This window comes from Varanus komodoensis, unplaced genomic scaffold, assembly GCF_004798865.1.
Source record: "Varanus komodoensis strain SLA01 unplaced genomic scaffold, ASM479886v1 scaffold2, whole genome shotgun sequence".
Lineage (NCBI taxonomy): Eukaryota > Metazoa > Chordata > Lepidosauria > Squamata > Varanidae > Varanus > Varanus komodoensis.
Genome location: NW_025335568.1, coordinates 43,126,349 through 43,198,437, shown reverse-complemented (window position 1 = coordinate 43,198,437; position 72,089 = coordinate 43,126,349). Strand labels below are relative to the sequence as shown.

The window sequence follows — 72,089 nt, the reverse complement described above, 5'->3', positions numbered from 1 at the left end:
GTTCAGGACAGCCACTGCCTCATCTGGACAAGATATAAATGAGAGGTAGAGCTGGGTGTCACCAACGACTGTGTGGCAGATCAGTGACTGTGTGGCAGAATCTGAACCCGTACGTCACAGGGTGGTGGGGAAGGACGGGGACAAGTACCAAGGCTGCTGCTACTCCTTTTGCAAATGCAGTTATGCAGAGGGTGTACCTCTGAACACCCCTTTTCCCAAGTGCAAGTGCTCAACCTGCTATACATGAAACTGAGCAAGAGAACTAGCTTTTGTATGCATGTTCCAGAACAGCAACAGCAACAGCAGCAACAACAGAATGGTTCATCTATTCCTTAAAATAGAAAATAGAACAATGGATGCTTTGGACATCAGCTCCCAGCATTTCTAATCATGCTGGCAGGAGTTTCTGAGAACTGAAGTCCCAAACTTCTGCAGATCTACCTTCTGCCCACCTATGTGAACTTACTTTATTTCTTGCCCTCTCTCCCCCTTTTCTATGTAGGAGCACCCCTCACTCTCAAAGACACCCCTTCATTCTTCCCTCTAAGACAGCTCTCCCCAATTTTCAGATGTTTTTGACTATAGCACCTATCATCCTCCATCATCCACCATACTTGCTGGGGACAGTGGGAATTGTAATCTAACACAGCTGAAGGATACTAGTTTGAGAAGACTGCTCTAACTATCCAACCTTGTCCATGAGGGGCCTTCAAGCACACATCCCTTCCACCAATGCAGCAAGCCAGCTGCATTGCTCCATGGGAGGTAATACCTAATGGCATGGGGCCCAACAGTATAATTCACCCAGATTGTGGGCAGAACATGCCTTCCTCTGCTCTGCCTCAGGCAACAAGATGAAACAGACCATTCTTATGGCTTTTAACACCTTCATCTCTGTGCGCTAACTGGATCTTTGACTGAATCCCATCTGTGTTAGGTAGCCCAACCAACTGCTCCCTCTTGCACAAAGCCCAATAAGGTGGCCAGCCAAGCTACACTTACTGACATTTCTCTTCTGCATAAGGATTAGAGAGGTTTGAGAGCCCCAGGACAGTCCAGGACATTTTGCTGCTTGAGGCCAAGAGCATGTGGGTGCTCATCTCCTTCCTCAGTCCCTGCACAGCAAGCCAGCTGTGTTTATCTGTTTATATTGTCTTACATTTGTGTCTTGAAATGGTATTTGTTATAGTATGAACTGTATTTGTACTTTTAAATTTACATGTTTGGTGTGAACCATGCTAAGAGCTTTGGTTATTGGGCAGCGTAAAAATTGAACTACCACAATAGCAATTTCAGCTTAAGATAAGGTCAACAATGGGATACAGAGCAAGCTGCATGGGGCATCCCTGCACTCTTGCTTTGCTGCTGCCTCCCAACATCTCCTGCCTGAGGTGTTTGCTTCACTCGGCCTAATGGGAGGGCCATCCCTGAGGAGCCCTATTTTCCTTTGTACCTGGCCATGCTAAAACCAATGTAGGAATCAGCATCTGAGGTGCGACAAGTGGGTGGCTCTTGCTGACCCACCTGGGGGTCACGGGGTTTGTTGATACGCCATTTGCTGCTGTCTCTACTTACAAAGGGGAAAACTGTGAAGCAATAGAGCAACACAGGAATCCCCTGGAGCCAGACTGAGCTATCAGGCTGCCATTTATTCTGTACAGGTATTCCTGATCTGTAATCATTCCTGGATTTGTGTCCAGGATTTATATAGGAAGTGTAGGATTTATCTCTCTAGGGGGTGGGAAGAACAAAGCTGCCAAATTTCAGTCCAGGATGGACTTTTATGGCTAAGTTATAAATCCCAGGAAAAAGTCTAGGAGACTATCATGGTAAGGCTGACTACAGCATCATAAATAAAAGTGTGTGTCAGAAGAATTTCCAAGACTCCCAGTTCATAAAAGGTTTAATATTTCAATTGACATTTCTAGAAAGTTCAACAAGCACCACACTATGAGTGTTATATAATTACTTTCTTCTTTGTGTGTGGAAGTTTGCTCTTGACACATAGCACTAGTAATTATTCAGTATGCCAAAGGACGAAAGCTTCCCATTGAGAAATGGGATGATACCCCATGGCCCAATACTGCATTTCCTTCTAGAAGAATTTTACTGTGTTTGGACCTCCTCAACTACATTTGTTTCATGGCAGGCATATTCTTGACTGGAAAATAAACAATGCACTATTCAGGACTGTGACAATGTAGACAGATCATTTAACCATGTTGATATTATTTTTGCCAATTATCGTGCCTCATATTTACAGCCCTGATTGCTTTGAGAAGGATTCCTCAAGATAGCCATTATCCTGCTTCCTGAGGAAATGGATGGTTTTCCTCTTGGCATGAGATGCATTCAAGAATCTTCGACCATCTTCAAACTGAAATAACTCCATTTACTTCCTTCTGCTTAGTTATCCTCCAAAGTCATCAACCCCTCTTTTCTGGATCATCATCAACAGCCTCCCCAAACTTGGTGCTGTCCATTGTTTTTGGACTGTACTTCCATTTACCCCGCACCACAAGCTATGCTCCCTGTGACTGACAGAAGAGGAGGCCTCTATCTGGGGGTGGCTGCTACAGAAAAATAGAGGTTTAATGATGATGGAATTGCTAGTCTCAGCCCAGGGGTGGAAAGAATTTTTCAGCCCAAGCACCTAAGTGCAAAATAGAGACAGCCTTTAGGCCACACTCCAACCATGCATGGGACAGTTGTGCTTATTACTATTTTAAGCCTACTCAGAAGTACACAGGACAGGAGTCCATGTGGTATAGTGATTAGAGTGTGATTAGACCAGGTGATCTGGATCCTAGGCCACTCAGCTGGGTGCCTTTCGGCCAGCCACTAACTCTTAGCTTGGCCTACCTCACAGGGTTGGTATGAAGATAAAATGGAGAGGAAGAAGAGAACTATGTATACTGCCTTGGGTTCCTTCCAGGAAAATGGGTGAGATATAAATATAACAAATTAATAGGAAACAGGACAGAATCACACAGCAGCCCTTTCAAAAAGCATACCAGTATCCAGCCTCTGCAGGTCTACTCTCAAATAAGCTGGTGTTTGTCCGATAAAATACACACTATGGTGCTATGTAACAGCTGTCATATACAGCTCAAAAACTTTGCAGCAGTGCAATTCTTTGCAGAGTATTTAAACATAATCATTGATCCCAGGCAACAGCTAAAGGAACTTGCAGGGCCAGAGGTGTTCCATCTGTGATAGATGTAGCCCATTTTTTCCTTAGTTTCTTTTATTTTTTTCTTATATTATGGATAAATGGGAACAAAGCTAGTTTCCATGGGAAGTGAATACAAGAGAGGCTACGGCTACTGAGAAGACTGTTCTCTTTGTCCCTGCCTGTGTTGCTTCAGACAAAGAATGGAGCAAAGCTTCTTTGAAGAATTTAAGTGACCTGGTAAAGCAACAGGTTTTCTCTTAGAAGGCATGTGAGGTTAAACCCGCACTTGATATTGTGCTGGACTGAGCTTCAGTTTATTCATCCTCAAGTCCACCAGCTTCCCTGGACATCTAGTCAGAATGGCCACCTCCTTCACTGATAAGCAGTAGATCTAAGGTGGTAATACCTTCATCCAACAGTTTTACATAGGCACAGAAAAGTGCCCAGGATTGTACTGAACAACTGATAGCAACCAAAACAGGTACCACAGCCAGCTCTGCCAAGGTTCACTCAAGAATGTTCTTCCGTATAATTGCTTCATTGCTGTGATTTCATACTGAATCGTTACAATTTGTTTGTGTAATGGCAGTTTTGCTAGCCGCATGGAACATGTTGACAGAAAGGCTGTAACTTGAATAAATAAGTCCAAACAGGCACAGCAGCAACATTGGCTTCTAGAACATATGCGACAGGTAGTAGAATCATAGAAGAATAGAGTTGGAAGAGGCCAGAGGGCCATCGGGTCCAACCTCTTGCCCAGTGTGGGACTCCAGGTGAATACATATTGAAGGAAAGAGTGACAGAGAGAGAGAGAGAGAGAGAGAGAGAGAGAGAAATTCAGACAGACAGATGAAAAAGGCATTTACTCCATAATGTAAACACAGAAAAGCGAAAGTTCTTATCGAGAATGATTATGGATTTGGAGGGTTTTCCCCCTTTCCTGATCTTTTTTTCTTCTATGCTGAGATAATGTTTAGTCTTATAGAACAGAACTTTTTACCAAAACTCTATTTTATTTCACTTTATTTTGACAGGACACACGTTCAAATATCAAAAAAGAAAAAGGCAGGATGTTTTTTCAGCTATGGACTCCATTTTGCCAAACATCCCCACATTAGTCTCCAAAGACATTTAAAGCAAGGAAAGAATGAAGAATGGAAAGCATAAAGCATTAGTTGCTCCTATCATCTAATTACTGATGAATAGAGCTGTTGTTTTGTCTGACTGCACACTAAGCCCATTATCCACTGCTAGCCTCATTGACAAAAGGGAATCTGCACATATTATAAGGAAATTCAAGCACCAAAGGAATGTTTTGGTTCAGGGGTTTGAGTAACGATTGGCTTGGCTTCCTGGCCACATTTGCCTCTGATGTATGAACTCTGCTGGACTAGGTCAACCTGATGCATTCCAAAAAAAGCCTGAGAAGAGGACAGACTTCCATGACATCTGTGTCCCATAAATAAACTAACATGATGTTCTTTAGTGCAAATTTGTTTTTTGGCAAGCTAGTCTGCAATCAAAGAATGAAAAGCCTTTCATTTGTGGACTCAGGCAAGGGGAAGAAAGCTTTTGTATGTGGATTCACCAGAGAAATGAAATATTAGGAAGTGGAAGAGGAAAGTCATGCCTGGAATTTTCTTTTAAATATGCAGATCAAAATCACCAAGAGGATGTATGTGAGAGAGTCCTCAAGGTACTTCTGTGGCCTGTGGAATCTTAGGCTTATAATCTGGGATTTTCTTTTTTTTTTTTTAAGAAAAGAAAAAGAAAATAAATGTTTCCGGTCCTCATGGCACCAAAGTAAACTCTGTAAAAAGATATATGCTAAAGTAATTTGCCTGTTGTCCTTCTGTTGGCAAAGTTGCTATGATTGGTAGGCCAAGTTTCATATTATTTTGGGGGTAGGACAGAACACAAATTGAATGAATGAATTAAATGAGCTCTTAAATCAAAAGTTAGGGAGCTCAAGCTTAGTCAAACCAAAATCAGGTTTCTGGCATTGTCTAATTCATTTTAGGTTTCAGAATAGGTTTCAAAAGATGAACTGAAAAGTAAATGATAGGATCGTGTTGTAGTTAGAGACATGTTTTATTGATGGCCAATTAGTTTTGGCATATACACTGTAAGTCAGGTCCAAATAAGTAGTGTTTTTGCCTCTAGCCAACAGAGCTATGAAAAAGTGAAGCTAGAGATGAGCCATAATGGGTCCACAAGCCCTTCAGCTCCACTAAAACCTGCTGCTACAGCTATCGTCTTGCTCACTTGCATGCTCAAGGACCGCCTTGCTTCAAGGTCCCAGACAGCAAGACCAAAAGACAGCCCTTAGGACTTGGACCAAGAACTGCCTGGTCCTGCATTCCTTTTCTAGTAGTGTCCAGTCAGATGTTTCTCGAAAGCAAACAAGCTGTATAAGAGCAGACATAAATACAGATATATACAGCAGAGGGTGCTTGGCATGAAGCGTGTGTATTTTCCAGGATCAGGCACCCAGTGTCTGAACACTCAGAGGAAGGTGAGGAATATCTGCAGGAGAGGGTGCTGTCATGTCCAACTGGTAAGCAGCTGCTTGGCAATTGTCAGAAACAGGATGCTAGACCGGACAGGATTTCAGTCTGAACCAGCAGAGCAGGAAGGCATCAGCCCTCCTCCACATCCAAGGATCCTTTGGCCTCCAGCATTATTTTTCAATACAGTAAGAGTCCTACTGAATCGGATCAAAAGCCCATTGGATGAGGCAGGCACCCAATGACAAGAAGCCCTTGAATTTGCCATCTTCTTCACCATCGCAACTTGCTTGCTATCCAAAGGAAGGTAATCCTGTGGAGGAACTGTAGGTGTCCCTGCCTGCTCTCTCATTGGCTTTCTGCCTATCAAGTGGGTGGGTTGCAGAAGTGATGGGGAAATGGAGGAGGAGCAATACGAGCTGGTGACAACCGCAAACTCACTGAGGGAGTAGACTCACTAAGAGTCTATTGGCCAAGGGCCTTCGCAAGCCCAGAACTCTCTCAGTTGGGCCACCTCTGTTTGCATACTCTAAAAAAGACACCTTTGGGGTAAAAGAAAAAGGTGAAGGCTTGGCATAATTTTAACATGATGGGGAGGGGAGTATACCTAAGCTCTTAGATGCATTAGTAATACTTTGGTGAGAGAGTGGATAAGGAACAAAATTAGTTTTCTGCCTGCAGGCACATCTACACTGCATATGCAAAAGAAAGCTGAAAAGGGAAGTCTCCCTTTTGATAACAGCTTGATAGAAACCTGCCTGAAAACCACAGACCCAAATATTCAAAACTTAAAAGGCAAATAGGAAAAACCCCACCTTTATGTTGCTTTCAAATTTAATGGTTATGAAGCAGACCTCATGTTTTTGAGATGTTGACTTGCCTTGAGCTGAGTTTCAGAAGACATACAAGCTGCATGTATGTGCAGATACTAGTATCTATATGATGGTAAATGCACATCGCAAAATGTGCCACACATTTCCCCACATCCTGGAGTGTGGATGGGCCCACCTGCTGCCGCCATTTGTGCATGAAGAGTGCAGACCCAAGGACAGGCTCCTCTTTGGAATCAAGGTGCTCAGTCACATGACATGCAAGCGTTTCTAGAACGAGGGTGGCAGCTCACAGCATTGGCTATGCTGGCTAGGACCAACTGAGGTTGTAGCTCGAAACCTCTGGATGGCCACATGTTGCCCACCTCTGTGCTACAGCTAAATTTGAGCACTTGCCCATTCTAAAACAGCAATCTTGAGTTTCCTTTTCCAGGCAAGCGCAGGAACAGTTGCAGGTGGAATTTAACAGGTGCATGCCCTTTCTACTGCCTACCAGTTCTTTGTACAAAGACACACACTTACTGTTAATCAGAAGTAAACATGGATAAGGGAAGACAGGGAAGCAGCATCAGTCAAAAGAATCTGGGGACGGGAGGCATTAAAGACTGTTCTATGGCACCTACTGTCAGTCCTCCCTTGTGAGCCCATCCCATGTTCCCATTAGTTTGAGAAATACATGTTTGGAGCCAGAATTTGAAGATGTACCATCTTTCAGTTCCACCCTGTACTACTCTCAGTTGAACTCAGATACCCTCCATGCTCATTGTCTCCAGCCAGTCTGGTTGCTGACAAAATACCTATGCCTTGCCTGGCCAAAGGGTTTAGCATACAGTTTAGTTACAGTTCTTTTAATCCCAGCCTTTTAGCTGCTAGTCTGTCTTTTTTGTCTCCTTTTTTGTCTCCTCCTCCTTCTCCAGCCTGGCTAGAACCTTCCCCTGAATGGTTCAGCACCCAGGTCTGGCCCAAGACAAAGGCAAAAAGTTGCCTATGCCACCCTACTGCTTAACTTCAGATCAGGACCTGCATGTAAAAGGAGGAGTAGATTAACTCTTCTTCCACTGCCACCCATTACCACTTGAAATTCTACTGCCTCCACACACATACATGCACATACACAAGAGTTAACAAGAGAACTTCCATTGACTACAGTGGAGACCTTTTAATTTAATTTTGGGGGGAAATGAATAGATCCTTTCAGTATGCACTGCTTCTGATCCAAATTGGGCCTGTGTGCAGTTACACTAACGTTAAGGCAATGCTTAGGCTCACCTGAACAATAAACAAAACATGTTGTTTGCCCCTAAGTTCATGTTTTGCACCAGGCCTTTATTGGTGCAGCTCAGCATTCTGGGTCATGGGGAGGGCAGGGAAGAAACCAAGTAGATCCTGCAATCACGAAGTCTGTCCACCTTTATAAGGCAAGCAATGTTCCAATTTCCATGCTTGCAAATGGAACTCTATCCTCTATCCACTTCTTCTGAAGTGACAGGTCTGCTGCTGGAGCATTAGAGAACTTCACAGATTTATTCTGCACCAACCAGAGTCTAAAAGTGAACTTATAAACTTAGTACACATAAGTTTATAATTCCAATTAATGTTTTTGGAGAAGGAAGAATTCTGCAGAAGTGCACTTGTATTGTCTCTGCAAAGACAAGACTGAACATGCTCCATGAGAATTATTACAGAAAGGATACTTTTTGTCATTATTGTAGTTTTAAAATCAATCAGACTCCAAGAAAGGTAGTGAGATGAGTATCAATTTTGTCAGGGGCAGGCTAAGAACAAAAGGACAAGTAAAACTAGAACAAAACTCCAAAATAACACATTCTGTTGAGCAAATGCAATCCTACTGTTTAAATCAATTCTTGAATCAATGATTTTTAGGAAGGCAGTATACAGTGTTTGTTTGTTTGTTTCCCTTTCTATGCCACCATAACCCAAAAGTTGTCCAAGGACTGCAGCCTGAAAGGCAGCAAAGAAACCATTTTGGATAGATGCATGGAGAGATGCTGAGGGGTCTAGCAGAGTAAGAAGAACAGAGCTACTCGAATGTTTGCTGCACAATATGTACTTAGCCCACCAGGCTAGCCCGATGCCCTTTGGGGTGGTGGACTGTAGCATTCTCCTTTGCTATGGTTCAAATATCTAGAATGTTGGGGTGGGGGGATCGTGCCTTCAAAAGATTTTGGTCCAGCCCTACCACTTCAAGACTGAAGTCTGCTTGAAATCTTAATAGTAGGTGAGCACTGTGATTCTGGTTCATCTCTCAGAATGTTGGGGAAACACATCCATAAAATATATAAGAAAAAGGACAGGCTGTAACAACTAACAGTCTAGTAATAAATCAACATCGTTATTCTGTCACCTCTTTTTAAGGTGCTGTGATATGTTGGTGCATTTAACTAAGGTGAAGAAAATTTAAGAGCTGCACGTTTAGTCAAGTAATCAGAGCCAACCATCCAAAAATAACAAAATTAAATCATTTCAGAAAAGCCAGTGTAGGGAAATTACTTAGGTCAGAAAAAAAGAAATAATGAAATCTTCCAGATTACCAGTTTAGGCTCACATCAACAGGGCCTAAAGATTCTCATTTCTTTTTGAGAGCAGGAACTATTTGAACCTGGCTTAGACATTAAGCGCTCACATCACAAAACTACTGTCACTATTGAAACTCTTGATGGACTCTTCTCTTGCAGGACCTGGGTAGTAGGACTGCACTAGCCTACATTTAGCTCAGGCTAGATCACCTACTAATTGGCAACAATCAGCCACAACACAAAGGAATAGACACAGGGACCAGACCCTGTGGAAGACACAGGTGACAACTGTGCATGTGTGTGCACACACGTGTGTGTGTGGTGGGGATTTATGAATGGCCCCAAACCCAAAAGATACTTCACTGAAAAGAGAGGATATAGATCTCCATACAATTTCCACATGGTCATTTATATGTAAAGATGCAATTTTAGAGGCATTAAACATAATTTAAATAGAAAAACAGCACATAGTTTGAAAGACTGTGATGAGGGGACCATTGATGTTGTTGATGAGCAACATCAAGGCTCAGCAGTTCCTTCAGATGGTGATTCCACAATGTCAAGGGTTCACATTCCTGTTTTGTAAGCCATCCTGAGGCTACTGCAAACAAAGACATATGAATGTATTATTAATAATACATTATTATTATTAATATAATATTTATTACAAAAATAATAATTTATTTTTTCTTTTTTTCAAATCTTTTTGTTTCCAGAAAATACACTAGAAAAAAAAGTTATGGCGGGGAGGGGGGAGAAGTTAAGGGTTGTGCCAAAGATTTAGCAAGCAATTCCTCATTTAAACACATTTACAATAAACAAAGTTTTCTATCAACCACTTTCACATCTAGCCCATTCAATTCTCAGTCATATATTTATCCAGCCTATGTAGTTACAGTGGTACCAGTTCACAAACGCCTCAGTTCACGACCAAATTGGGTCGCGAACAAAAATTTCATAAAAACGTTGGCACAGGTCACGAACTCCGCATTGGGTGGCAACCACGATCGCGGCCATCTCCCCCGCCCCGCTCGAGTGGGGAGATGGCCATGACCATGCTGGGGGCAGGGGAAAGATGGCTGAGATCGGACCTGTCTTTCCTGCACAAGCGAGCCCCTGATAGCGCCCGTCTTTCCTGCAGGAGCGCAACTGCGATCTCGGCGATCTCGGCCCACCCCCCCAGCACACCTTGATGACAGGCATGTGCAGGGATGACGGGCGTGATCGCGGTAGTGCTGGGGGTGGGGTGGGGTGGGGAGATGACCATGCTTGTGCTCGGGGCGGGGGAGGGGGGGAGAGATGGCCACAATCTTTGTTGCTCTTTGTCAATTTACTTCACATTTTTCTGATTAAAAAAAAGTAGTTACAGAATGGATTAACCTCATTTACATTGAACCTTATGGGGTAATTTAACTTGGCTCATGACCAATTTGGGTCACGACCAGAGTCCAGGAACAGATTAAGTTCATGAGCCAAGGTACCACTTTAGTTATAGATCATAACATTGCTTTGGTAATGAATACTTATCCCAAACATTTATAGAAATTTTATTTTCTTTCACCATTATTTAAATTCTTCATAGTAAGCCTTCCATCTTTGAATAAATTCTCTAACTGGTCTTCTGTTGACATAACTAGCTAGCTTCACCATTTCTGCATACTCGGCTAGCTTGTTTTTCCACTCTTCGACAGCTAGGCAGTCTTCAGCTTTCCAATTTGAGGCATTATCCTCTTTCCACTGTTATTATATATTTGTATAAGTCTGACATAATCTTTGGGATAGTCTCTGAGTTAATACTCAGTAACATGTTCTTGGCATTCATTGGAAAGTCAATACTGAGTATAGAAACATAGAAACAAAGCGAATCAGAAGGGGTCTTCCAGGTCCTCTAGTCTGACCCCCAGCTCCAGCTGGCTCTGCTCACATAACCCCCAGCCTGTGGTTGTCCAATCTTCCTGCACCTCAGCATGTATTTGCTTCTATTTTCTTTTATTCTTCCACATGTTCACCTTGATGCTGCCCATTTATCTTTCAATAGGAGGCCTCAAATGAAACAACAAGTCATTCTGCACAGAAAGCTACACAGTGGCCAGGTTTACACATCAGAAGAAGCAATTTCATGTGGTTCCTTGTGTGGGTGTGCCTAAAAGATGATCAGGCTCAGACTGACAATTATCCTCCTCTTCACCATTTTTTTTCCTACTCAGCTGGGTGGTATCCCAGAAGCCACCACGGAGAAAAATCATGACTATCACTTTGACAGCCATGATGCTGAGCCAAGTTCAGCTCAGGCAGCTGTCAAGCAGTCTTTGCAGCACAAACAAGGAGTTGGTCAGGACCCTCTCCTGCTCCAGAGGAGACCGCCAAAGCAAAAGGTGCTGCCTGAGGCATGCTCAGTCAAAAGGGGATGGGGAATTTGCTGGCAGTGCTGCAGAAAGGAGCAATGCTGCTCCATTGATTCCCCCTCTTCCCCTTTCCACATGCACCTCACACACAGGAAAAGCTTGGTGGCAGGGTGAGAAGCAGTCCCCGAACCCACTCCTGCCCCAAAAAAGAACCTTAGGCAGGGGGCAGGAGGAATGGGTATGCCTCCGGCAGTTGTACCAAATTGCAGCTCTCAGTGGTGGTCTCACCTTAGCTGCTAGGCAAAAGCGGAAATGGAGCACTCTTGCCAATTTCATGGTATTTCATGGTGGGGTTCAGACAGACAAAAAAAGTTTTAAAACTTGCTCATCGTGTTATATGAATCTACCCAGTGTATGGATTTTCTTACATGAAAATCTGTGTGCATTTTTCTGGGCATTCTTTCAAATGTGTCCATCTGCGCAATGTCCACATATTCTCCCATTGCTGAAAGCGTATTTGTGCACAATTGCCAAAAGTACACATTTTTCCAGGCATATTTGCCCCAGGACTCATGACGTGTTCAGCAGCTGGTTGGCAAACAAGGGTTCCAAGGCTCATCCTCCTTCCCTCTTTCCCCTCAGTCTTCATACCAGCATCCCAGGAGACACTACAGACACTTGCAGGATGACAGCTGCTCTAAGTGCCCAGTCAGCACTTGTGGGCAGCTACTAGAGGCTCCTTGCTGATGAAACTGGGAGAGAGGGGGTCTGTTTTCACAGGCCTTTCCCATCTAGAAAGTGCCTTAACTCCCTTCCCACTACCTTCCACTACTTAACTCCCTTCTCAGGTGGTAGGGGGCATATTCTTCTGGATCTCTCCCATGGAAGACTAGGAAAACACACCTCATCCCATGCCCTCACTTGACTTGGTGCTCGCTCAGTAGGAACCATGCCAAACAAAGGCATGCTATAAAGGATGAACAAGTCAGGCCCCATGCAAAATAATATATGGGCACAAATATAACATGAGGAATGGCAATACTCAAAAATTACTCCTGCTGAAAGTGAAAGAGGTAATTGCAAAAAACTTGATTGCAACTGACATTAAGAAAACAAAAATCCTAACTACAGAAGAATTCCATAACTTCACCGTGAAAAATGAAGAAATTGACATTATGGAAGATTTTGCATACCTCAGATAAATTGTCCATTCAAACAGAGACTGCAGCCAGGAAATTTGAAGTCTGAGACTTGGCAAGGAAGCAATTGAAGAATTAGAAAAGATAATCAAGTGCAAGGGCATTTTAAAGGAGGCCAAGGCCAGGATCATCCACACTATTATATTCCCAAACACTAGGTCTGGTTGTGAAAGCTGGATAGTGAAGAAAGCTGAGAAGATGAAAATTCATGCATTTGAATTGCAGTGCTATAGGGGAACTGGCAAATACCCTGGACTAACAGAAAGACAAACAAGTGTAACTAGATCAGCTCAAGCCAGAACTTTCCACAGAAACCAAAACGATGAAACTGAAGTTGGCAAACTTATCTAATGGCACATTTTCCACATGGTGGTAACACACAAGAGCTTCAGTCTTGTCTTTGTTCCACACTGTGCATATAAGCTAAGCACCAATTTAGAAGGGGAACCCACCCTGATCCTCTCTTGTGTGTCACCAACACATGGAAAAAAATCCAATTTGGCTTTTGCTACTTATGATACTGTGCTTTTATCATTCTTTAGACCCCACACTTCTCCCTTGTCAAAATATTTCATATTCCCCTATAAATTCTGCATCTTCCATGCAGACCTGCCAATTTTGCATCTACTGTTTTGGTTTTCCCCAGCCTGGCACCCTTCAGAATTTTTTGGAGAACAGCTCCCAGCGTCCCTGACCATTGGTCACACTAGCACAGGTCAATGGGAGATGAAGCTCAAGATATCTGGGTGCCACCAGGTCAGGGAAGGCTGTTCTACGCTATGATAGAAGTCAGAGCAGCATTTTTAGAGCCCTAGTTCTTGCATGGGAACCTAGCCCAGCAGTGAAGGAAGGTTATATAATCAAGAAGTACTTCAGCAAATAAGAAACAACTCAACTGGAAACTCAGTTTATGATCTCCTCGGATATTTTGCCACTGCCAAACAAGGGTGAAGAAAGGAGAGATGAAATACTGGAAGCGATCCAATAGATGATCTGATACAGGAGACAGGAGGGTTTCACATTCACAGGCAGTAGAACCCCTGCAAGAAGAGCCAACTATTTGGATTAGGCTGTCTCCACTTAAGCAGAGAGGTTGCCAAACTTCGAGGCTAAGAACTGGAGAAGCCTGTTAGGCAAGCTTTTAAAGTTTGGAGGAAGGGGAGTGGAGACTTTCACTTACTGCAATCATCTGTTATGTTCTTCCAATACTTAAATTAAGACAGAAGCTAAGGTAGTTCTGAAGCTGATGGATTAAAACACACACACACACACACACACACACACAGGTCTATGGGAGTCATAAGCAAGAAGTGGAAAAGGTATTAAATTATAGTATGTTTGCAATGATAATGACTACCATGCAACTCAGTAGAATGATACTAAATGGCAACAAAAATAAAAGAAAATGAATGGCTCCATTCTATATCAAAGGGAAACTTAGGAAGAAAAGGCAGATGAAGGCATTATCCAAAATCTAGAAAGGAAAGAGGTGGGGGGTTTTTTAATCCTTGATGCTGGAGGACAATCTTTTATACAAGGCTTTTAAAAATTATAGTTTTGCCAGGAATTAACCTAGTGGCCACAAACACTTTTTCCTTACTGTAAGACATGTTTGGCTTGCTGGCATTATATACAGTGGGACCAGCCACGTCTCCTGCAATACCGTAACATTGCCCTCAATGTTGTAAAGTGCACCCTAGGCAAAAGCAACACCAAGTTAAGTCCAGTGACCTCCAGCCCCTACTTTAAGGATGAGTTTCATCCCCTCAGCAACTCCACCACCCAAAAGGGATGGTTCAGCAAAGGGGCAGAGGTAAAGCTAGGGCACTACTTTGTCTGTGGCTGCACAGCCTATAACAGGGGTCCTCAAACTTTTTAAAAAGGGGGTCAGTTCACTGTCCCTCAGACTGTTGGGGGGGCAGAATATAGTTTGAAAAAAATATGAACGAATTCCTATGCACACTGCACATTAAAATAATTAAAATTAAAATAAATTTAAAAATTAATTAAAATTTAAAATATTAATTTAAAAAATTAAAAATGTTTGCTCCACTCCCTCGGGCTGCAACTGTAGCCCAAGATGGGGTGGGGAAGAGCATGTCCATATTCAAGGGACATTGCTATAACACAACCAAGGCACTAAATATAGTATTTTGCATAATGCAGCTGATGACTGCAACTGGCATTTACAAATGAAGCGAAAATACTAAGGATAAATGCCACTCTTAGTATTTGAAGCAGGTCAGCCCAGAACAATTCCCACAATACACAGTGGCTGTATTTGTATGCAGAGCTAATGACTATTATATTTTAAGTGCGACCTTGTCAAAACAGGTACTGTCCAGATGAGCTGGACTACAACTTCCATTGGCCATGCTGGTTGGGCATGATGGAAATTATAGTTTTTGCTGCTGCAACAGTTCTGAGGGAGCAGGAGCGGGAGTGGGAGGCCAGAGAGGCGAGGCAGCTTGGTGAGGCGGCCACGGCTTGCTGGGAGCAGGCTGCAGCAGAAGCGAGGGAGCTGCAGAACTGCTCTGCCTCAGCCTGTCTGCTCCTGGGCTTGACGAGGCGGCCGTGACTTGGCCCGCAGCCTGGGCACATGATTCACATAATTAAAAATAAATTTAAAAAGTTATGTTTTTCTTACCTTCAATCCTTTTTTAGTTTTTTTTTGTCTTCATCTTCATCTTTGTCTTCATCTCTCTCTCTCTCTTCCGCCCTCCTCTCTTGTGTTTCCCACTCCATATTCCCACTATGTATATGTGTGAAATGGTGGGGTGTGGGGAGAGAGAGCCAGTGCAGGTGCAGTTGAGCTGTTACAATTTGGCACGTGCATTGGCTCTCTGCTCAGTTTCAAAGAATGCCTGTGCCAGCTCAGAGCTTTTGGACTCCTTCGGAGATTGTATTCTCTGAGTGAGTCCAAAAGCTCTGAGGTGGGCTAGATAAATGAGCATGGCAGGCTGAATCTGGCCCCCTGGGCCATAGTTTGAGGGCCCATGAACTATAACAATCTCCCCTCATAGTGGCATGGCTCCTGCTACTTGGCCATCTTATACCTGCACTTCTCCATACATAATAGCTCTGAAAACACCCTGATGCCATTCCTCTGTAGGAAGGGCCAAGGATCTCATCAAAAAGATTGAGGAGATTGGACCCCATACTATGGCCAAACACATAACATCAGCTATCTCTGGTATGGCAGCTTACAGAACTCCTGGTCCATCCTCCACATGCAATACAAGATAGAGCAAATCTTCAATGGAACCAGCAAAGGACTCTGTGAAGGGTCGGCATGGCTTGCCATCTCCTACTCAGGAGCAATCCAAGGGAGATGCACCAGAGGGAGTGAAGAGATGGTGAAGCCAACACCGGGGGTGGCAGGAATGCTGGCAAGGGGGTATTGGGCAGGGGAGCTGTGCATCCAGCACAGCGCTGAGTCTCCTGCTGTGCAGGGGTTTCCCCCAAGAAAAGAGCAATGAGGTAGGGAGACAGAAGGGGCGTGGCTCTGGCTGTATAAAGAGGAACAGGAGAAAGGGAGGAGAAGGTGGATGTAACATGGAGAAAGGAGGGGTGGCGGTGATGAGAGGAACAAGAAGGTAGGAGAACGAGGCTTGAGAGGCAAGAAGGCAGCTTAAACCCCACTGACTGGGGCAGAGGGAGGAGCCCGAGGGTGGACACAATACACTCTTCTCCTCTGGGAAGAGGGGTCCATGTGAGGCTGAAGTGCATCCCACGGAGAGTTGGAGAAGAGCAGAGAAAGTGCCCTGTGGAGCGTGCATACCGAGAGGAGCCATCCAGGAAGGAAAGCATGCACGTGAAAGCTGAGACTTTGCAAAAGCAGGTGGCAACTCCTGGAGGTGCGGCCAGGCAGCATTGGAGGTGACACTCCCTGCTCTAGCAGAGTGTGCCTACCAAGAGAGACACAGCCCCCTCCTCAACCGGGACTCTGTGAAAAGCAGCCAGGCGGCTCTGCAGTATCTGTAGCCATTAACCCATTAAATGTATTGTATTGCTGACTAGGACTGTGTCCAGAAGTAACTAGACTAGATGTGCAAAGTGGTACTCCTAAAAAGGCTGACCTTACACTACCTGCTCCAAGGGGATGTGTGCAGGTTCCTCCATCATACACAAGCTGTTTGCTGTTTTTATCAAATAGATGACAAACAGATGACAATGGCAAACATATAGAAAAGATTGGGCACCAGAGCCTTATGTCCCCCACTTGGCTTCCATGGACGCAAAAGGAGGAGGAGGCTGGTGGGTCCAGAGTACCTGACCTCAGCCATTTGGCACCTGTCATCAAGGGAAGGAACCCTCCTAGCCAGCACCTGCTGTGGAGTTCAGTGCCTGCTTCCTGTGTTCCATTCCTGTAAAGCACACGTGGAGGCCACCAGTGCCAGTGACTATTCCTAGAGATGAAGAGGCTTACAGTGGGCCAAGGGCACCCCTTCAGCTGAATCTGGAAGAAGCTGAATTAGATTTGTAGGCTCAAGAGGGGGCATTGTAGGACACACCTGGCTGACTGGCATCAAATGATGTAGGCTAGTCATGTCTCCTGCAATCAGAGCCAAGTGACAGAGGCGGGAATTGCACAATATGTCACTGCTCTGACCCCTACCTCCCAGGAAAGAAACAGTGTTTGCTCCTGTCATTCTTGTCATGTTTAATTGGGTAGAGTGTGCCAAGTCCAGACCCCTTGTGTCCTTTGTCACCAATTGCTATGTTTTGGTGTGAAAGCTGAACAGTGAAGAAAGCTGACAGGAAGGGAAACGTTGTGTGAAACATGGTGCTAGAGAATAATTTAGGGAAAGATGAACAAGTGGATCCTAAAGCAAATCGAGCTGGAACTTTCCCTGGAAGAAAAATTGGCAAACCTGCAGCTGTTGTAGTTTGGACACTTCATGAGAAGGCACTGGAGAAGACAGTCATGTTAGAGAAAGTTGGAGGCAAAAGAGGAAGCTCAGCTATGAGCAGGTCAAGTTCATTAATGAAGCCACAGTCCCGAGCTTACAAGAGCTGAGAAGCAGTGTCAAGGAGAGGGCATTTTGAAAGGAACCCAATCATCATAAATCAGAGACAACTTGACAGCATGTAACAAAAATTGCTAAGCTGACAGCTAGTCACAGATCTCTTGGGCTCTTCCAGGGAGTGCAGTTTCACATCTGAGAATGTGTACTGCCTCTTCTCCCAGTTGGAACCCCTCCCACTGATGTCACATGGTCTACAGATTGTTTGGTGGGGCGTAATTCTGCCTCCTACCACACAGATCTTATTCCCCCTCCACTGTACCCTTTATACTACCCAGTAGCTCTCTTTCCTCATATAGTTCCATCATGAAAACTTCATGTGGATGCTACTTTGAGCTACTGCAAAGTGTCCCAATCACTAATAATTTATATGTGGAAGCTAGTAGTCACTTTTAGAAGGGAAGGTCCTTTTTTGCATTTTAAGAACATATGAAGAGCCCAGTTGGATTAGACCGAGGCTCCATCTAGTACAGCATTCTCTTCACACAATGGCTAACCAACTGTCATGAGAAACCCACAAGTCAGATGTCAGTGCAAAAGCATCTCTGCATCGCACAAATGTTTGCAACTAGTTGTTATAGGCAGCAGGAGTCAACAGGATCGTGATGCCATGCACACTTAACTTGAATGGTGTAGACTGGAGTTCTGAGATGTTTACCATGTGTCTTTTTCCTAACAATTTTGCCTTGGTGAGGGGATGAGTGAAAGGTACCCACAAGGCATTTCCACTGATATCTCGCATCAAAGAAATGCAATAGGGGACTATTCCTCTAATTGCTTTCAGAAGTTTCAGGCTGAGTATGTTATGAAGATGTTAGCTGCCCATCAGAAGACAATATTGGAAAGAGGATTTTTATGGTGACAGGGAGGGAGGGATTTATCCATAAAGCCTTAGCAACTGTTGTCAAGCCATGCAGAGAACATAGTCACTGCAGATTGTGATATATTCTCCTCCTCTTTTGGCTTGGGGATGCTATGAAGACCAGAAGTGGGACCAAAATGTCCTCCAGGTCAACTTGACTAAAAATTAAGTGTTGTATCAGAAAAAGCACTCCAAACTTTGCATATCCATCTTGGGATGATTTGAGGCCAGAATTTGTGTTACTGGGTTATTATATACTTTGAGGAGCAGACTTCATCATCCCAGAATTCTGGGCGCAATCTGCTTCCTCTAGTCTAGACCTAGCAGCCCAATCTCCATCTAGAGACAGATTCTTAAAGTCAGAACTCATTTGATGCTACAACATCTTCCCTAATTTTTTATACACATTTTTGCATTTTGCTGCCATGGAGGAAGGTTCTGTCCCAATCTGTCTGCTGAAGAGCTCTGAAGAACCACAAGTTCTGCACATAATTGTATGATGTTCTGGCTGCTCCTAATAAAGGTCATGTCCAATGGTGATTGATTGATTGATTGATTGATTGATTGATTGATTAAATTTAACAGCTGCCCCTTAGCATCATTCTGAATCTGGGTTGTCGCAACTTGAACTGATTATTCTGTGTCCTACAGTCTGGCATCAGCAAGAAGAGATTGTGACCTTCCTCTTTGTGACAGCCCTTGAGGTACTTAGAGAGGAATATCATGTCCCCCCTCAGCCTTCTCTTCTCAGGGCTGAACATGCCCAGTTCTCTCAGTCTTTCCTCACAGGGCCAGTGTTTCCAAACCCTGTATCATTTTTGTTGCTCTCCTTTGGACCCTTTCTAACGTTCCTGCATCTTTCTTCAGTCCTGGTATCCAGAACTGGACACAGTATTCCAGGTGAGGTCCAACTAGTGAGGAGTATGGAAGAACTACTACTTCGCATGATTTGGAAGTAATACTTCTGTTAATGCATCCCCAAATATCATTTGCCCCTTTGGTAGCTGCATCACATTGTTGGATCATGTTTAGCCTATTGTACACAATTATGTATGTATGTATGTATGTATGTATGTATGTATGTATGTATGTATGTGTTAAAAGCTTTTCTATCCCGTCCCCTACAGAATATCTTGGGATGGCTTACAATAAATAATTACTCCGAGATCCTTTTCTTGTTCACTTCTGTTGAGCCATGCATTCCCCATCTTGTATCGATGTATTTGATTTCTTTTTCTGAAGTAGAGAACTTGACACTTGTCCTTACTGAATCTCATTCTGTTGCTTTGAGTTCAGTGTTCAAATTTATCAAGATCACCCTGGATTCTGTCTTCTAGGGTGTTTGCTATTTCCCCCAATTTTGTATCATCTGCGAACTTGATTGTCTTTCCTTGTACTTCCTCATCTAAATGATTAATAAAAACGTTGAAGAGCACTGGGCCCAGGACTGAACCCTGTGGCACCTCACTAGTTTCCTCCATCTTTTTTGAGAAGATGCCATTGATAAGCACTTCTTGGGTCCAATTTAGCAGCCAATTGTGCATCCACCTAATAGTTTTTCTATCTAGCCCAGTTTTTGCTAAATTGCTTATCAGAATGTCTGCGGCACTATGTGGAAAGCTTTGCTCAAGTCTAGGTAGATTATGTCCACATTGTTTCCTTTGTCCATTTGTAACCCAGTCAAAAATGAGATTAAATTCGTCTGACAGGATTTATTTTCTATGTTTCTATTTTTCTATATCAGTTTCTATGTTTCTATATAGGCTAGACATCCACATGGCAGGCATGTCATGAGTGTAGCCAGCTGGAGCTTGGGGTCAGACTAGATGGCCCAGGAGGATCCTTATGACTCACTCACTTTCTATGTTTCTGTGTTTCTATTTTTGATAAATCTGTGCTGGCTTCTATTCATCACGGTATTTTCTTCAAGATGCTTGAAGATGGATTTTTTAAATAATTTGCTCCAGAATTTTTCCAGGGGTAGATGTCAAACTAACTGGTCTATAGTTCCAAGGTTCATATTTTCCCCCTTTTTTGAAGATAGGGATAACATTATCCCATCTCCAGTCGTCTGGCACTTCTCCTGTTTTCCAAGTTTTATCGAAGATAATAGCCAGTAGGTATTTTATGACTCTGAGATGGAGTTCATTGTGCCCTGAAGATTGGAAACTGTTTATTCTATTTAACTATTCTATGATCATTTGTCTGTCAATCTTGGGTGGCCATCTCTCACTTCCAGCTTGTACTTCCTCTTGATTGCAGATTTCCTTGTGGGAGAAGACTGAGGCAAAGTAGGAATTGAGCACATCCACCTTTTCTTAGTCATCTGTTATCACTCTGCCATCCACTTCAAGTAGCTGGACACCCTTCTCTTTCTCATGTCTTTTGTTCTGAATGTATCTGAAGAAGGTTTTCTTGCTGTTCTTAGCATCCCGTACTATTCTCAGTTCATTCTCTACTTTAGCCTTCCTGATGCCATCCCTGCAATTCCTTGCTATTTGTTTATATTTTTCCTTCAAGGCCTGGTCCTGCTTCCACTTCCTGTACATGTTTTTTTTTTTTTTTTTTCAGGCTGTCACTTAACTTTTTATGGAGTCATGTGGCTTCCTCTGTTCTCTTCTACACTTTTTTCTTGATAGAATTGTTCCTAGTTGTGCTTGGAGAATCTTCTTTTTCAAGATTCCCCACCCCTCATGGATACCTTCCTCCTTCAGGGTGTGCCATGGCACTTCTCTTATCATTTTTCGGAGTTCATTAAAGTTGGCATTTGTGAAGTCCAGGATGCTTGTTTGGTTCCAGTTACCCTTTGTCTCCTTTAAAATTGCAAATTCAAGTATTGCATGGTCATTTTCCCCCAGCATTCCCATGGTTGTTATTTCGTCCACCCAGCCATCCCTGTTAATTAATATTAAATCGAGGATAGCTCTCGTACCTTCCTCTACTTTTTGGTGAAGAATGTTGTCAGCAACACATATCAGGAATCTCTTGGAGGGGTCATGCTTGGTAAAAATTTGTCTCCCAGCATATATCAGGAGAACCAGGGCAACCAGTTTGGGACACAAGGGTCAGTCCAATAGCAGAGTTAAACAGTCCAAAGGTCAGAGCCAGAGACTGAAGCACAAGGCAGGGCCTGTTCAAGAGACAAGCATGGTCAGATAAGCCAGAAGACAGGAAACTGAGAAAACAAGCTGAGTGAAGCCGGTGCCTTAGGGCTGGAGCAGGAGAAGAGGCAAGCAAGGGCCAAGAAACCAGACAGGATTGAAGAGCAGGCACAGACACAGGCTGTGCCCAAGCCGAGCCGAGCTGCGCCGCAGACAGAATTCCAGGAGCAAAGTCCAAGAAGTCAGAAAACCAGGAGCACTTCAGAAACTCAGAGAACCTTCATTGCCAAGACAGCTTCTGGGGAGAAGATCCAGTTCTTATATAGCTGTTTCCCCAGGACTCTTAGGAAGAACTCATGAGAGCCCTGGAAGCTGAAATTGATTGGGAAAGTAATCCTGCAACTCCCAGGGCCATTGTGCTGGTCTTTGGCCAGCAGAGGGAGACCTGAAGCTGCCTCAGGTCTTAACCCCCTCCACAATAGGTAAGGGGGCCAGGGCTTATCAGGATGAGCTCTATGGAATGCTTGGAGCTTGGTGGAAGCATGGACATTCTTTGCAGGTTCCCACGATGTTCATCAGGACCATAGCCTCCCCAAACTATTAGGTAGTGGATCTTGGAGTCAAGGATCTTTGCTACATGGTATTTGTCCTGCCCTTGGATCTTGACTGGTGGAGGCAGTGGATTCTTTAAGTAGTGCCTCTGGCTATAGTGTAGCATACAAATGTGGTGTGTGTGTGTGTGTGTGTGTGTGTGTGTGTGTGTGTGTGTGTGTGTAGAGAGAGAGAGAGAGATAATAACAGGGAAATGTGGATGACCAGATGTATACACTAAGTAGATGGGAGATAAAATCCATAGGTGACTAGATTAACCTGTCTTCAGATCCAGAAATGGGCCTTGGAACCTGCAGTCTAGCTTGGTCAAGGAGCATGGTGAAGGGTAGCTTTTCATGGAGAGCCAGACCTTATCCCCAACACACAGATTTTTGCCATCTTCGGTCCACGTTGTTTGTAGGTCACCTTGGCTTTCTCCAGATGTTGTGAGAGTACTGCCTGAGTATGCTGGATGACACTTAATCTTTCATTGGCAGATGGAATGAAGAACATGGAAGGGGTGTGTGGATGGTCTCAGGGGTGGAAGCTGCATGTTGCAAAGAAAGGGCTATATCCTGTTGAAGTGTGTTCATCCCCACAAGATGATGATGTCCCTCAGTAATCTTAGAAGCAGAGTGAGTCAGAAGGGAGCTCCCAGGCCATCCAGTCTGACCCCTGGGTCCAGCCAGCTCTGCTCATGACATGCCTACCATGTGCATACCTAGCCTATCCTTGAACACTCTCACAGATGGGGCTTCAAGCCATCTCCTATGACCCCAGTGGGTGCGGAAGCCCATTCCATATCCTTGGGGTCCTAACTATCAGGAAGTACTTCCTGGCATCCAAACTGAACCTTTGTTCCTTCAGCTTGGCTCCATTGGAGTGTGCCCTGCCTTCCTTGGCAGGGGAGAACAAGTCTCTACCCACCTCTATGTGACATCCCCTCATGTACCCTATCTTGATGGTACCCCAGGAAGCATCAGAGGTACTGCTTCACTACCTGGTTTACTCTTTCCATCTGACTGTCTGTCTGAGGGTGGTAGGCAGATGACAATTGCCATTGGATACCCAGGAGCTCCAGGAATGCTATCCAGAACCTGGAGGTGAACTGGGTGCCTCAATCAGTGATTATGATGTCCGACAAGCAATGTAGTTGGAACATGTGATTCAGGAACAGGTGTGCAATCTGTTGGGCTGTGGGTAGCTTGTGCAGTGGGATGAAGTGGCCCATCTTCCTCAGGATTGTTGTGTGCCCTTTTGATGGGGGTAGTTCCAACTATGAAGTCATCAGAGACTATTGACCATGGTCAGGTCAGTACAGATAGTGGCTGAAGGAGTCCTGAGTGGGGTGTCTTGATGCATGCACATGCTTCACATGACTGGAGCTATCTCCAAACATCTCATGGGAGACTGAGCCACCAGTATGCTCAGGATAGCAGATGCAAAGTCTTTGCGAAGCCCCAGTGGCTTGCGGTCTGAGCGTAGTAGAATTGCTGCAACACCTGGAGTCATAGGGCCCCTTTGACAATACACAGGTGTCCTTTATAGTAAAGACAGCCTGCCCATTCTTCTAGATTTGGGGGATTGGAGTGGTCCAGAGCAGTGCCTTGCCCCATCTTAGTCTTGATGTAGGAGTCCCCAGGGAGTGTCTGGCAGACTTGAGCTAGGAATTTTTGTTCTATAGTGGCGTGAAGGAAGTTGCACGGCATGAACAGGGGCATGGGTGCTGGGTCTTCCTCAGGTTGGTCCTTGCAGGACAAGGCATCTGCTTTGCTGTTCTTTGAACCAGGATGGTAAACAATGTGGAAGCTGAAACATGACAACAAGGCCCAGCATGGCTGTTAAGGTGGTAAGCATGTCATAGACTGGAAGTGCTCCAGGTTCTGATGATCAGTGAAGATGTGTACTGGATGTTTTGCACCTTCCAGGAGATAGCGCCACTCCACAAAGGTAGCCTTGATGGTGAGGAGTTCCTTATCCCACACATTGTAATAATCTTCAGCAGGAGTCAGCGGTTGTGAATAGTAGGCTGGCAACTTGAGGCTACCAGTTGTGGCCCGGGCCCAATTCAAGGTGCTTGTATTTACATATAAAGCCCTTAACAGCTTGGGGCTGGCTATCTAAGGGAACGTTTGCACCCAAATATACCTACCTGCCCACTTAGATCAGCTCAGGAGAACCACCCCTCAGGGAGATGAGAGGAGTGGCAACTAGGCAAAGGCCTTTTCCACTGCTGTTCTCCATCTTTGGAACTCCCTCCCTAGGGAAATTCGCCTGGCGCCATCTCTATTTTCCTTTCAGTGCCAGGTGAAGGCATACCCTTTTAGGAAATTTTTTAACACTTAGCCTGAATGCTGTGGCCATTTTATATTGTTTTTATAGATGTTTAATTCATTGTATTTTAATTGGTTTTAATGTGTTTTACTTTGTTAATATGTTTTATGCATTGTAAGCTGCCTAGAAAGGCCTTGGCAGTTATAGGTGGCCTATAGATGCATATATAAATAATAAATATATTGCTGTGGTCATGGGCTCCTTGAGGCACAGTTCCAGGCATGGTGGTGACTGAAAGTGGACAGACCTTTGCATCCAGGAAATGGTGGGATCATGCAGGGTCAGCCAGGGGATTCCAAGGATCACCTAGTAGTGGGGGGTCTGGATCAGTCCAAGAAAACCCATTCCTGGTGACCTGGGGTGACAAGCATACCTATTGGTTCCATCTCAAGTATAACAGGGCCCAAAGCCAGAAGAGAGCCATCTAAACCCTTGACCAGGACAGGTCTTTCCTTCTACTGCACTGGGGTGTGGAATTTCCTAGCAAATTCCAGGTCTGTGAAATTTGAGGAGGCTCGAGTCAAGCATAACATCTCCCCCAGGAGCCCTCCTTGGGGTGGGACCAGCTATACAGGAACACAAAGTGGGGGTGCACAGACATCAGCCCTGGTGGGTTCCCCCCAAGACTGCTGTGGAGGTTTGTTTTCTGCCGCTGGACCTTTGGCAGGGTAAGTGCTGGCATAGTGGCCCCACCTTTCAGAGCCCTGAAGGGCAGAGACCCTGATCTCGGCATTGTTGCTTCTCTGCTGTTGTGAGGTGCTGCTGTGAGCTGTCTATCTGTATAGGCTGCAGAAGAGGCACGGCATGGCAAGGAGTCATCTCAGGCTGGTGGCATTCATTCTCGAACCAGGAACTTCAGCGTTTGTGCTCCCACTTGGTTAACTGGTTGTCAGTGTTAATACAGAGCACGATGAACTCATTCAACGATGAGCTCAGGTCAGAACTGGTCAGACTACTCTAGTCAATTTGTCTTTTACTCAGACCTGAGCATGGAATGGAAGTGGAAGCGCTGTGCTGCTTTGTTTCACTCAGTGTTGGCTGCAAAGCAGCAAAATTCTGTAGCATAGTCCACTACTGACCTCTGCCCCTGCTTCAGAGATTGAAGAGCCTGCTCTGCAGTATGCTCACAGTTGGCATTTGTGTTCCCAAGTGAAGGGTAGTCTGTTTCTAGTAAGGTGAGGCCTAGACCAAGGCAGGGCCCAAGAGCAAGCTTACTAATAAGGCCACCCAGCTGCACTCTGTTGGGTACAGCTCAGGGCACATTGGAACAGGAGCTGGCACTGATTGATGAAACCTCTCAGCTCCTTACATTCCCCTGAGAAGACAGCATTCCACCCAGCCTTCTAGCTTGTCTAGGTCATTCTGGTTCTTCCTTTTGTCTTCCAGGGTGTTAGCTATTCCACCCAGTTTTGTATCCTCTGCATATTGCAAGTTGGTCATCTTCTTCTGCTTTCAATTTTCCCTTGTTTTCCCCAGTGAGTCTTGCCTTCTCAAAAATGAAAAGAATGCTCAATTAAGATTTAACATAATGTCTGTTTTGGCCTGAAGCATAATCATCAGAATATGCTTACAATCCCCCTGTAGACATTACCACTCAAGAAAGGTGGTTGGAGCACATGGGCTAGGAATAGTTTGTGCAGCCCCACTTAGGGATATGTAAGAAATCTCCTTGGGGGGTGAGAATATGGATTCCTGGGCTTGGATTTCCCAGCACCAGTTCACTTTGCTGTGGTTACGAATACAAGTTCCTGGTAAGTGTGCCCAGTGCTCATGAACTCACCAGGAACTGAGCTCAGTGCAATGCTGAGCAAGTGGCGCCCCCCTTCCATGTCAGGTGCAGCAGCCTTTCTTTGTGCTGCACATGACACTACTCATGGTACAGAAGGTTCTGTCTGCCTAACCGTCATTCTGCAAGTGTTCACAGACTTCCACTTGCCTTCTGAGACAGGGCCAGCATGGGAGGAAGTCCAAATGCACTGGAAGGATGGATTCTGCTGAGCTTTGTTGCAACCCTAGCCCCACATGTCCTTTGCAATGTGGTATCCTTTTAGCCTATGCTGCTAACTAGTTTAGAGGCAGGGAGTCTGTGTTTGTCCAAATGTTGTTGGACTCCAGTTCTCATCAGCTACTACCAGCATAATCTGACAGAATGGCAGACATAGTCCAATAATATCCGGAGAGACCTAGGTTCCCTAGCACTGAGCTACAGTTGCCCCTTTCTTACAGGTCTCACTTCTGTTCTTTTAGTAGCCAGCTTCTTGACAAAAAGAAATCGAAGAGCTGATTCTGACCCTTAGGGTTAGAAGTGGGATCCCTACTTCTAACCAGATCTCTTTTAATAAGCTAATAACTCACTGGCTTGCTCTAACTAAAGTACTGTAAGGTTATCTACACAACGCATGTACTTATGATCCTTTACTATAGGTTGTTTCTGGCCTCTCCAGTTTCATTAGCTTCTCAGGATCCTCCAGTTTTGCTTCCCCTTTAACAGAACACTTTCCTGTATGGTCTTTTTTTCTTTCTTTTACGAAATAGGGATACTATATTGGAATGGGAGAAATGGTGCTGTTTCTCCTGGTGTATCTGAACTACTCCACTACAGCACAGCTTCACCTATAGGAAGAAAGAAAAGCATGAAAGGAACAGTTTTTATATGTAGAAAGCCCCATGACTTTCATTTCTGAGTGAATGCATAGGCAGAAAAATTCCTGCAACTTCCAGTAGTTTGCAGCCAGCCATATCATTGGCCAAAGCCTTTCTTTCCAAATAAGTTGAGGGATCAATTAAGTTTTAAGCCATTGATAAATTAAATCTGCATATATTTGCATATGACTAAAGTTACCATTTTAGAGGGGGGGAAAGAGCATACTTCCTTTATTTTCAGATGGTACTTGTATGTGTAACAGCAAGTGACATCTTAGAAGATGCATTTCCCCATGGATAGTAAAAAGTGATCCCTCTTCCAAGATGGTGCCTGCCACCTGTTGTTTTTAAAAGTATATACTTGAATTTTTAAAACGTTTTGCCTGATTAAACAGGTTGTCTTTTCAGGTCATTAAAAAGGGTTTAAAATGATTCATTAAATCAATGGATCAATCAATGATTTCAGTCCTAAAATGGATTGCAGGTTCCTCTTTGGGGTACAGGATCAATTCTTTTCAGGACAAAAGATTATTGATTAGTTTTTGCTCTCAAGCCAGCAGAGGGAGCACAACTCGCTTTGTGTGTATTTTTGGTGTGTTTGTTTTTGTTGTGGGTTCCAAAACTATAGTAGCACCTTCTCTTTTGTTTCATTACAGCAACTGAATGGAGGCAAGAAAACGTCTTCAATGTTCCATGGATAGAGCACACACACTTGATGAAACTGGCTTTAGAAGCAGGAGAGAGTAATGCAGCCAGTGTGTATTGGCCTGTTGCAGTTCTTATGCATTATAAAAACCCTTCCCAAAGGAACAATAAACAGGTTGGGTACTCCAGGGCACAGGGGATTTAGCAGCAAGCATCTTGTTTCCATGTTTCCACTGTAATCTTTATAGGGAGAAACTGTGATCTGTTGCATCAGATAGCACATATCACAGATATGCTGAGCAAAATTCATGAACAATTATTCCACTTAAGATGTTTTCAGATGAAAGACTCCTAGTGCTATATTGCCCATCCATTGCAAGTGAAATTGCAATTGACCATCCACACTTCAGAGGTCTACCCCTTTTTTCTCACTTTAGATGGGTGTCCCTCATGATGCTCTGTCCACGTGGCAGACATGGCACAGGCATGTGTGTAGGCATGTTGTCCCCTCTCTTGACCCCCACACATGGCTGGTTTTCACACACACTCTTCTCATGACATTTTAAAGTGGGTGCATCTCAGAATTGTTTTAGCTTGTTTTATGGCCATTGTGGAGCAAAGAAACTTCAAATAAGACATGACTGAGTGACAATTCATTGAGAGGTTTGCTTCTAATGCAAGAAGTTTGCCCTATAAAGACAGTTTTGCTAATTCATTCTTTATCTTTTCATTAGCTTTCCTAGAGCTAGGAAGTTTCTGTTATTAGCAACAACCACTTTGTGAATGGTCACTGTTAATAACGTGATTATAAGTGCCAGAACTTTCTCTCTGACCTCATAATTCACCTAACAAGACCATGTCTGCTGTATATGTGTACCTGAAACTCTTCCAAACACTTTACACATCTGACAAAATGGATTTAAGCCCATGAAAGCTTAGGCCAAAATAAATTCATTAGCCTTTGATGTGCCACTACACTCTTTGCTGAAACAGACAAACAGAGCTTTCCTTCTGAAAATTGTATTTGTCTTGTTTTTGGGAGCTTCACAATTACAAGATGACTTTGCTTGTTTGTTTTGCTTTGGCTTTAGTTTGTTTTTAAACAGTGACTGTAGCACAGGGAAAGGGGACACAGCTAAGCTTACTTCCTGACAAACATGAAGAAGCAAGTCCCGTTGATTTTACCCAAGAGTGCCCACCTTTAGCCAGTTTCTCAACTGGATATAATCAGGTACCAAATCTAGTCAGCTTCACAGTCTTGATTTTCCATGCTTGTTAGTTGGCTCTGAAACCAGAAACATACAGTAAGCACTAAATAAAGGAAAGTAATCTCCAACATCTCACCCACCTTCTCCAGGAAAACCTCCTCCCATTCTGCCTCCATCTCACATCTGCACCTGCAAACAAATAGCATGGCCATTCTGCTTCTTCCTTCCTTAAAGGATTTTCTGTGATCAGAAATAAGTACTAGAAGAAGCAGGGGGAAATGTGGGGCACCCGTAATCTCAGTCAACTTGTGTAAATGAGGAATGGCGATAGGCATTGATGTGTTCAAGTCAAATCTCAAGTCTTTCTCTTCAAGTCCAAGTCAAGTTTCAAGTCATTTCAAAAAATGTTTGAGTCAAGTCTCAAGTGTCTTCTCAAGTTATTTCTCAAGTCTCAAGAGCCAACATTAACAGAAAAAAGGGAGGTGGTGATACTTATTTAAACAAAGCTATGTGGTTATTTGAATTTATCAAGATTGCAATTTAGAAAAATGATTTTTTCAACATGATTGGCCCCCAGCCTGGTGCTGGTATTCTCCCTGGAAATGTGTGGGAACTGAGCAGAGGCAGCAGGCAGGAGAAATGCTGTTGCACTTCCTGCCATGGAGAGCAAAGGGCACCAAATAGAGCTAAAGTCTTCCCCCTGTATAAGTAGACCCTGGGTTATGGACGAGTTTCATTCTTGAGAACATCCTTATGTCAGATTTGTATGTAAGTCGGAATACATGGGTAACCCAAATGTTTGTCATAGTATATGTATATATTTTACCTTTCTATGCATATAAAATACTTAAGAAACACTTCCATATTCACTAAAGCATCTTAAACACAATACAGTATTTTAATAAATGATATTGATACAGTAATAATATAGTATCTACAGGTACTCAAGAGAGAGAAAGAGGGAAACTATGTATGTGTATAGGTATACAGTATTGTAAAAAACAAATAAATAGTTCTTAAAACAGTTTAGACCATTCTTTCAAATCAGTGTCTTACAAAGTTAAGCTAGTTCACTGTCATTCTTGCATAGATTATAACAAGATCATGAATATGAAACATTTTGAGCATTTTAAAGTACTTTATGTTTTTCTGAATATATTTCTGAGTAGCTCTGCTAATAAACCATAAGAATAACCAAATGCCACAGTTCCAAACAAAACAAACCTAAAACAGAACAAAGAAAATATCAGAATTATCTTTCTTTTCATAGAATTAGGCAATATTTGCAGGCCTGTTTGCCACTTTAGAGGAGATCAGACCTGCCAAATTCTACTCAGACAGGTACTGGTTCTCTCTCTCCTTCCCTTTCTCTCCCCACTCTCTCTCTCTCCTGTCAATTCAGAATCTGTAATATAGGCATACTAATGCTGATCAATTCTCCTTTAGCATTTGCCCTTGTAACCAAGCCCTCAGCTGCTACAAGGCCATTTATGATGAGAAAAAGAAAATGGCTGAGCAAACAACCCTTAAGACCTACTTGAAGAAAGTTACTCCAGTGCTTACACACACACACCACTCCAGCAGCACAAGCAAGCCATGACTCTCCAGCACCAGGTCCATCTCCATCATCCTCAGTTAAGGTTAGGCTTACTGTCACCCCATGGATTAGGAAGCTATGAATAAAAGCAGCATTCCCAGCTTTAAAACAACAACAGAGTAGGGAGAAGTCACCTGGGCACCTCTGCTTATGCCCTTCCCTGTTTTGCCATGCTTCTGCTTCATCCTTGAGGCCCTACACATGCCCTGAAATATACTGGCTTGGGTATGCTCAAGCCGACACTGTGGAAGAAGAAGCTTTGAATATCTCCAAGGAATCTCTATCTCTACAAAAAGCTGTGAATAACTCTAGGGAACGATGTGGCTGTCATGATGTGCAGTCCTTTCTTCCAAGTAAACACACTGCTTCAGAGTTCCTTTTCTCAGTACTTTATTATTACACATTCCATTTGTCAGACATTTCTGAGTTCACCCAGATTAAAGTGCTGAACCCTCTCTGAGCCCTCCTCTTAATCTCCATCCCATTTAAGAGACTTGCTCTATCGCCGGCTCAGAGGTGGAGCACTGGCAATCCTGGCCTGTCTCCACCATTCTTGCAGCTCCCAATCGAATCTTCCACCTGTGCTGCCTCCCAGCAATGGGCATCGCCTCCTCAGGGGGAGGGGCCTCTACACCTGACAAGCTACTCAGCTCTTGGTGCACACCCTGGGCAGACCCTGAAGCCACCTCCCATTCTCCCATTGTCAGAGCTCTCATCATCTTCCACCTCCAGTTCTCCTTGCTGAGCTATCTCTTCATTCCCATGGGATGGTTGGTTGCCACCTCCACCCAGCTGGGGCAACGGTGCTTGAACTGCAAACATTCCCCGGCCTTGATCTGACACTGTCATTTGCTGACATTCCAAAATTGCTTCATCTTCACTGATTGAACTCCAATTCCCATCAAATCTATCAACAGACTGTGGCCCTTCTGGCCACCTTTCCCTGTGTGTGCACACAATAATGCCCACTGATTACACACTGCCAAATTCATCACATTGTTCTTTAGAGATATTCACAGCTTTTTGGCAGAGATAGTCATATAGGGTTGATGGCAGTCCATGCATTTGTAAGTACGTAACCCAGGGACTACCTGTATTGCAACCACCCTCCCACTGCCTCTGCACCCTTGTCCCTGCCCCTGCTGCCTCCCTCATGCCTAAAAGCAACTTGGTCATAAAAACAATAGAAATCTCAAGTCAAATCACTTGTTTGCTGCTCCCAAATTGAGTCCAAGTTGAGTCGCTGATGCAACTTGAGCAGGACTTGAAAGCGAGTTGCTAACTCAAGTCCCCAACACTGGTCATTGCACATTAAAAGCCTCGTCTGGAGTCCCCTTAGAGCTTTTTTCTAACCCACCACTTTACCAAGGGTTCTGCTTCTGCAGTATTTGTGGGATGAAGAGCAATTCTTTTCTACAAGTTTTCCTCTGCTCCCAAGAGTTTAATATTGTTACCTTTCTATATTCCTTTACCCAGCCACTAGGAGACACTGCAGTATAGCAGAACTGTGCAAATACACTGGTGTTTCATGCTGCCTTTCAGAAATATACCAGATTTTCTCCTTGGGAAATCAACCAACCAATCAAACACAAAAATAGTTGCTAACAATGAGAAAGGCTATGAAGGGTCATGATGCCATGGAAAGCACCTACAAGCTGAGGGATCACAAGTGCACATAAATGCCTGCAGAAAGACATTGACTCGCATTAGTCTCCTTTCAACTATGATACCATGTAAACATATCTTAAGCTGTCCCCACAAATTTCCATTTTCCTACTATTATCATGTGTCCAGAGGAATGAGCAGCTAACCAGAGGTTAACTAGAATAAAAGTCTAGCTAAAATGTTCAGTGCTTAAACAAAAGAAATAGAAATGTTTCTAACAGAAATAGAAACAAAAGGCATAGAAATGTTTAATAATAATAATAATAATAATAATAATAATAATAATAATAATAATAATAGCAAACAAACAACCCCCACCCTTTAAGTTCAGCCTTGGGGTTGGATAATACTAAGCAACCATATATTTCTTGACATGGGAGTTAGTTAACATATGCTGTAGAGTTATTCATGCATACAACCTGTTGCTTGTGACTTCATTGTCATGAATAGCCATTTATTCTTAATTCTCCTAGGGAGAGTAGCATAGGCAAGAGAGCATTGGGTTCAAATCCCTATTCAGTCATAAAGCATATTGGGTGGCCTTGGACTTGGCACTGTTTCTCAGTTTAACACAGTTGTTGTGAGGAGAAAATGGGATTTGTGCTACTGAACTCTTTGGTGAAATAATGATGTGCTAGTGGAACAAGTAAACTTCCAACCATGCATTTCTTTCCGATGCATCTCCATCCCCAGTGATACACCCCACTGAGCTGGAAAAAATCATAACCATTTCAAATGTGATAACAAACAAAGTTGTTTTCCTCTCTCTGGGATGCTTCGCTTTAAAAGGGGAAGTCCACTTTTGATGCATAAAATCCAAGTTGACTGATTTGTTCAACTTTTTAATTTTTTATTGTTTTCTTAAACTGAATAAGATTCAAAAAGAAGAGTACAAGGAAAAAAGTGAAATAAAATTGCCAAGGGATTTTAAACAAGGAGAACAATACATTCATAACCTGCATATTTTCAAAGACATCATAAATTTTTATCTTTCTGTCAATCCATAGTCTATTGAAGCTCAAAAAAGAATGACTGTAATTCACTATACTGGCAAAATTTCCAATTGCTTCAAACCAATTATAAATCATTGACAATGTTTTAATGAGCTTCCTTTTATAACATATTAATTGTACTGGATATAATAGAATTTCCATTTTCATTAATTTCTTCAAGTGGTCTTCTGTTTACATAATTAGTTAATTTTGCCATTACTACATACTCCACCAACTTATTTTTTCAATCTTCAATTGTCAGGCATTCTGTTTTCCATTTAGAAGTAATTGTAATTCTTGCTGCAGTTATCATGTGTTTTAATAAGTCTGACATGTTCTCTGAAAAAGTCTCTGGATATTCAAAAGCATATTCTTAGGACTCATAGAAACCTTAATTTTACAACTTTTTTTATATTTCTGCACGTATCTTTTAATTATTTTACAAGTCCACCAATATTGTAGAAAGCCCCATCTAACTTTACTACATTTCCAACATTTTTCATTATAGTTCTTTTCTATTTTTTCTGTATGTTTTGGGTAATTACTACCCAAAAAACATCTTATACCAATTTTCTCCTCATGCTTGACTAACTGTGAATTTAATGTCTTTTTTCCATAAAGCTTCCCATTGACAGGGTGATATTTCTTTTCCAAGCTTTTGCATCCAAATTGTCATATATTTATCTTGCTGATATACAGTGTCATGTTGAAGTAACTGCTTATAAATTCTTCCTAATAGATTATCATTTTGTTGTGTAATCAGATTTTCAAAATTCATCAGGTTTCTTAAGGTACCTTTCCCTGATAGTATTTCCCCTCTCAACCCTGAGACCAATCGGTGGTAAACAAGCCATTGCATTTCCCTTCATCTTTTAGTTGTTGTCAAGATTTAACTCATCCTTGGGGATCAATCATATCCCCATAGGTTATAAACTCATTATTTTTCCTTAAGTATTTTCCATATGCCTCAATCAGGGTCATCAAAGGAGAAATTGGAGGACTGATTCTTTTTCTTATAGAATACCATTTTTTTTTTATTAAGCCATCTATTAATACATGCTTATTATCTGATGTCAAGGTCTTTTAAACTGACTTTTGGCCCATAAGTGATTGTGCATTCCTTCTTCCAGATATTTCTAACAGCCTGGCCTATCCTTAACATTTATGATCCAATCTAAAGTCCAAACCAGGCCAGCTGTGTAAAGTATAGCTTTAAATTAGGCAAGACCTTCTCTCTCCTTTTCATCTTGAAGGATTTTGAATCTAAACCTTGGCTTTTTACCATTCCAAATAAAATTGTTCAGTTGTCTTTGCCATTTTTGGAGAGTTTTTCCCAGCATAACAATTGGTATAATCTGAAATAGAAAATTCAATTTGAGTAGTATGTTCATTTTTATAATGGAAATTCTTCCTAACCACAATACTTTTAATTTGGTCTACTTTTGTAGATCTTTTTGACTCTTAATCCATGTTGTTTGGTAATTATTTTGGAATAATATATCATATTACACTTTCTTCTTCCTGTTTTGTAGCAAACATTAATATAATTTTTGTTTTCTTCTCATTAGTCTTGTTGCCTTGAATGAAGGTCAAATTTTTCAATTTAATCTAATATATACTGAATCAATCAATCAATCAAACTTTATTACAGTCACAGACCAGACCAAAGGAAAACATTAAAAAGCAATGCAGAAATATTGGGGAACCATAGGTATATATTAGCCATTGGTTATAGAGTGTACATAGCAGTGCCAATAACCTATAACTCCCCAGAGTTAGTTCTAAATTGCATACTGCATAGAATATCCCCATTCGAAGTGATAAACACTTCAATACAGTATATTATTTTAATGCTAGTATTAGACAACTATGCACATCAGCCATATTGGATAAATGATATTACCCTCCAGACTTTATCTTTCATCCAGCTAAGTAGGTAGGTCCACACTCCTTCAATATCCTTCTTCAGGTATCTATCAAAGCCGCAAATAATTTTGTGACACTATATGTAAATATCGGATCAGTGCCAGACAATAATATATAGATGTATTTTTGTCCTGTGTGGCACAAATATCAGTTTTATTTAGATTCCTTTGCCTGCACTGTCCTCCTGCCATCCTCTCCCAAGTGTTCCTCACTGAGCTCAATCCACACTGCAGCAGGGTGGCAAATTCCTCTGGCTGCAGTCAACAAGCTGCCCTGTGGAGTCCTTCCCTGGCAGCAGGATCTTCTTTCATCTGTCAGTGCTGTTTCCTTTTCTCTTATCTGCTCACTGGATGCCAAGTGGGAGGCAACAAGCTCCAATAACTTCTCCCAGCTACATAAAGGTCATTGTGTCCATGTATTTCTCAATGAGATGCTGTAGTGCCAGACATTGATCCATGGTAGAACAGCCCTCCCCAAAACATCCCTGCTCCTCCACCAATAGCATGTTCTGCTCCAGCCAGTCATTAAGCCTTCTTTATAGGTGCCTGGCATATAATTTGCCTATGCTCCTTAATAAATTGATGAGCCTATTGTCATGAGCTGGGAGTCCCCTCCCAAGTAAGACAGTCACCCCAGCACTTCTTGTACAAGTCTTTATTCTACACAGGAAATCTAAGCACTCACAAGTCTCTGAGCATAAACAAAGATAAGTGTTGACTCCTTTCTCCCCCTTCACCCAAAGCTTTGCTTATGAACCCTTCAGGGCCAGTCTCTAGAAGGTGGGGTGCTGTGAAAATGCACGCACCTCTATTCTGCACTTTAATTGGTCCAGCCTGTGGCTGTGATGATGGGCCCTCGGGTCCATGTCTTCAGGAGGCTCATGTTCTCCATCCAAGAAATCTCCCCCCTCCCATCCTTCATTTGCCTCATTCCCACAGGTAGGATGGAGACTGGGCCCTGTGGGTGTCCTTGAGCTATTTCTATCCAGAGCAGGTACAGCAACAATTCCGTTATCAGTGTGTGAACTTTGGGACTGCTCTGGTTCAGCCGCCCCCACATCACCCTCAGAGTCTGAACTATCAGTCCCACCAGAACAGGCCGTCTCTCATGCCTGCCTGGGAATCTCATCAGAGTGCATGTGCATGATGCCTATAATTTGTGGGATCATTTCTCTTTCCCTTCTTGAATTTAGGAACAATGGTGGCAGAGCCCCAATCTTCTGGAATCTGTCCATTCAGGTCGATATATAAAAATGATGATGCTCAATTTGTTTTTAAACTGTCTCTGGGGGGATCAAATCCTCACCTGAAGCTTTGCCCATTTTCATCTGCATAATTAGATCATAATTAGATCAGGGTTTTTTGTATAAGTTGTGAAACTGTTTCTCCTAAACCCTTGGGTAAATATAGGAGTCCGGCAATGCGGCCTGCAAGTTGGAGAGATCTTTATCAACCGCCAGAATGAAGCAAGGTCCTTAGATTCAGCTGCTTGAATCAATTTCAGCTATATACTGAATAGATTCATGTGGATTTAGAATGGTCTATACTATCAGCACAGCATTTCATTTTGTATTCTTCTCCATCTACTTTTAAGCCTTTGATTTTTGAGTCTTGTCTTATTTTTACAGCTAAAATTTCCAGTACAATAAATAAAAGAGGCAGTTAAAGAGCATTCTTGGTGCAATCCCATCTCCATTTGAAAGTTGTCAGTTAGTACTCCATTAATTAAATTCTTAGTATGTTGCTTAATGTAAATTGTTTGAATCCGATTCATAAAGCTTGAAACACAGTTTAAGTACTGAAGTGTCTTCAATAAGAAGGGCCAAGGGACATTATCAAAAGCCTTTTCCACGTCTAGAAAAAAAATGCTGTTTTTTCTTCTTCTTGACCAATTCAACTGAGTCAGTAACAAAATGAACATAACTTTTCATAAATCTTTTTGGAACAAATCCAGTCTGATCTATATGAAACTGTTTTTCTATACATTATCTTAATCTATACATTTTCTGCCATTATTGAGGTAAAAGGTTTGCAATTTAATAATGAAATAGGTCTGTATGAATGTAGCAAAGTAGAATCATTGCCTTCTTTATATATTGCTGTTACATGAGCATCCTGCCATGTTGGTGGTAATAGTTTCTCTTCTTTAATCTCATTCATGATTTGTGGTAGTGGTAATATTAATTTTTCCTTCAAACGTTTGTAGTACATAGCAGTGAATCCATCTTTTTCAACATATATAATTTCATTCTCTTTTTCCACTCCTGTTTATGGAATCATAGCATAGAGTTGGAAGGGGCCATGAAGGCCATCGGGTCCAACCCCCCGCTGCTGCAGAACACCATGTTACACCATCCCACTCAGATGGCTGTCCAGTTTCTTTTTCAATGTCTCTAGTGTGGGAGAGCCCACCTCCTCTCTAGGCAGCTGGTTCCACTGTCATATTGCTCTGACAGTGAGGAAACTTTTCCTGATATCTAGCTTCAACCTGGGGTGTCACAACTTGAACTAATTATTCCATGTCCTACACTCTGGCATCAGCAAGAAGAGATCTTGACCTTCCTCTTTGTGACAGCTTTTGAGGTACTTATAGAGGGACATCATGTCCCCCCCTTGGGCTTCTCTTCTCAAGGCTGAATATGCCCAGTTCCCTCAGTCTGTCTTCATAGGGCAGTGCTTCCAAACCCTGGAACATTTTGTTTTTGCCCTCCTCTAGACCCTTTCTAATTTTCCTGCAGCTTTCTTCAATCTTGGTGCCCAGAATTGGACACAGTATTCCAGATGAGGTCTGACTAGTGTTGAGTGCAGGAGAACTACTACTTCTTGTGATTTGGAAGTAATACTTTTGTTAATGCTTCCTGAATTGTCCCTATTGAATCTCATTCTGTTGCTTTCAGCCCATATTTCAAGTTTATCAAGATCACCCTGGATTCTGTCTTCTAGGGTGTTTGCTATTCCCTCCAATTTTGTACCATCTTCATATTTGATTATCTTTCCTTTTACTTCCTCATCCAAGTCATTAATAAAGATGTTGAAGAGCACTGGACCCAGGACTGAACCCTGTGGCACCTCACTAGTTTCCTCCGTCCAATTTGAGAAGTTCCCATTGATGAGCGCTCTTTGTTTCTGATTTAGCAGCCAATTTTGGATCCAGATAATAGTTTTTCTATCTAGTCCAGTTTTTGCTAATTTGCTTATTAGAATGTCTTGGCGCACTATGTGGAAAGCTTTGCTAATGTCTAGGTAGATTATGTCCACAGTGTTCCCTCTGTCTTTTTGGGAGGTTGCTCAGTCAAAAAATGAAATTTAATTCTACAGGATTAATTTTTTATAAATCCATGTTGGCTTATATTCATCACTGCATTTTCTTCAAGATGCTTGCAGCCTGACTTTTTAAATAATTTGCTCCAGAATTTTTCCATGGATTGATGTCAGACTAACTGGTCTGTAGTACCAAGTTTCATCTACTTTTTCCCTTTTTGAAAATAGGGACCATTCTCCAGTCATCTGGCACTTCTCCTATTTTCCATGATTTATCAAAGGTAATAGCCAGTGGTTCTTTTATGACTCTGGGATGGAGTTCATTGGGCCCTGGAGATTTGAATGTGTTTATTCCACTTTCAGCTTGTATCTCCTCTTGATTATACTCTTTCTTGTGGGAGAAGACTGAGATTAAGCAGGAACTGAGTGCCTCTGTCTTTTCCTTGTCACCTGTTATCATTTCAGGAGTTGGACACCTTTCTCTTTCACTTTCTTTTGTTCTGGATGTGTCTGAAGAAGGCTTTCTTGTTATTCTTAGCTTCCCTTGCTATTCTCAGTTCATTTCCTATTTTAGCTTTCCTGATGCCATCCCTGCAATGCCTTGCTATTTGTTTATATTCTTCCTTTTTGGCCTGTCCCTGCTTCTACCTCCTGTACATGTTCTTTTTTTTCTTTCAGGTTGCCATTTAATTTTTTGTGGAGCCATGGTAGCTTCCTCTGTTCTCTTCTACACTTTTTTCTTGATGGAATTGTTCCTAGTTGTGTTTGGAGAATCCTCTTGGACGCCTTCCCCCTTCAGGATGTGTTGCCATGGCACTTTACTTATCATTTTCCTGTAGTACAGGATACATATTTGACTTCATTTAACCTTTGTCTCCTTTATAATTTATTTCTATAAAATATAAATTATTATTTATAATTGATAATTCAAGTATAGCATGGTCACCTTCCCCCAGTGTTCCCATGGCTGCTATTTTGTCCATGAGGCCATCCATGTTAGTTAATTATAAATCGAGGATAGCTGATCCTCTCATTCCCTCCTCTACCTTCTGCTGGAGGAAGTTCACAGCAACCCATGTCAGGAAACTCTTGGAGGGACATGTTTGGCAGAAATTGTCTCCCAACATATATCAGGGAAAATGAAGTCCCCCATGATCCATAAATCAGTCTTCTTGGAAATGCTAGCAAGTTGCTTCACAAAGATTGCATCCTTGTTCTCTTTTTGACTGGGTGGTCAGTAATAGATGCCAATAAATACGTTCTTCTTACGTTTCTCTCCATTTAGATTAAACCAGATGCTTTCAATGGGGCTACTAAGTTCTTCTTGTATTTCTGTGCAGGTATTTTTGTCTCTTATGTACAGTGTGATTCTATCTCCCTTTTTGTCCTTCCTATTTTTCTTAAACAGGTTGAAAAACAGATTCCTGTTATAGATCTTCTTTCCATTTCTCTCTTAAGACAATACACCAGGTTTTATTTGCATTTATTTATTTATCTTCCAGGTTTATTTGCATGTTCAATTTTTTTTAAAAAAAAAAATCTCATCTTGTGTGTCTCTTCTGACTCTATCATGTCTCTTTGATTTTTTAATCATTTAAGTTTGGTTAAGGTTGATTTATCTTGTACTCTTTAATTGTGTTCTTCTAATATTTGAATTTGTTCCAGGAGGTTTTTTTTTAACGTTCTAATTTCTCTTTTTCTTAGACACTTTTGATAAACAAATTTCCCCTCATATATGCTCTACAGGCTTCCCATATTTTTGCTATAAAGATCTTCCACTTCTTTTCCAAACTTTTTCAAAATATCTACCTGTAGTAAAAGATTATCATTCAATCTCCATCTTCTTCCTCCAACTTGTTCTTCTCACCAAATTATTTCTAGTGGAATATGATCAGGAAGTATCTTGGGCTGGATCTTTACAGATTGTTAATTCATAAATAACATAGAAACAAAGCAAGTCGGAAGGGACCATCTAGTCTGAAGCCCAGCTTCAGCTGGCTCCACTCATGACATGCCTCATGATATTAAGTTTTTGGCTATCCAGCATATATCAGTTCTTGAGTATGTCTGATATCTATCAGAAAACAGTATAGTCTCTAACTCTAGGGTTTTTGAATCTCCATGCATCTTCCAAGTGTAATATTTCCATATACAGGGTGGTGCAGGGAAATGGGAAATTTTTAATTGACATTCAATGTATCAATAAACACATTACAAAATATCTTTTATGATGAAATGTATTGTACAGAATATGCAATTAATGATGGCAATCAATATTCATTCAATATTTGTTTAATGTCTTGAAGTTAACATCATAACGGTGTTGTCCATTTCTCTGTTCACATTTCTCTGTTGTGGAAATTCTGTATTTGCTCAATGTAACACATCAAGAGGAATGCGGGCAATGTTCACAAAGCTGTTGATACAACACATGGTCATTAGGTTTGATTTCCTGCACAATCTGCAATTTGTAGGGATGGAACTTCAACTCGTGCAGTATTCTTTGCACTCTCCATCACCCCAAATGTAGCGATGATGCATGTTGTCAAACGGAGCAGCAAGCAGTCCTCATGATGGCAGCGTGAACAGCCTCAATATTCTCTGGTGTGTGGGCCATTCAAACACCCCCTGGGGACTTCTTCTTAAGGCTCAACCCATTTCTTCAAAATTATGCAGCCATGTTGTAATCACATGAGCAGATGGGACATGAACATGATGCCCTAAGTGGTAATGATGCTGAAATTCCCTTTGTGCAGCAGTCACACTATCACCATTCTTATAAAAAGCTTTTACAGAGAACATTCATTGCACACCACTCCACAGCTCCATTATAACTAATGGAAAGGGGTCCAAATGAGGTCGTACTGTTTCAAAAGAATTGCCAACGCCCCAGGATTGCCAACTCCTAGTTCCAAAATTTCCTGTTTCTCTATGCCACCCTGTAGTTAAAAACATTTTTAGGGAGTTTGTTCTCTTTTGCTTTCTTAGACTTGTCCTTGTTAAGGTCTATAATTCAATTTGTATCACCAATTATCAAAATTTCTCCTACTTAAAAATCCAATGTCAATTGAAAAATCTTTTCATAAAACCTTTCTTCTGCATCATTTGGAGCATGTGTCATTGCCAGTGTATTTATCTTCCCATTTGGGAGTCTTAGCTTCAGAATAATAAATCTTCCTTCTGGATCTTTTTATAATTGGCTGGAGAAACGGGACTTGGCGTAAATTTAGAGATGTTTTTCAAACTATGATAAATTAATTGGAATTTGATATTAGAATGTTAAAAAATATGTAGTAGGAGGTTGACCCAGTGAATCCAATGTTTGTGATGTTTGATATTTTTTTTTAGTGTTAGTTTAAAATTTTTAATAATTTATATATATATATATATATATATATATATATAAGAAAAGGCAGCCTTGGAGGTGGTGGGGCCTTCCAGGGCCAACACCATGAGAAATGGGTAGGTGTCATCTCAGCCTTCAACACGATTAATTGTAATGGTTACACGAATCACAGCAATGTGTTTCAGGTAATCATTTTATCTATCCTACTCAGGCTATGTTGTGAAATGCCCTGATTGTGCATAGACTGCTCAAGAATGTGCTGTGTTTGCAAGTTCTGTGATATTTGTTATTGCTGCTATAATCATTTCACAACTTCTGATTATTGCATAGCTATACTTGGGCAACTGTTACAATAATATAATAAGCATTTCTATGTGTTCTGAGACATGTTGCTATATATTTTTACAAGGCTAGGACCAGTTGAAATCCATGTGAATTTCTGTTATTCACATTGTATATTATTGGTGGCATGGTGATATGATCAATTCTATTGTCTTACTCAAAAGGAGGGTCTTATTTTTTATATCACTTCTATATTGCCCAAGAGCAAAGCTCTCTATGCAGTTCACAGCAATTCACAAAGCATAAACAGAATAAATTACAGTGTAAAATTTGAAAATTTAGAACCCTTTAACAGTTAAAACAATATCAGTGTAGAAATAGACCTGCTAAAATAGCTGACATACCCAATCACATTCCATGAAATGTTTGTGAAGTAGGGAATAGTCTCTACCCAGTGCCAAAAAGATTACAGTATTGGCCCCAGGGAGGCCCAGTAGGGAGATCATTCCATAGTAGGGCAGGCACCACTGTGAATACCCTCTCCTTTGTTTTTATGTGCTCAGCCTTCCTTAGGGTTGGCACTTGAAGATGGTCTCAAATGTAGATCATACTGTCCAGCTAGATCCAAACCACATTCCATTATGATTGTTAAAGTTATTTTTAAAGGTAAATACTGACATCCTTAATAGCTTCCACTTAATTTGTAACATCTGTATGCTCTTCTTGGGGTGTACTTGACCCCAACACTGGATTGTTAACATTCTTTTTTTCCTTTTGGTGGAGGGCTATGAAAAATAAGAACATAGGGTAGTCTCCAACATTGCACTCCCACTAACATAAATGACATGGTACCAATGTAGACAAGTTTTAGCATCGTGTCAGTAGTGTTTGCAGGTGCCATAGGAGCTCCCCAGAAAACATGCTATGTCTACAAGTACTACTGGTGCTGTACCAGAGCTTATCCTAGTGCAATGTCTTGGTAATGCAGCATTGGGTACCCCTAAGAAGTGTCCCATGGTAAAATCAAAGGCTTATGTTATTGAAAATGATCTGAATACCACCTTCGGAACTACTGGAAGTTGCTTTCCACAGTGTTCAGCCAGACCCCTTTCTCATCAAAATTTGTCTTCAGCTATCCCCCAAAACTGCTTTAATATATTATCATCCCCCAGACAAAACTTTCTGAGTGATCTTGAGGAAGAAAATGAAATCAGGATGGCCTCATAAAAAGGAACTGTTGTAATAATAGGTGAGTTCAACTAATCCCACATTGACTGGATACATTCATATTCCAGTTCTGACAAAGAGGTGAAATTTCTAAATGTCCTAAAGGACTGTACCCTGGAATAGTGTACATGCAACTAACGAAGCAGCAGCAACTGGGAGTGCCAACCTAGATGGGGCTGCCCCTGAGCTGGTACAGAATATAAATGTTGTTGATTTGATACAGTGGCCACAATGCTATCATATTTAATATATATTTCAGTATTGCCAGAGAGAACTGGTAGAATAATATTTGACTTCAAAAGATGAAATGTTTTTTAAATTGAGGGAACTGGTTTAAAAAGTTGTTGCTAAATAAAGTCAAAACAGTTAATTCTTATCAAAATTCCTTGTAAATTCTTCAAAACTTCAATAAAAGCTTAGGTAGTATGTACACCACAAGTTAGGAAATGTAGCATGACGTTCAAGAGGTCACTAGCATCCTAACAAGCCATGTCAAAGAAGTTATTAGATTAAAAGCTTCCTTCAAAAAATGGGAGTCTTGCCCAAATGATGAAAACAAAAAGCTTGTACAAGGGAAATGCAAGTGGATGATAAAAGATGTGAAAAAGCATTTTGAGGAGCATATCACTAACAACATCAAGGCTAAGAACAAATTATTTAAATATATCGGAAACAGGAAACAGGTCAACAGGGAATTTGGGCCATTATATAATAATGGACCTAGACATGCTTCAAAATGATAAGGGAAGTATTTGTTGTTGTTAGTCGCGAAGTCGTGTCCGACCCATTGTGACCCCATCGACAACATTTCTCCAGGCCTTCCTGTCCTCCACCATCCCCTGGAGTCCACTTAAGCTCACACCAACTGCTTCAGTGACTCCATCTAGCCACCTCATTCTCTGCCGTCCCCTTCTTCTTTTGCCATCTATTGTTCCCAGCATTAGGCTCTTCTCCAGGGAGTCCTTCCTTCTCATTAGGTGGCCAGTATTTGAGTTTCAAGGAAAGTATGGAGAAGCTGAATGAATTATTTTTATCTGTCTTCCCTGAAGAAAATATATGGGTGATACCTATCCCTGAACTGACATTTTCAGGAAGAGAATCTGAAGAACCAAGGCAGATAATGATACTGGTTTCCAAGGGGACATGGAAAGTTACAAACCAGTTAGCTTACAATCTGTCCTGGGTAAATTGTCTGAATGTAATCTGAAAACACAGCAAAAGACAAGCCTTGCTGAAAAAGAATCAACATGGATTTTGCAAAGTAGGTTCTGTCTCACTAATTTTTTTAGTTACTTTCAATAGGCCTTGACAGGTCTATTTTTTAGTCTTTCAATAGGCCTTGACAAAGTCCCTCACCAAAGACTCTTGAGCAAACGTAGCAGTCACAGAATGGATTAGTAACTAGTTAAAGAATAGAAATCAAGGAGTGGGAATAAATGATAATTTTTCCCAGAGGAGGGATGTAAACACTGGAGACTCACAGGGTCCTGTATTAGGATCAATATTTTCCAGTCATTCATAAATTACCTGCAATTAGGAGTAAGTAGGGAAGTGGCCACATTACAACACCAAACTATCTGGAGTGATTCAAACCAAATTAAATTGTGAGGCGCTCCTCAGGGATCTTTCCAAGCTGGAAAAAGGGGCATCAACATGGCAGGTGCTGTTCTTTGTAATGCATGCTGGGGCAACTCCCCAACCCTCAACTCAAGTATAAGCTGATGAGAACTGAACTGGCAGTGACAGACCAAGACAAGGGTCTTGAGTTTGTGGTGGAGAGCTCAGTGAAAATGTCATCCTGGAGTGAGGCTGCTGTGAAAAAAGCAAATTTCATGTTAGGCTTAATTAGGGAAGAAACTGAAACTAAAATTACCAATGTTATACTGTCCTTACAGAAGCCTATGGTGTAACTCAGGGGTCCTCAAACTTTGTCAATAGGGGGCCAGTTGAAATGTGCCTGCAGTGGGCGCAGGCCGGAGAGGGGGTGGGGCGGGGGGCACGTGCATGCAGCGAGGTGAGGGCGGGTGCACATGGAGATAATTTTCTCCAAACGAGTCCAAAACAATCTCAACGTGAGCAAGCCGTCGCCCCACGCTTGCACGGCGAGGCAGCAGCTTGCTCGTGTGGAGATCGTTTTCTCTGAGCAAGTCCAAAATGATCTCCACGCGAGCAAGCCGCTGTCCGGCACATGCGTGTGGCAACTCCAAAACCTTTGAGGTGGGCCAGATAAATGGGCATGGCAGGCCAGATCTGGCCCACAGGCCCTAGTTTGTGGTCCCGTGGTATAACTGTATTTAAAATGCTGTGTATAGTTCTGGTTGCCAGACAGGAAAAAAAGGATACTGTAGAGTTGGAAAAGCACAGAAAAAGCAACTAAAGTAAGCAAGGGGTTGGAGCAACTTCTCTGTGAGGAAAAGTTACAACAGCTGACATTGTGACATGGTTTAACTTAGAAAAAAGGTGACTAATGGGAGACATCATAGAGGCGTACAGAATTCTGTATGGCATGTAGACATTTTTCTCCCTCCCCCATAGTACTAGAAGCTTGGTTTATCCCATGACGCTAACTGATGGGAGATTCCAGACAGATAAAAGGAGGTACTTCTTCACACAGCACTGTTAAACTACGGAATTCACTTCCACAAAATATAGTGATAATCACCAATTTGAACAGCCTTAAAAGGATATTGGACAAATACATGGACAAAAATACAATCAGTGACTATATTTCAGAAGCAAAGGTGATATTCATATAGCCATGTACATCAATTGCTGGGGAATTTGGACAGCAGGTGCTGATGCTCTTATTTGCTGCCTGTGGGATCCTGTAAGCACCTTGTTGGCCACTGTGTGGGATCCTGTAGGCACCTTGTTGGCCTCTGGTTCAATCCAACATGAGCCTTCCAATGTCCTCACATTTCTGGCTTGCAACTTTGCTTATATTTTACTATTTGCTACACACCTGATCTAATGATAGGGTTCAAGAACTTTTCCCTGTCTAAACATGCTTAGGATTGTGTCCTTACAGACCCTGAAACATCCCTGATCTCCTGATTCTTGTGCACCTGCCAACTTTCACACTTAAGAATAGATATCACTCTTCAAGCACTTGAAAAGCTGCCACAAAGAGGAAGGCTAGGATTTCTTCTTGATCATCCCAGAGTGCAGGACACAGGATACTGGGCTTAGATTACAGTAAGTCAGGTTCCATCTGAACATGAGACAGAACTTGCTGTTTGAGCAATATGACAAGAGCCAGGGAGGCTGTCAGCTCTAGGCCTTCAAGATGCAACTGGACACTCATCTGAGAGGGATAGTTTAACTTGCAGTCTTGTTCTGATCAAGGGTTGGACTGGATGGCCTTCATGGCCCCTTCCAACTCTGCCATTTTATCATTCTGTGAAATTGGCTTTTACTTAACTCACTCTGGAATTCTAATGTCAACTTTAAAGGAGCTGTGATGCATGCTCATCTTTAGCACTGAGTCTCACACTGGCAGAATGCAGGATGGGCCATAGATCAGTGGTAACATTCATGCTTTGCATTCCGAGGATCCCTGGTTCGCTCCTTCAGCTTCTCCAGACAAGGCTAGGTAAGCATCCTGATTGGAGAACTGCACAGCCACCGTCCAGCAGCATTGACAGTGTTTATCCAGGTGGACCAATGTGCTGATGCAGTATAAGGCAGCTTCCTGTGTTCCTAATAAAGAGGCTTCTCTTTAAAGGTACATTTTAAGGGCCAGAACACATGTGGGATATCTGTGAACTGTTTCTTAATATCTCTATCTGTTTGTTTGCTTGCTTGCTTGCTTGTTTAAAACATCCAGTGGGAAACCGGTATTGATTAGGATTTGGACATACAGGAAGAAAGGTTCATCCTTCCCTCTTCCCCCATTGTATTTTCTCAACCTAAATCACCTCCCTGAAATGCTGGCATCCTTGGCCAAGTCACCTTTTTTCTTTGCCTCTGTGACATTGGAATGGGGTCCCTGAGAGCTTCCCAAAATGGAATGTGGACCTCAGGTCATTCAGTTCCCCTGCATTCAAGGATCCTAGGCATCAAGGCTGGGGATATCATCTGCCTGAGATTATGGAGAGCCACTGATTTGCACTACTCGTTTTCTCTGAAGCAGAAGGCATTTCATAAAAAAGCAAATTAACAGACAACTAAGTCAGTTTAACAGAGCATGGGCAGAGCTGTGTGTAGACTTGTTTCCCATAGCCTCAACTCTTTCTCTGGGTAGGTATGTGGATGCCTTTTACAGCTTCCATGTATGCAGCATAATAGTCAGAAATAGTACAAGCCTGCAGAACTCCACAAATGCCTCTTTTATGGGCTCCTAAATCAACAGACCAGACAAGCTCAACTCCTCTATGGGGAATATGTGATCCCTCCAAAGCAGAGAACTATGGTCAATTTTCTTCGCAAACTACTCAGCTCACTTCCTGCACTGCGTGGGAGTCGGGGGATGAGATATAGACAACACAGCAGCAAAGGGAGACATGACTGAAGGGAGCAGATAAAAAGTCAAAGCAGGGAGACTGGACTGGGTTTAAAGCATTTAGAGATGGGGGGGGGGGGAGATGGTCGACTGCTAAATACCCAGACTCTTTTGCCAAACTTTTACATGCATGATTTCCTGTGCTTAATTTTTTTAAGGCTTAAAAAATAGCAAAACTAACCAGCTGTTCCTTGTATAGTCCAGGAAATGAGTTTGATTTATTGCTTTAAGACTAGTTTTCAGAAATGCGTGTATGTGGGGGTCGGGGGGGGGGGGTTGCTTGTGGCGGCCCCCAGTGCCCGGGAAGTCCCCCAGGCCTATCCACTTGAAGGGCTCCAAACTGTTTCCTGAACAGCAGCTTCTACACTCATCACCTTGGACAGCTATTATTGACAACGGGTTTTGACTGGGGCCTGAGAGTATTTTAAAACAGCAGGGATCTGGCCTGAACAATCCAGCTGTCAATTACCTTTTCCCCTGTGGGGAAAAGGGGCCCCCGGGGCAATGCTGAAAGCTCAGCGGGTGGGTGTGCTTTTCCAAGTATGTGACCCACTCTGTATTTAAAATGGACTAAATGGACATGCCTGCCTCTCTGGCTACCCCCATTCCTGCCACCTCTGCTGGGATGAAGAGGACTGGGGCAAAAGGTATAGGTGTTCCCTCAGCAAGGTTCAGGAGTTCTGCTCCAGCAGAACTGCCTTGGCCTTTATTAAGCATCTCACTGCTGTCTCTTCCTTTCTTGTGCTACAGGGGATGAGAGAGACAAGAGCTTTTCTTCTTCCACATCTCAAGCAGCCCTGACCACAGGAGAATGCCCAGGGAGCAGTACCAGTATTGTGTGTCCTTTAGATAAAATAACATAAAAATAAAGGCTTCCTATGAACACTGGTGACTTGCTGAGCAGCCAGTCCGTCCTATGGCCTGCTTTGTCCGGCAGTCACTCCTCATTTGAATTTGACTGACTGAGGAACCCGGAGTTATTTGTAAAGAACAACAAGGCTTTTCATTCATAATTTCAGGAGGGGAGTGAGGAGACCTGGGTGCTAATGACTGGCCTTGAATAACCAGGGAATGTGGTGTATTCAAAACAGGAAGATCCCCAACTGGCAAGCAAAGGAGAAAGGAGTGGGAGGAGAAAAGGTGGAAACAACCCCGTGAAACAGCAAACTAAGGGATCAGGTTCAGAACTGTATATGAACTGAATTCAGTTTAAAAAAAAGAAAAGCACAAAGAGGCAGGAGATAGATGTAGGCAGGCAGGACAGAAAATCCAACTTACCTAATTTGTTCGATTTCACAGTGGATGGATGGTGCATCTTCAAAGATCCCAAAGTGCCATAAAGCTTCAGTGAAGGAAGTGTTTCCACCTCCCACGCCCTCTCTCTGATCACTCCAAAGGAGGAACATTCTGGTTCTGGAGTTTTGGTAAAAAGAAAAGCTTTTGTTTGAAAGTTACATTTTAGGCAACACTTAAAAGCATTGAAGATGCTCATTAGGCAAAGGAGAAAAATAAAGAGACAATGAAATATGGAAGGGGTGTGTCAATACCTTGCAAAAGAGAACTTTCCTGCAATTTGTACATAGGAAAAGCAGAATGTGCACATTTTATACAGACTTCTTTCTTCAGTATTACAGCATTCTCAAGTGTCTTTTCAGAGACATGGGGTGCAAGCATGTTTAGATGGGGAAAAAGTATTCCCAGCGTTCCCTAGCCAGCTATAGACATATAAGGCAACCATTTCTGCCACTGAGATATGGCCAAACCACAATAACAGGACTCCCTCCCACCCCCACCCCACATCTAAAAATCCATCCTTAGAAACAGAGATGCCAGTCACATGAAATATATGATTTCAGGCCCAGGGAACCTACTTCAAAACCACATTTTGATGGTGTTGCTTTGCACATGAAGCAGATAGGGATGGGGATGGACTCACTATCGGACCCAATGACAACTACATGAAGTTGCCCCAAATCACATCAATCCAGCCTATGACCTGCATGCCACATGACAAACATCTCTCCCACACCCACACACACATGCGCACCCACAGAAGGAGGGAGAGGCTGGCTTATAGACTTTTTACAGGGCTATCATAAGTCAAACACCAGGGATTAATGTAAGTTATTTGAACCATTGTGATATTTTGAAGCTGACATTCAGAATATTTGGAAGAGTAATTCTGTTTCCTGGAACTGTGATACCTTTGAGCAGGTTAAATTGGGGAAGCATGTGTCAGAATCCCAGAATCTCAATTTGAGAAGAGGAAATAAACTTGGGTTCGTGGGAAAGATTAAGCATCCAGACCATCTAGGCTTTATTGTATTACCCAGGTTCCTCGCAGGTCCGTACTCACGATAATGCATTACTGGTCACGCAGAGGTAAACTCTGCTGCAAAGCTTCAATACCATTGCAGGGTATTTTATAGGTACACAGGTACAGGGCAATTGATGACAGAATGCAGGCGTTACAATAAGATTCTGAGGTCATCACATACAGAACAGATAAAGGAATGTCAGTCAATCATACAGAAACTATAAGATTACAATATTTCTAATTGCGGTGTATTGACATTTTTAGCCGAGTAACTTGAACCCATCTCCAGGTCTGCTTAGACATGTAAATTCAAGCTTCTGAGAAACTATTCATGATAAGTTCAGACCCTTATCTAGACTCTAGACATTCTGAATGACCAGGGCACATGAAGCCCTCTGGGTTAGGAAGATACTTCCTTGTAAACTGTGAATTCCAACAATGATTATTTAACAATGTATATTTGGACTAAATGGCCTGTCTACTGTAGCTTTCAGCTAAAGGTGAGAGAAAGGAGCGGGGGTATGCCATTTTAAACAGTGACATAGCTTGGTTTTGAGAAGGAGTACAGGATTTGATCCCACAATGCAAAAGCACACAGGAGTAATGCTTTTCAGACAGGATTTATCCAAATTTTCCCAACACATGTCAAATTCCTTGCATCTTATGAGGCAACAGTTCCATGCAAAACTGAAAAATTTCAAACAGAAGAAATCCTAACTGAGGGGAGGAGCAATATCCAAAATAGTTTGGTTGCAACTCAGCAGCAGTTAATGCTTTCTTACCTGTCTTTAGCATTCTGTCTCTCCTGGCATGAGAGTCAGCACCCTTGAGTTCAACAGGACTTACTTATGTGCAGACATAGATTCCACTGTAAATTTATTTATTTATAAATTTGTATGCCATCCAATTACTTATGTCTTTGGACGGCTTACAGCATAAATAAATTGATGACCCACTCTGGCTGCAAATACAGTATTAAATTCAATATTATTATTATTATTATTATTATTATTATTACATTCTTATACTGCCCATAGCCAAAGCTCTCTAGGCAGTTGACAGCAATAATCATGGAATCATACACTCAGGTCGCCCATCCCACTTCTGCCCAGGCCTGACCCTGCTTAGCTTCCAAGATGAGGCAGGATCAGGCACTTCAGATTAACATATTGATTAAATAAAAAGGTCTTAACCTGGTGCCAAAAAACATATAATGACGGTGCCAGGCGGCGCTTTCTGGGGAGTGCATTCCATAGTCGGGGCGCCACCGCAGAGAAGGCCCTCCTCCAAGTACTCTGTCTCCTGATCTCTTTCAAAGAGGGTTCCCGGAGGAGGGCTTCTGTTGCCGATCCCATTTGTTTTTTCTCTCTCTTAAATTTATCCATGGAATTCTGTTCAGGCTTATTGGGAAGCTAGCCTGACTGAAGGCAGCAGAATTTATTTCTGAGTTCATCTACATAGGATCAAGTTGCTAGTCCTATTGAGACAACCAACCCCAAAGCACTCTGCCTGCTGGATTCCTGAGACACTTTAATTGGAGCTGGTGCCATAACACACTTCACATTGCAATTAACTGTTACTTATCTTCAAAGCAACTTAGGAATGATTATGGGCATCCTATTTACAGTATAATGAAAGAATAGCAATTCATTCATTTATTCAGAGATACCTAAGCCACATTTTTGTGGTACGCAGCCTGAAAATAGTCAAAATACAATAATAAATACAGATTTTTACCTCTGAAAATATCAAACTTTTATAACAGAGGAATGATATCAGTACACACTGAACAGCCCAAAATTGCTATAATGCGAGGCACACCTTTTTTAACAAGAGGCTTTTCACACATAACCCAGACCCAGAAAGGTCAAGCCTTGGTGAATCTCTGCTGGAATCTGTGGCTCCACCAGTGCCGGAAAATAAGGTAAATACTTCAGTGCCATTTCATCCACAGGTCCTTCTCCTACCAGCTTCAGCTATTGGGCAGTGTAGCAATTATGCAAACAAAATGCCCACCGTAGCAAGCAAGTTTCCAGTTTTGCTCCTGTCAGTCTCCTTACCAAGGCAGGAATGAACCCTTGGACTGGCAGGGAAGTTTGAATCGCTTTGGACACCAGCATTTTTATTGATGAGATCACCTAGGCCCCATGCAACTGCAAGCTTTCAGAACATGAACAGTATTTTATAGGTTCTGAGTCACACCTGCAAGCAGGGCAGGTGATGTCAAAATAAGAGGAACACAGTGAAGAAGAATGTGAGAGATCTGCAGAGGAGACGTAATACAATAGTATTGATTACAAGAGATTAACATAAGAATCACTGAGGCACGGGGGCAGGGGGGGGTATTGTGCATCTTGGCATGCAAATGAGGGTGATTGCAATACTGCTAAAAAAACTTGTCTGGCTGCTTTATCGGTTTTTGTTTGCTGTTAGCCCAAGAATAGCCGGGGTTAACTTTCCTTGGAAGCCCCAAAGGCTTTTCCAACCAATGGTTTTTCAAGGTAGTAGCCATTTCTTGAAGGAAAAGCTTTGAAAATAACACTAATCCTGCCTTGGAATTCTGGTACTGAGAAAGAGGCACAGAGATGTTGCAGGTTTGATTTTATAACACAAAGGCACATACAAGCAACCTTTTTTCTACCAGGATTTATCTTAATTACCCCAACACTCCATTACAGCCAAGAAAAGAGGAAAGATAAGGAACCTGAGCAGCGACTAGCCTCCACTCACATCACCTTGGCAACTGAAGGAGTGCTTTAAATGTGCTTCTAAGCAAGTATGCCATCCTTGCACTGTTACTCTGGGGTAGGGATAGGAGGCCTGATTCAGATGTTGAAAGCCCACCTTTACCCCAGTAGTGTTCTGATCCAGTTTGGGAACCTGCACCTACTCTGCAGTAAAAAGCAAAGTCTCACTGAAAACTTTTCACTGTTGATCTTAACAAATGCACATTCCAGTTTTTATTATGCTTTGTAATTTTTGTGAAACCTCCTATTCTGTTCGTCAGAATAGAAATGAAACAAAATGAAATACAAACATATTAAAGAAACAACTGTGTTGACCAGTCAAATGTACCTCAGCAGCATATCTGGACTAGCAGCCACAGACATGCAGTAACTAGACTGGTGTCCAGCTTGGACCAGATTTGCATTCGAATCTTCACTCAGGCATGATACTTGTGAGTGAGCCTGAGCCAGCCTGAGTTCTTGGCCTGAAGTGCTTCACTGAGTTATTGTGAGCCTGTAATAAGGGCATCCTCAGCAACACCCAATCTGCATTATTGTGTGGTGCTTTATGCAGGCCAACTTTTCAAGACCTTTTGGAACTTCCATTCATCTAGAAAGTGCATAGTGGATAGAAACCTAAAATCCGTCAAATCCTTTGGACTACAGCTCCCATAAGCTCCAAGTGATCTGGATTGCTAGGAATTCTAGGCCAAAACACATTGCCTGGCTCTGTATCAGCAGGTGCAAGTTAAGAATACCATGTTTAAAAATTCCTTTATTCTTGCAGACAGATGGCTTTGAGTTCTCTTGATCTCGTTGCAGCTGGAAACTGAAATGATGTTACTACTGCTTTTGGACTAAGATCAGTGTTGGTAGTTTCAAAGAGTACTAAATTGTTTTATGATGGCTGTACTATTGCTGTTTCATTTATGAAATTTTGCAAGGCACCCTGAGAATTCAGTGGATCTGCATGTATGGGTCCTTATAAAGAGCAATTTAACTACTGACCATTAGTTAAACTCCAAAACCTGTATTAGTGTAGTATCTTTATGACAACGGTTCACAAATATTGCAAGTTTTTGAAATCTTCAGATTTCTTCCACAGGTAAGCTGTTATTAAAAATAAATAAATAAACTGGTTGGGATATAGGAAACAGGGGAGGACAAAACTTTGATGGTAAAGAAACATCGACTGCATATTCAAAATCCCAACTTCCATCAAGACGGGTTTTTCCTCTTTTATTCTCTCCCCCACACTTGCTTTTTAAATGGCATCCTGCCCGATAAACAGATCTGGCACTTTCCAAAGTTTGCATATTTTTGTGTCCTTCAGCCGATTGGTTTCTGAACTTCACTTACAGTCAGCAGCACTCCAGGGAGAGCTAACCTAGCTCTGGCTGGGAAGTTAGGACATGTACCAGGAACTTTCTGCATGTAAAGCACAAGCTCTGCCACAGAGCCAGAGACCTTCCCCCCAGGTAGGGCAAACAAGGCACCACACAGACACTGCTGCTCCTTCTCGCTATGGCTTCAAGTGCTTCACGGCTAGGGTCAGCAGAAACACACAGGCCAATCTGAAACCCAGTAAAGCCGGAAAGGGCTTGAAAGAAGGGCTGGTGAAAGAAGACTCCAGAAACTGGCTGCTTTCTCTTCAGATAACTCAGTCCAGTTTCAGTGTTGCTGATGGACTCCCAAAACTGCTCAAAGTGCAAGATGCTGATAGAGATGATAAAGTTCTTTACTTCCTGTGCATTATGATCTTTTCTTCCTCTAGGTTCATTGCTGTTCTTTCAAACACTCAAACATAAAAAGAAAGAGTCGATTGAAGGTTTACATTGCTGTGGAAATATTAGGCATTAATGCTTGCCTCCCCTTCACTAAGTAATGTCCTGGATCAATATCTTTGCATTAAGCCATGAGACAATGTGCAAAATGCTCAAGGGACACTTCAGACAAGCTGTACATCCTTTTACAGTGAATGAGTACTTAGAGAAAATGTATCCAGAAAAATAGTAAACTATTTGTACTACCAAGCTCTTAAACACAACTGAAACAGCAAAATTATGCACAATATTTCTTTTTCTACTTCCCACTCCTCCAAATGTATAATACTGAAGAAATTATTTTCAATCAGCTCCTGCAGACATTATACCATTTAATATCATTGGAACACCTTATGCACTGAAGTTGCTATAGGCATTTGAATGGGGAGATGTCCACGTAGTCCACAAGAAATAGCCCACGTAGGTGCCACATGGACCATCCATGCTGTTGTCACCATCCAGACCATCCACATGTCTGATAAGATCTAATAAAAGGAATGTGTGGCACTGATCCTTTTCAGTCCAGCTTCAGACCCGGCTACGGTACTGAATCTGCCTTGGTCGCCCTGTACGATGACCTGTGCAGGGAGAAGGACAGGGGGAGTGCATCCCTGTTGGTTCTTCTGGACCTCTCGGCGGCTTTCGATACCATCGACCATGGTATCCTTCTGGATAGGCTAGTGGGATTGAGGATCGGAGGCACTGCTTTGCAGTGGTTCCGCTCCTATCTCAACGGTCGATTCCAGAAGGTAGTGCTGGGGGACCATGCCTCTACGTCATGGCAGCTATGCCATGGAGTACCACAGGGCTCCATTCTATCCCCTTTGCTATTTAACATCTATATGAAACCGCTGGGAGAGGTCATCAGGAGGTGTGGGCTGCGGAACCATCTCAAACTAGTAACACTACAAGCTTTGCCTAGGCAATGTCCAATGGTGTTCTGATGTCTCAAGAAGACTCAAGAAAGGTGGTCTTTCTGCTACCTGCCAGCTAGCTACAAATCCCTTTGAGCTCAGTGCTGGCCTTGTATTCTTGCAAGCAAACACTGGCATTACTTTATGTCCATGAGAGAAGCCAGATTTCTCTCGACCTTGCCTTAGTGTATGGAGAATAATATTGTGGCTCCTGAGAAAGTGTTTCCCATGCCTGATTCAGGCTGGAGAAAGAAATCAACAAAAAGACATTGCTGTGCTGCATAAAAAGGCTTCACACCCACCCAAGCACTTACACACATGAGCAAGTGTATACGCAAGCGCACAGAGAGGGAGAACTATCAAATTATTAAGTTTGCATCTACTAATATAAAGGTGCTGTGTTCTAGCATGAGACAAGCACAAATATGTAGGCAAAAGGCACAATAGTATGCATGTTTAGACAACAAGAGGGCCTGCGAATCCCAGCATGCTGCAGCCAGCTAGGCTTTTCTTCTGTTTGAATATGCATAAGATCACACCCTAGAAGGTTGCAATTTACAGCCACTTAATGCAGAACAAATCTGTTGACTTTAACAGGGCTATGTCAGTACATGAAGATTCCAAGGCACCTCAGACTTCTCTAATATCCAGGATCTTTTCTTACTCCTGAAATAGGAGAACACTGTGCTGCTTGCTTGCAGCAGGCCAAACCTGCCTCTTTGAAAATACACCCTGGCACTATTATGTTGTAAAGCTCCTGACTGAAAAGCCCACTCAGAGCCTCCAGCTTTCAAGGGAGGCCCCTCAGGTTCTTTTTCCTCCTCCTGAACAACATATGTAACTGCTAGCATACAAAGGCCAGAAAATAATGTCCTCTTCTGATAGATGAAGTACAGCTGAGTAGGAGCTCAAGCTAGCCTGTTAAAAACAAAGGCTCTGTGGTGGGGAAGAAGTCATTTTCCTGTCACTTGGACTAGGACTGCCTGGTGCAATGCCCAAACTGCATTCTCAAGAAGTCAGCAAACAGCAACCAGGTAGGGTTACACAACATGATGCAAGGAGTCCCCTCTCTTTTGTGTCTCGCCTCACACACACAAGAAGTGAGGGCTGTTTGCAAGATGCATCCCTCTGGGGCCTTGCATCAGGCTTCTGAAAGTTGAGGAGCTTTCAGGCTTCTGAAAGTTGAGGAGCATGGGGCAGAACTCAAAGCAGAGAGTGACTTTGTCCGGAGAGGGGAAAAAAATCATTTTTTTCTGCTTTCCAGTTCTGCAGTTTTTCATTTTCTTGCAATAGTATGCAAAACCAATCAATGATTACTCCCTCTAGTGGGCACAAAATGGTTAAGCCTTGTGTCATTCAGAAATGTACTCAATGAAAACAACATACCTTTACTATCTAGAGGCTATGACTGGTTCTGTGCTGATAAATGCCAAATCACGGGGAATATAGCATCACGGAGTCAGATACAATACAATACAATACAATACAATACAATACAATACAATACAATACAATACAAGAGTGAAGCATCCCTAATGTAATGCAGAATGGAAGATGGTTACGAATTAAATATCTATTCAGTAAGGGATTTTTGGCAAGTATTAATTCTGGAAGGAAGCTGTTTGCAAATAATAAATCAGGAAGGACTGCTTCAGAGGGTTGTGACCTGTACATTTCATGACAGAACATTTCTCTTGGATTCTTTTAAATATTAATGCAAAATGTATTGTATTCTCCTACTTAATTGAAATACCTTGCTCTAGAACACTACACTACACTACACAGACTTATAAAGCTGTCTTCGATTTTACAGAAATGGTTTCAGTTATGTAAGATATTCTAAGCTTCAGTCCTTTGGCCCTCTTCCCTTTCTTCCCTCCGCAGCATCAAACTGTGGTTTGAGACCCTGGCTGGTTCTGGAGCTATTGATAAGTTTCCTTGTTTGGGTTCAACAGGAAATTGTGGTTAATTAGTGACTTTCCAACAGGGAATGCAGATGCTCAGGATGTGCAGCCAGCTCCACTCATGACATGCCCACCATGTGCACGTCCAGCCTATCCTTGAACACCTGTACTGATGGGGCCTCAACGACCTCTCGTGGAAGCCCATTCCACACCCTCGGGGTCCTAACTGTCAGGAAGTGCTTCCTGGCATCCAAATGGAACCTTGGCTCCCTGAGCTTTGCTCCATTGGAGCGCGTCCTGCCTTCCTCTGCAGGGGAGAACAGGTCTCTACCCATCTCCATGTGACATCCCCTCACATACCTGTATGTCGCCAACATATCCCCTCTGAGTCTCGTCTTCTCCAGGCTGAAGAAACCCAGTTCCTCAGTCTTGCCTCATACGGCATCCCCTGCAAACTGGCCACCAACCTTGTGTCCCTACACTGCACTGACTCTAACCTGGCTCAGCATTAAGAGCTCAATCCAGTGCATGCTAAGAATTAACTCCCACTGAAGCTGCATTCCTGTAATCACTTACCTCAGAGCTGCTGCCCTGGAAGTCCATGTGTTTTGTTTCTACAGGAAGTGTGCATCTCAACAGGTGAGCATAGGATCGCACCCTCATTAGGCCTTAGCGAGACAGGGCAAATTCCACTAAGCAAACTAGAGCTTTTTTGGTGTGAGCATGCCTAGGACTGGACTGTAATTCAATAATTTCAAGCAAGTTGTGGTAAGATTTGTGGGAGGGTGATGTACCTCCTGCTCTCAAACCATGCAAAGCGGGGGGGGGGGGATCTAAAACTAGCATAGATGTGTCAACCTCATATTCATCAGGAAGAGAACATGAGCCATAAAATATGTAAGTGCTGTGACGTTTGTTTAACCCAATGTCAGCCTACAGACTGGATACAAGGAAATCAGCGTATGTTTTCTGCATCAAAAACCTTAAAATGTTTCTTTGTTTCCCTTTGCTTTAGGGAGAACACAATCAGCAGAACAAGCATGAGATAAATGCCAATCAATCTCAAAAGAACCTAGTGGATGTCATCCATATTATTTCTTCTACCTTTCAAAATAGAGCCAGTGTAGTGTAGCAGTTAAGAATGCCGGATTGAGATTCAGGAGATCTGGCTTCTAGTCCACCATTAGGCCATGGAGCCAACTGAATGACTTTGGGCCAATAACAGAATCTCAGCCGAACCTACCTCACAGGGCTGTCATTGTGGAGATAAGATTTTGAGCAGTGGGAGGAGAATGATATAAGCCACTTTGAATTCTTTGCAGGAAAAAAGAGGGGATATAAATTTAATAAATAAATGCAGATTCTTATTTGCAGGCTTAAAACATTTGTAACCTTCCTCCACCTGGAACCCCTCAAAAGTGTTAGGCTACAACTCCTGGCATCCTCAGGCAGCATGGGGCCAATGGCCAGCATTTGGGAAGTTCGCTCTAAAACATTCCAGGAACCGGGACTAGAAGCCCCATCGTAAATGTTTTTACTTCGAAGCAAGACTGGTAAGCTCACAAAAGCAAGTGCGTTAGAAATGGAAGCGTTTCTAAACCACATCCGACACCATCCACGCTCATGTTGACTCACAAGTAAGCCCTGCTGAGTTCCACAGGGCCGCGCGTCCAAGGAAGCACACGCATTTCATGTTCTCACGGCTACATTCGCCCTCGTCCGCCCCTCTCCCCTTTACCCCTAGAAGAAAACGAATGACAAAACGTGGCGAGGGGGCTGAACGTGTTGGCAAATGTTTTGATATGCTTAGCACCGCCAGCAAGCACGAAAGAAAGGCGTTCAACCCAAGCGGCTGCGTGCTACGATCTGATAGCTCCGGCGAGGGCATTCCAACCAACCTGGCTTTACCGAGAGCACCGCGGAGAAGGAAGCGGGTGTGTTTCACGAGCACCGCGCTCCGCTCCTCACGTTCACTCGCAGCAGGGGGAGGGGCAGGCTGGCAGCTCACAGCTGTCCGCGGCATATCGCCGGGATCGTTCGGCCCACCCCATGCCCACCCCTTTCTTCCTCACGGGGCGCCCTCGGAAATCTGCTAGGTGATTGGATTACCTTCCTTTCAAAGGAAGGGGGTGAAGGGACGGGGACGCACTAGGAAGTACACCGCCTCATGATGCAATCCCTCCAACCACGTGTTTCGGGCCCGCGTTGCTGAAGGGAATCGGGTCTACTTCGGAGCAAGTGGCCCGGCCCTCGCTGGGTCCTGCGCGAGGGAACGGCAGGGGCGCAGTACGCCGGGGCCTCCCGCTGTGTAAATGCGCGAGCGAGGATGGGGCCGCCCTCCGCTCTGCTCTGGACCTACTATTCCAAATGGGCTAATTGGGGGGCTGAAGCGCCCTCGAATCCCGCGGGTGGTCTACTCAGGAAACGCTCTGAGGGTCGTGCAGCCCGAACTTGTTTACTTAGAAGCATAAACCCCATTCATTTCCATGGGATTTACTACTAAGTATGTGCGTATACAATGGCAACCTTAATCTATCTGAAACAAGCCTTCCTAGAAAGTCCTTTAAAATCGACCGAAGTAAAACGATTCATTTGCACTTGGGGATTTAAGTCAGATGAATCCGTCTCGAACTCTCCTCCTTTACGCATTCGCACCCTCGAGTATTTGCTTGAAAGTAACTCCTCGGAAATTGACTGTCGAAAACCACAAGAAAAATCTGCAGGAGGAGAAAGTAACGGATCGGGGTGTATATTGGTAGGATCTGAATCCTCAGAAATAAATCCTCCTCTGAAGTAAACGGCTTGTTTCCACAGCTACAAAGCGGACGAGAGAAAGATCTGTCTTCACTGATTAGGAAAGAAACGATCCAAACAGCGATCCCATATACACAGCCCAACTCCCGTCCAACTGAGGGGGACTTACTTCCGAGTAAGTGTGCATGGGATGGGGCTGCATGGATCCTCGCCGTTCATTCCCCTTTGTCCGCGGGTCACATTTCTCCACCCAGCCCCCTCCCGCTTTGTACGGTGGGTGCAAACTGTTCTTGAAAGAATAGCGCGATCCCCTCCAGGTTTGTGCCCAGGATAGTTCTGTGACAGCCCCGTCCGCGTAACAAGGAGGCGAGGGCGCGCGTGTGATGATGTGCCGGGGGCTGGAGAGGGCGAGGCAGTTGCGTCGGCGGACGGGCTTTTCTCCTCCTCCGGCTGGTGCTGCCCTTTTGAATACCTCCTGCCGCTTTGCTGGAAATTGCAAAGCGCAGGGAGTTGGGGAGGGTGCGTGAATGTAGCCGGGGCGAGCCAATGAGCTGGGACCGGATGCGATATATCCTCTGGGACAACAACTGCTCTGTTCCTCCTCAGATCCACATGACGCCATTTACTGCTGCTTTTGCGGAGAGATCACCCTGCCTCCTCCGGAAAGAAGAGGGAAAAAGAAAAAGGGGGAAAAAGAAAGAAGGGGGGAGGGAGCGGGAAGGAGGGGAGGGGAACCAGCGGAGAGCGAGCAGAAAAACGCTGAACCTCTTAGGGGACGGATCTCAAACCTGCCTTCCTGCAAACATATAGCAAGCAGCAGCAGCTCTAAAATCGCTCTGATTTTTTTCTACCCTCCCCCTTAAGAAACAACCACCACCCCTTCTTCTCTCCCCCCCCCATTTGCAATTCGCAAAGCTGCCTTGGAGAAAACACACGCACTCACGTACAACACACACTCCCAGAGGAAGCGAGAGAGAGAAAGAGATCACCAACCACCTTTTCCAAAAAAAGAACAAATAATAATAATCAGACAGGAACAAACAGAAAAGATACAACCGGCTTGCAACCGATCGGAACCTGGACGCAAACGCTGCTCTTTGCTGGAAGGACTGCGCGACCTCTCCAAGCAACCTTTGGGATCTTTATAGATTTTAATTTTTTAAGAACCACTTTCGGCCGATCGCTTGGGCTTTCCTTCGCCCTCGCCCCCCCTCCATGTATGGTGCATTAAGAGAAAGTGACTTGGGATTGACGAATCGGCCTCTTGTTCATTGAGGAAAAAAAAAACCGACCAGGAAATCAACGTGTGGGATTGTAAAGGAGGGGAAAAAGCCCTCGTTCCATCTGGAAAAGAGGGCATTTGGCAGCCTGTTTTTTTTTTTGTATGTGGCTGTTTTGTTGGCTATTTATTATCATTTCTCCCTGGAGAAGAGGGAAGGGGGGCCTGGACAAACCCTTCCGAACAACTTTGCTGTGGATTTTCTTTTTACATTTCAATGATTCTTGCTTGCAACCTGGACCTGAAGTGAGTTTGGAACAGAAAAGCCGCTTCTGTTCTCTTCCATTTCCTTTTGGCTTTGGGGTTGGATTTACTCGCCAACCGCAGGAAGAAGAAAATCCGAGCGTGGGGGAGGGAAGAGAAGGGTGGGGAGGAGGGTGGCTATAACGCCGTTCCCACTGCGAGAACCCTTTTTCTGTGCAAGTTTCTCCTTTCAAAAAACAAAACAAAACAAAACAAAAAATGGGTTGTAGGGAAAAATTGGGGCAGTGTCGACTTCAGGCCGATCTCCTTTCTACAAGTTCTGCGATACTTCGCCCCTTTTCTTCCCCCTCTCCGATTCACAGAGAGTGATTGAAAATGGGGTATGTTTGTTTTAGGGCGAGTGCTTTGAGGGGGGCGCTTAACATTTCTAGGGTGGGAACAGATCACTCAGTTCCTTTGGGCTTTGGAGGATGATGGTGCGTTCCTACCCCTCGCTGTGGATGACTTTACCCTTGCACCATCGCCACTGGGGGCTGGCGTTGTTTAAAAGGGCGGAAATCTGCCCTCAGGTTAAAACTATTCCCGCAGGAGCTTTTGAGGGCGCTCCGCTGCCTCATCTTTGCCTGCAGGCAGCGAGCCACCGTTTCAGAAACGTGTTCCCGAGGACTATAGCCTTACTGGCTTGAAGATCCTGTCAAGTTTGGCTGGAACAACAATACTTCTTTGAAGCTCTCTCTTTCTAAACCTCAGTTTCTCGTATGCTACCTAGAGACAAGCCCATCTCGTGCTCAGTCACTCTTTTTAAAGCGTGTGCCATTGGAATGTTCTCTCCGTGCAATTCGGAAGTGAGCGGAAGCTAATGTAAATCTGGATGATTTTTTAATGTGGGGGTGGAGAGGTGGAAAGGGTGGAATCTTCCACTTCCAGATTGTCTTATGAACAACACTTTTTGACATCAGCTCTTCCTGTCCCTTTCTTTACTTCAGAAATGGCTGGTGACTCTTAGCTTTAAAATTGGCCTCATTTGCCCACCAGACTTTACTGCTACATAGGCTAAATGAGGGGAGAGCGTTCAGATGAAGGGTGTAAAAGGAGAACTGTTTAGTAAGGATGTATTCTGAAGGCCCGTCCATCAAATCAGATTGTTCTTTTGAAACTAAAGCTCTTCTCTAACCTGTAATGAGATAAAATGAAAGACAAGCTGGGTGTGCAACGAATCTCCAAAAGACACTTCACACCTCAGTTTGATTGTAGAATTGTTTGGCGAACGCGTGCGAGGGGTAGGCATTTCTTTCTTTGCCACTCAATGGACTTTGGTTTGCAGAAATGGCCAGGATTTTTAGCACTTATGTACCTACCAGCAGCTGCTTAATCAGAGAGACAGTGTACTTTTGAGACGGAGTTTTGTTCGTCTCCTCCAGGTCTCCAAAATAGGAGGGACATTGTGTATGTGTGGAGGGGGATACTGGGAGAATAGCCCTGTTTTTTGGAAGATCTGTCTAGGTAGAAATGAGCTTTCCCCGGGCAATACAGTTCCGGAGTTGGTTGTTTTGCAAAAGAAAGAAAAGTTCAGAGTGCTAGTTTGTAATTCATGAGATAAGGGATTTGCTTGAAATTTACACAAATTAGCCCAAATGTCGAGCAAGCTTTCCCTGGGAGAAGTGAGAGGGGGAAAGCCTGTCAAAAGTTACTTCTTGGAAGTTGGAGCTAGTGGGATTTGGGTCAAATGTGCGTGTGGACTCCGTCTCCTTACCTGTCTTGAAGGTGCATGGCACGGAGAAGAGAGGCAGGACGCTTTACATAACTGCAGGGGGGAGAGCCGTCACCATCTCCTGCTGGGAGGAGAAAGGAAAAGAGGCTGCGAGGCTTTCCTGATAAGGCAATCTTATGAGAAGCCCCATTCTCTCTCTCCACCTCCTCCCATCAGGATGTCTCCTGGTTACCGCCAGGTTGTCTGCCTTCCAATGGGGCTTCCTTTGAACAGTGTCTGGGCAACCTAGAAGAAGAGCAGGTTGCTGGCATCCCACCTGCTGGGCTGACTTGTTTGTATGCGTACAAGGGACAACCCTGTAATATGAAAGGAAGGCGTGATGGCCACTGGCAGGGGCGGCATTGGGTGAGGAGTGAGGGGAGAAGCATGAAGATGTGACACCAGTCTTTTCTGGGCTGTTACTTTATCAGAGCTTCTGGACAGGCTTGCTGCCTGATCTCAAGGGCAGGTTTACTTGGAAGTGCATTTCAGACCAACATCAGCCCTGACGTCTCCAGATCTTGTATTCTGTTTTTATTATTTAGTGTTTTTGAAAATCGGGTGGTGCATGGTGATTGTCAAGTGGACAACTGTGGCATGCTTTTTCCATCCAATGGAAACTATTGGAATGGTGTGTGGATGTTACTTTGGAGGCAAATTCAAGCAGAGTTTTAGGTATTCTGCAGAAAAGAGGTCCCATGCAGTTTAATGAAGTCTGCTTTCAAGGAAGTGAACATAGGGTCACAGTGATCTGATGCATGTTTACAAGTTCAACAGAGTAAGTTCTGCTGAATTCAGTGGGGCAAACTCCCAGATATGCATAGGATTGCCCTAAGATTGGAGTGTGGTTAATATAGTTCTCCTTTAGCTGTAAAACTATTCTTTAAACGTTAGGCTTTGCAAATGTTGATTTTACTAATTTCTATGAAATCAGGATTTTCAATCTGTTTTCTAGTTCTATACTGACAGTTTGGTTACTCTTTGTGTCTGGTTTTTTGAATTTCCATAGGAAGTTTTGTGCTGTAGGTAGCATAGTTTAAGTTGAAGCAGTTTCTTGCCAGTTTATGGATTGCATGAAGGTTATTTGTGTATTGTAGGCCACACCAACTTTTCTGGGGATGTCTAGGAAGTTAATGGATTATCTCTGGGTGTTATGAATGCACAATGAAAACCTTTACAGGGCTTAAGACCATAATGTTCAGGTACTGGTACTTAGAATTGCAAAGTAGTACACAAATACAGACCTTCTGGAGAGAGAGGTTTTGTTTACAGTGCTGATGGCTGCAGCTGCAGTAACTCAGCTAAAATGAAAATCAAAACTTAATTTCGCTAGTTTTTTTTTTTTTTTCTTGAAGCCATTGCAGAGAAGTTTAAACTTTCCAAAGACTGCTTACCAAAATGTTTACTAGATTTGCAGGGACAGACTCAAACAGCGTGTGCTTATGTGTGAGCCTAAACATATAAAGTGTAACTGAGATGAGCAGAAGTTTGGGAGCATCCTATCAAACAGGTAAATGTATCAAGGGGCCAGGAATTGCTACATGTGGCATGCTGTCTAACTACACTTGGGGCAAACTCAGCCTTCTTATTTGCAAAGTGTGAAATTGCCTAAGGAAAAGTATCCACAAGTGACTATCATGCAAGTGTGTGTTAACAGAAGAAAAATCCTGAACCCAAGCCAAAATGATATTCTAGAGATGCAGTACTATCGTTAATACAGAAATATGGGTGTTGCCTTAAGGAAAAGTCTTTCCTTTATAAGAATACATAAGAGAGCCCTCTGCTAATTTCAGGATCAGAACCAGTTGATCAGAACAGATCAGATCAGTTGGTGGGCTCCAACTCTTCCACCCAAGTTGGCATGACTTTGCTTTCAGTGGATAGCTATTTTGATGTGTGTAACGTGCAGTCGTGTTCCATAGCAAAACAACAATTCTACATGGGGAACCATAAAGTCAAAACTAATCTCCCCTTCCTTTTCTTCCTTTTCCATAGCATTTCAGATGTGTTCTAAGCTTTCTGGAGTGATCACTCTTCAGGGCACTGATGGAGACAAGAGCTCAGAATGGCGGCGGGTCACAATCCTTGCTACAGGGTCAGCATGACCGTGGAAGACAGTATGGAGAATCTGACCTGAGGGATGTTCTGGCACAGCAAATTCATGTCTTGTCCTTGGACCAGATCAAAGCTATTCGAAATACAAATGAATACACAGAACCGCCAACAGTGGCTCCACGGCCTGGGGTGAAACCCGTGCCACGTCCACTGCTCCAGCACAAGAATGAGAGACCACATGGATTGACTGAACAGCGTAATCTTAGCAGGATCCAGCATCCCCAGGTCCATGTTTCTTCCCAGCTATCGTTGTCTCGTTCCATTAGCACAGCCAGCACTGGCTCACGGGGCAGTGCAAGGACAAGTACAAGTAGTAACTCATCGCAACAAAGACTCCTTGGATCGTCTTTGGGGACAGTTGTTGATGGGATAATCCGAGTACAACCCAAGTCGGAGCTGAAATCCAGTCAGCTCAAGCCCCCGAGCAAAGAAGATCTGTGTATGCATGCCTACAGGTGTGAGGACTGTGGCAAATGTAAGTGCAAGGAGTGCACTTATCCCCGCACCCTTCCATCCTGTTGGATCTGTGATAAGCAATGCCTTTGCTCTGCCCAGAACGTGGTTGATTATGGGACTTGTGTTTGCTGTGTGAAGGGGCTTTTCTACCACTGCTCCAATGACGACGAAGACAACTGTGCCGACAACCCTTGTTCTTGCAGCCAGTCCCACTGCTGCACCCGGTGGTCCACCATGGGGGTTGTGTCCCTCGTTCTGCCTTGCTTATGGTGTTACCTGCCAGCCAAGGGTTGCTTGAAATTGTGCCAGGGCTGTTATGACCAGGTGAACAGGCCAGGCTGTCGGTGTAAAAACTCCAACACAGTTTGCTGCAAAGTTCCCCATGTCCCTCCCAGGAACTTTGAAAAGCTAACATAGCATCACTAATTGGAAGGACGGCAGATAATAAGGATACTTTTTTAACACGTATGCAGACAAGGAAATGAGCTATTATTGTGGCACTGTTGGTTATGAGGACTGGGAAGGGGAGGGTACATGGAAGTCTGTAGTGACCTACTTTTTCTCTGTGTGTTTCTTATGGACCAACTTAATGGATATGCTTGTTAGAATCCACCCAGTGGAAATCAGGATGAGGATATACTTTGCAGGACCCAAATATCACATAAGCTAACGCAGCATAGATACTCCTAGGTGATCCGCAATGGGGTGGGGTATGTGTGCGTGTGCGGGTGTGAGCACGCTTCTCAAAAAATGAATAGTACATTTGTAAATTAGAAAACTACTTCACCCCAATTATTTTCTGCCAGAGATGTGCTATATTTTTGTACATAGGATATTTTCAACTGTGAAAACATGAGTGCCATGGAATATATGGCAAAGGTCACAAAATATTATACTAATATGGTGTACATTCAAAAGAATGTGAATCAATCAGTTTGTTTTAGATTGTATTTTGCCTTAAAGAAGCCCTTCAATTGCAAAATTCTGATTTTTCCCCTTTGGACTTCATGTGTATTGTACAGTTACAGTAAAATGCAGTCTTTATTTTCTAATTTTTTTCAACATATTGTTTAGTGTAAAGAATATTTATTTGAAGTTTTATTATTTTATAAAAAAGAAATATTTATTTTAAGAGGCATCTTACAAATTTCACCCCTTTTATGAGGATGCCACAGTTGCTGCAAATAAGGGGTGAAAGATACATATGTTCCATATAAAATAGAAATATATTAACGTTTGAAATTAAACTGGGCCATTTGTCATTTTTCCCCTCCTGTTTGTTCATTTTATTTGAGAAATTTCTTATGTTAATGGAAGCTTTTCTGAATGTAAAAAAGAAAAAGCCTGAAAAACCTGCTTGATGGAGTTGGGATCCTTGAATGTCAGTAGAGTTAATGAATGTAAGAGATACTAAAGAGGAAAAAGTCAGCATCAAGTGGATGAATATTTATGATTTGAGCTAGAAGATACCTTAATTATTCTTCCATCAAAAGAAAGTTATAGTTCCTTTGTTGTTTGTTTCTCATGTCTCGTTTCATTTCTCCACCCCTTGCTGGTGGCAGCCAATGATGTGAAGCAAGACTGGGAAATGGCATGACATCAGGACATGGATTATTCTACTCAACATCATGGAGGGAAAAACAAGCCACTCAATGCAAGGCTACTGTTTTCAGCAGCCAAGTACAATACCTTTGCCTGTATCTGGTCTCTGTTATTTGTGCCTGAACTATCTCTTTTTGAGAAGTAGAGAAAACCCCACCCAAGCCTCAGGATGAAGAAGCCATTAATCACTTGAAATGGTTAATGCCAAAAGAAAAAGAATGTCTCATAGGGAGTTAGAAGACCAAATGCAGTCCAATTTATGCCAAGCATTTGGCTGGCACATAAAACGAAAGTTGCCTAGTTGATCCATTACTTGCGGCCATTTCCTCCATGAAACTCCAGAGCTTTCTGCTGCCAAGTTTCCCACTGGAAATCTAAAAAATGACTTGCCTATCTGTATTGGCAACAGGCCTGACCTTTGGTTGGTGGTGGTGTTCAAACCACATGCCTGCAGTTCATGCATTACTTGGGTGGTTGAGAAAGGGGGAAAAAACCTGCTACAAATTGTGTATGTTTGCTGATGGTAGGGTTATGACACAGACTTGGCAGACACTTGAAAGAGCTTTAGAGTTGCTGTGCATCCTTTCCAACTGGAAAGAGTTACATTAAGAGCGTAAGAATTATCATTTTGGATCAAACCAGAAGTTCCAAGTTGAGTAGAATTCTGATTCCAGCAATGACACAGCAGAGGTTTCTGGACACTGAGAAGACGCTGTCTTCTTCCAACACTCAAAGATACTTCCATCAGACGTGGGATCTTCATTTCCGAAGTGTTAAAAATGGGGTGTATTGTCGCTATCTTTTCTTTGTTCTGCTGTTCTATAAACTCTGTTACTGAATTTCGAAGATGCTGATTTTACTTTGCTCTGGAAATGCTTGTATTGGGATGTCACCTCCTTAACTTTAGGGATGTTTCTTATATCTTCACTAAATGGAATGTACTTGTAGAAAAGCTTGAAAGCCTCATAAAGAATTGTAGATTAGCTCCCATGAGCTAATGTCAGTGTGTAGGCCACTGAGAGTAGTTGCAGGTTTCCATAATGTTCACAGTAGCCTCCAGTTGTTTTCGACTTCAGCTCCCATCACTCCAGACAGCTTACTATATGGTCAGGAATGCTGGGAACTCCAGCTGAGCAAACCAGATTGGACAATCTTACTCACCGTGTGTATGTGTATGTAATGAAACAGTTGTGTGTGCCTGTATTAGTCAAACATGGAGAACTGCACACGCTTTCATGACTTTTCACTCTTCAAAAGTACATTTTGTGTAGAAAATGCATTTATCTTCCAAAAGGCAGATATTCGGACTAGCCTACAAAGTAAGGATGGGGAATGGGTTGCCCTCCAGATATTGCTCGACTAATTTTCACCATCCCTTGACATTTGCCATGCTGGTTAGAGTCCGGTAACGTTGCAGCCCACACATCTCTTACCTATGCTATAAAGAAAATAAATCAGTATATCATCCGTATTTCGACTGCTGAAACAGTACAACTGATTGAGTTGTGGGGATTGGCATGTGGTAAAACAAAGTGTCGCTTTTTTGTATGCTGCAGTATTCTTGCCTGCATTCTCAACTTGATTATGTCCATTGGCTATTGTAAATAGCAGTGGTTTGCAGACTCTGTTCAGGGCTTCCACAATGAGGATCAGTAACAACAGACATATGTCTTTGAAAGGCAATGTTCTAATCAGCTCTTGCAATTGAACATTGCAAGGAAACATTGGTACATTTATTTATTTAAAACATTTGTATGCCGTCCTTCATTACTGGATCTCAGGATGGCTTACATGATTAAAAACAAAACCATAAAACAATTGATAGAACAATACAATAAAATTATCTAACCTAGAACAAATAAATCCAATCAAAAGAAAATATAACAAAAGCGACTGTAAAACAATAAAATACTAATTTTTAAAATAACAAAAAGGTTTTGACCTGGCACCAAAAAGAGTATAGGCTCAGTGCCAGGCAAACCTCACTGGGGAGTGTATTCCATAATCTGGGTGCCACCGCAGAGAAGGCCCTGTTCCAAGTAGATGTCCATTTTACCTCCAGGGAGGGTTCTTGGAGCAGGACCTCTCCTGCCAATCTTAAGGGGCGTGATGGCATATGCAGAAGAAGACATTCCTTCAGGTATCTTGGTCCCAAGCTATTTAGGGCTTTATAGGTCAAAACCAACACCTTGAATTGGGCCCGGACTTCAACTGGAAGCGAGTGGAGTTGGTAGAGGACCGGCATTATATGAGAATAATGCCTGGTCCCCATCAGCAGTCCGGCCACTCTATTTTTTACCAGCTGAAGTATCTGGACCATTTCAAGGGCAGCCCCATGTAGAGCATGTTACAATAATCCAACTGGGAGGTTACCAGAGCATGAATCACCATTGCTAGGCAGTGCTTGTCCAGGTAAGGGCGCAGCTGATGGAGCAGCTGAAGCTGTAGGAAAGCGCTCCTCGCCACCACTGCCACCTGAGTTTACAGTGAGCTCGGAATCAAGACACTGCCCTTTAGAGGGAGTGCTACCCTGTCCAGGGCAGGGTCAAAATCACTTACCTGAAACCTCGATCCACCCACCAACAGGACTTCCATCTGTTCTAGGGCACATTAATTTGCATGAACAAAGCTGAGGTCAGGTAGGCCCTGGAACCATTTTGGATGGTAGCAGGAGAACTTTGGAACTGAATGTCACACACCACAAATCCCTGTAGTTAGAAAACTAGTGTGTCAGCTAGAAATATTCCTTCAGGCATGGCACGTTTCTTTGTTCAGAGGCCTTTAAAGTATCTTGTTTTTGTGTTGGTGTAGTAGAATATTCAGTTATTGGATCCATCCTCCAGCTGTTGGATGAAGCAGTATAACCCTGACACAGATATACTACCTTGATAAGATCTTGGTTAAAACCATGTGCCACAGCGCTGTGCAATATGCAGGAGTTCATTTGGAGATGAGATGGAAAAGTTCCCTAAAGGTAGGAAGTTTAAAAGCTACTGCTGTAAAGGCAATCATTTGATAATGCTACAGATGTCACTTGTCAAGTGCCCATCCAGCATGAAAAATAGAAGTGGCAGGAAAGAACTGTGGGTTTTTGTGTGGGTTTTGGTAATATTATATCTGACAGTCAGTGATAGTGAGGTACATATTCTCAAATCTACTTTTCCTCTGATTTTTAAACAGCTCAGGGTTTGTTCCAAGTTTGTCTTCTTAGGTGTAAATTCTAAGTCTGAACTCAACAATGAAACGAACTTACTTTCCTTTGTCCTTGCTAATGTACCCACAAAGGTCTGGCTGTCTTTCTATTGTAACTGCTGACAAAAATAAAGGATAGCCAAGATTAAATATGTACAGACAGCACAGTGTGCATTATATTGGTGACAAAGGTTTAGGGGGGTTGTATCCTATGTTATTCCTACTCTGTAGATCTATTCAACTGAATGGGACTTATATTAGCCTAACATTAGATAAAATTTTTAGACTTCATTGCATTTACAAAGCTGGGGGAGTCCCCATGTGCATCTGAGCCACAGTTCTTATGTGAACCTTCCAATTTTTTTACTGAGCTGCACATGGCTCTTGTGGCATTCAAAAGTGTAATAAAGATTGGAGTGGGCAGCCTGGCCCACCTCTGGTTGTATGTAGAACCCCTGTGTGTGTGTGGCAGGGGGTGCGTGCAGCACAACTTCTTGAACTGCCCTATTTTTTTTAACACAGTACCAAAATCAAGTTGGATTTTTTAAAAAAAAATCCTAAGATCCCCAAGAAATCTTTCCAGGGACACTTTCCCTTAGAAAAGGGTCTCTTCAGAATATACTGTCCCTTGTTTGTTCAGGATAAATCGAGTGTATTTGGCTAACTTCCAAAGCAAAGCTATTAACAAGTAAAACTAAGGATGTATAAATTGTGTTAAATCCATTCTATCTGTGTTTTACCATTTGTCAGAAGTCTTTCATTCCATCAGCTGCTCATTGACAGTGTGGTGCAGTGGTTAAGAGCATGGGACTGGGACTCAGACGACCTGGGTTCTAGTCCCCACTCAGCCATGGAGCCAGCTGGGACTTTGGGCCAGTCACAGACTCTCAGCCCAACCTACCTCACAGGGTGGTTGTTGTGGGGATAAGATGGAGGAGGAGAATGATGTAAGCTGCCTTGAGCCCTTTGTGGGAAAAAGGCAGGAGATAAACCCAAACATAAATAAACAAAACTGGCTCTTTTAAAAGCAGAACTCTGTACTTGTGCTGATTTGTATTAGCATTAACCTGCATTAACTTATACATTACATTTATACCACCCAATAGTCAAAGGTTTAACTAATGCAGGTTTGCACATGTGTCTAAGTGCTCATTAGCATTATTACAAATTAGTCTTTGCCCTCCCCAGAAGTGAAGCACTGGTCTGCAAGTCCATGGATTCTCTGTGCCTGGAAAAGGTTGGTCTGGTGTAGA

At 42.9% G+C, this 72,089-nt stretch overlaps 1 protein-coding gene and 1 long non-coding RNA gene across 5 annotated transcripts; one reads left to right on the top strand and one right to left on the bottom strand.

The window, feature by feature from the left end:
- Positions 1-28,844: 28,844 nt before the first annotated feature.
- Positions 28,845-60,547, bottom strand: LOC123023154. The gene is made up of 3 exons (XR_006414648.1): positions 60,408-60,547; positions 49,079-49,213; positions 28,845-29,081 (listed from the first exon to the last, which is right to left on the bottom strand). It is a non-coding gene; the product is annotated as an uncharacterized LOC123023154 (long non-coding RNA).
- A 416-nt stretch (positions 60,548-60,963) lies between these two features.
- On the top strand, positions 60,964-67,289 carry SPRY2 (sprouty RTK signaling antagonist 2). 4 transcript variants are annotated; one of them, XM_044429564.1, is made up of 2 exons: positions 60,964-61,763; positions 65,467-67,289. In XM_044429564.1, the coding sequence occupies exon 2, from the start codon at positions 65,518-65,520 to the stop codon at positions 66,457-66,459; it is 942 nt and encodes a 313-aa protein (XP_044285499.1). In that variant the 5' UTR covers positions 60,964-61,763; positions 65,467-65,517; the 3' UTR covers positions 66,460-67,289. The 4 variants fall into 4 exon arrangements, with proteins under 4 accessions (XP_044285499.1, XP_044285500.1, XP_044285502.1 ...); XM_044429565.1 differs by lacking the exon at positions 60,964-61,763 and adding an exon at positions 62,090-62,566; XM_044429567.1 differs by lacking the exon at positions 60,964-61,763 and adding an exon at positions 62,090-62,582.
- Positions 67,290-72,089: the final 4,800 nt, after the last annotated feature.

What these genes read in the sequence shown, in the direction of transcription:
- SPRY2 (XM_044429564.1), top strand. Translation starts at nt 65,518, where the DNA reads ATGGAGACAAGAGCTCAGAATGGCGGCGGGTCACAATCCTTGCTACAG.